The sequence below is a fragment of the Glandiceps talaboti genome, chromosome 14 (genome assembly GCF_964340395.1).
Source record: "Glandiceps talaboti chromosome 14, keGlaTala1.1, whole genome shotgun sequence".
Classification (NCBI taxonomy): domain Eukaryota; kingdom Metazoa; phylum Hemichordata; class Enteropneusta; family Spengelidae; genus Glandiceps; species Glandiceps talaboti.
The window spans coordinates 3,085,329-3,137,996 of record NC_135562.1 but is presented as its reverse complement, the minus strand read 5'-3'; the positions used below and the strand labels follow the sequence as shown (position 1 = coordinate 3,137,996).

The following is a 52,668-nucleotide window of genomic DNA, read 5'->3' as shown; positions in this document are numbered from 1 at the left end:
GGTTAGCAAAGTGATGTGCTCGGAACAGAATGAATGGAGTAGCAGAATAGTAAATGAGAGACAACGGAAGGTCATAGGTGTGGGAATGCTATGTTGCACATTCCCCTTGAGAAATGTCGACAGCTGGATGGTGATGGAAGAGCAGAAAGGTCACTACTTCATTAACCCTGATTATGTAATACATAATCAGTCATTCACACTTGTATGGTTTGTCATTTGAATGGACACTTTGGTGTAACAACTAACGTGACCGTAACCCAAATGTTTTCCCGCAAGTTGCACACAAGAAATTCTCTTCATGATTGGCTTTCTTGTGTTGTTTTAAAGAAACCTGTGATTTGAAGACCTTTGAGCAGATATTACACGGTAGTGTAGCCTGATTGTGGTTTTGTTGATGCCATTTTAGTCCCAGAAATGTGCGAGCCTCAAAACCACATAATTTGCACCTCTTGAGACCTCCCTTTCTGTGAGCACAGGCATGTTCAAGTAGTAACTTCTTTTCAGGAAACCCCTTTCCACATTCGCAACTGTAGGAATACTTTCCTGTGTGCCTCTGCAAGTGTTTTCTGAGCCAACTCTTGCTTTGGTACATTTTTGAACGTATGTCTCACATAAACATGACTGGTTTACGTGAATGGGCAATTTCTTTCTTAAACACTTCTGCTGTTTCACCAACAGGTACTGCACACCTGTCTTCTTCATCCTCTTTCGGCAGGCTTCATACTTCTTATCCTCCTGGACCAAAAAAAAAAGAAGTTTTTGCTTGATTGGTATATGATTTCTTACTCCTAATCCTAGTCATTCCACTGTCAGTGTAGTACTGCAGACTGCTAAGACCTGGTGTCCTTGTGATGCTGTCCTTTATGTGAGTTTAGGGTCTTTGCAATATCAACCACAACACAAGTTTAACAGTCCCAACAGAGCCACTTATAAATGAAAACTGTGACCAGTAAGTGCAATATTGATTGCTTGCTGCTGGTTTGGATTCATACTGTATCAAAACAGAAATAACTGGAATATACACTGTCAGGCTAAATAAAACATGCCACTGATACCAAATACAACTGTGATTTGGAGTGGTGTGGAACTGTGTAGTGTGTTATGGTCATATTTTCTGCTATTTCAAGTATACCACCACATATTACATTATTTCATACCTTCAACAACAGTTACAACAGCTGTAATGCAGGCAGCACTTCAGGAAGATTAGCCATCTTGTAATAAGGCATTTCATTCGAATAGAAATGGGTAGCCATTTCCTGTCTTTTGAACAGCAATGACTTCAAATCCATGGTGGGATTGGATTTGTTACACAGATCTATCTTACTTTTTTGTATCCTTTTTGATGCAAACACAACCATTTCCTTGCAATGAAAAAATAACGATAAAATAAATGGTGAGCAATTCAAGATATTGCATCAAACACTTCACCAATGTGATAAAAGCAATCAGCATGTCAACATACTATAATGACAGTTGAAGACTATTGTAAGATCGTATTCGCACAGCAAATACTGTTATACGCCATTCCAGAACGGTGTCAAGAACAATATCTGGGGTGATGATATCATTGATGGTCACATGTTTGGCTGGACAAAATGATTTCTAGATGTGTGGTGGCAAGTCGAGAGCAATAGCCTATTGTATAGTCCTCCTAACAGGGGTGTATTGATGCAAAGGAGAAAACTCACAAGACCAAAACTGTTGATCAGCTTGGTAGATCAAATGACATACACAGGTTATAATGCACAAACATTTCAAAGTTTCTGTAGTTTGAGGTTGGTCGGCAAACCTCATCAGAATGACAAAGTCCTTAGTTACAGCTGACCACTAGGGGATGGTTAGACTGTCGACAGTCGCTCGCGCCTTTTTTCCATACGTTTTATCTAAACTCCGGTCCGGCGCAACACTAGTAATAGTATAATCGCAAACTGATTTCGAGGGCCGTATTGCGAAGGCCCAAGCGACTGTTGTCCCTTGCCGCGCCCTCATGCGATAACAATAGGAACATTCAGTTTGTAGACTATTGACATTTAGGTCATAGTTCACAAAGCTTGTCAATCAAAATGAACATGGCGTAGTCACCAAGCGAGTCAACACATCGAGACGCATTGGAAAAACTTTGATACTCGCACTTGAAAGACTTTCAGAGAAGAATTATAGATACCTATGTCTCTGGGAAAGATGTTTTCGTTAGTGTACTGACAGGAAGTGACAAGTCCATAGCCTATGAAGCCCGGGCTATGAAGTCGCAGGCCTGTGGGTTATACTTCCATGCTCCGATCGTTCTCGCGATACAGCTAACAACATCTAGTCTGCAATTGTCCCAGTAGTATCCTCATTGATACAATGATAGCTCTAATATAATCCCGTATATAAACGGCGAAGGCCCTTTTATTTGTGGTAATTTTGCTAAACAATAGGGAAGTGGTAACAACCTAGCGGCCGACCCAAAGGTTCACCCCCCCCCCCCCCACATCAACAACAAAAATCACATAAAAAGAAAACATCAAGGAAAAGACACAACAAACTGTCATATCATATAGCATTGTGATAAAGATTACGTAAATTGACTCCTCAATCGGTATCTGAAATAATGGGGTACAATAGCGTTAGGTATATATAGACTCAGTACTCTCTGGAGGCACTAGTTGAAGACGTGTCGGATCGGAGCACGATCTCCGTGCCGTGGTAAATATGGAGGCACTTTTCTGTTTCAGGTAGAACGTCTACCATTTGCACATTATCTGCGCCTCACTATCAAACATTTTATACATGAATATTATTACTATATAATATGCTAGCTGCAGTCGGGGGAAGGTAAAAAAGGTGTCCAAAACATCTGTTGCTTGACTGGAGTGTCGGTCGGAGTTGGTACAATAAGTCGACTTCCGTAGCACTCTCTCGCTCCAGTACCACTGTAGACTAGTGAGCATGACAATGTATCGGGCGTCGAGTTTGTCAACGACGTCATTTACGAATGTTATAAAAACGCGCGATTTCAAGCTTTAACAAAGAAAGATAGGAAAGGAAAAAGTACTTGATTATGACCATCAAAATGCATTTACGAGGTCAAATTTGCGCTGCAGTTTACGTGTGTTGCACGTTGAGTAACCTTTACATTGAACTGTATGCAAATTATACGATAGAGTACCGCCCCATTAAATGACGTCACATCATGAATAAGTAATAGCAAGGGAGATGCGGCAAGGGACAACAGTCGCTCGGGCCTTCGGCCCTCGACCTCGGGCCTTCGGCCCTCAATTTGCGATTAGACTAGTGTTGCGCGGGATCGGAGTTTAGATAAAACTTTGGGCAAAAAAGGCGCGAGCGACTGTCGACAGTCTAGGGGATGGTATAATCGGCCATTTTGTAGATGTTACATAGCTTTGGTCAGTAACAATGAACTTGTTGTCTGCTACAAGATAACAGCGCTTTTACTACTGAACACAGTAGGATTGTTGAGAGAAGTGTAAAAAACTAAATTAAAATGTAAACAAAACTCTCACCTCAATCAGAAGTGTTGTCATCTAGCAATTAACTAAACATGTCAAATAATTAGCTTTGATCATTAGATACTTGTTATGTAGTTGAAGGATTTCTGTTTTAGCTGTATATCATTCAGTACAAAAACTCACATTATTCGGATTTAGGGTTGGTTTTTATTGTACAAGTTTCTTGGTTACATCTACAAATGTACAGAACTATTATAAGGCAGAAAATAGGATGATTTTGTTTGACACAACCCAATATCCAAAATGCATGCTGTAAACTCCATCATTTAAAGCATCGTTTTTACAAATATAAAGCATGCATTGTGATTGCACTGAAAAGTGAAAGAAATAAAATCATTTGAGTGGAACTTAGCAATTCTCACTAGATTTGTTGTACATGTATTCTACTGTCTAGCCTTGTTCTACACGTACATCTACTGTCAATATTAACATGGAATTTGAGAGTTCAGTACGTGTACTTGTTGATTTTGTGACGAAGCATTGATGCAGCAAATTCATAATACCGTTCAACAGCACGTTTTGACACAAACATGCAGACATCAATTAGAAACTATGCATGCTACACCTGAATAGCAAGATCACAATGTATTGCTACATTTAGTCTGAATGAAATAAACAATTTAAAACTAACGTACTGTAACAAAACACAGACATGTGGGTGCCAATGTTTTGACATCTGCATTTGATGCCTTCATACACTAAGTTCTTTTCATTTACACAAAATGTCACAAAAAACTATATTCATTCAATCTTGCTATCTTAAAGTGTAGCATGTACAGTTTCTGATTGGTTTCTCCGTGAATGTATCAAACAGAGCTGCTGAATGGTATTTTGATATCCGCTGTATTTGATACAAAGACCGCATTGACCACAAGTCTGAGCTAATCTGTAAGATGCATCACACTGGAGTGCACTAATCATGCATCTCAACGTGTCTCAGAAGTTTGTATTTCACCTACTTAGAAGTGGTCTGTGCATTCATCAAATATTGCGTCACTATGTCAATAATAAACTTAAAACTTTTACTATACTGCTCTCGTCTTTGTCTTCTCAATACACACTTAGGAAAACAATTCAGTATTTTATATTTGTGAATTGTCAGCCAGAAAACGAGCTGAAATTCTTAGTTGATTTGAAATCTATACACCGAGTCTGGCATCCCCATGTGATGTAAATCTTAATGAATTTGCACTGGTAGATGGGATAAGCCAATCAAAAAGGAGAACTTTTCTGATTAATACAGTCTTAATCAGAATACAACTTCACCATATATAAGTGGTTTGAACCCTTGGCTACATGAAAGAGTCAACTAATTTCAACTTTGAATATTGATTATCAGGTGTGTTCCTAAACATATGTTGAGATGACCCAAGTCCAGATCAGAATAGTGAAGGTTATAAGTTTAGTGCATTTGTGTCAGAGAGACAAGAATAATGTTTATAATGATACCATTCTATCCGATTATTAAAAAAAAGAAAGTTTTACTATCATGGTGAAGTTGAGTTGTCATATTTTAACAGCACTTCCAATTGAAGTCTGAACGATGAAGAACTGTTACAGTAACATATTGATACATTTACTGAACTTCTCCTGATGCACCGACAGAGATGTATCTATAGTAGTCACGACATTGCTTACACAGCAGCAAAGTTTAAAAACAGTTTACTTTGATACACTCCTGAATGGTTGCACAATAATATTCATAAATATTCATAGTTGCAAATAAACCCTGTCTATTGGATGACATCATCACAGCTAGACATACAGAGTGATGTATAACACAATAAACCTTGGCAACTATAAGAGGGGCTACATTGTAAATTTGACATTTGTTATGATTAAAGTTATCAGTAATGACAGGCACAATAGGGAACTTGCAAACCCGCCATGTTGAATGTTGCATCATGGGAAATGTAATAATAAATACTAATCAATTAGTATTGTAAACAATGTTGATACATTGTTGTAACCACAAATAATCGATTCATAGTTACCCTGACAATTGTGGGAGGTTTATTTTAATGAGTAGCTCCAGATTAGGTATTATGATATTAAACCACAGATAATCCCATGGCATAGTCCTTTACATTTGAGCATGCTCAGTCTGGATTGCAAGTTCTTTATTGTGGTACTGAACCTACTAAATTTTGTATAAAGCCACAATCCTACTCTGGTAATATATCAATGTGTTGCAGTAGTTCATCTTTCATACTCTGATTGGAAGTTTGTAAACATAATTATACATCTACCAGCGTCTTATCTAAACAAGATGCATGTAAAAGACATAATAATTATGATGAAGTAAAGGTAAATAAAAGAGCTGTATGTAGCCTATGTACACATCATATTTTAATCAGATTGCTTTAAATATGTACCAGGTGTTACATAACTCTGTTACACATTGATATGCGAAGGTCAGGTGTCACTTCCACATACTCAGTATGTATTAAAATTTCACTGATCAAATTTTTTTGCAAGAATGTAAATTTGACATAAACTTTACCACTAAAAAGTCCTTGTGAAAATATAAGCGATGAAGAGAAAGTGTGCACAAGTCAGCTGTAAGTGGGAGACAAATCTTGTTGTGACTCCAGGATATGCAGACAATGTTGCCAAAGATAGGAGGAAACTCCCGCAGAGCCAATCAAGACACAAGCTGATGATGTCATCATCTACCTATCAAAATCATCAGTTATAATGTTGTAGTACTAGTAGTCATGGAACTACTTTGACTATTACTACCTTGTTTCCTTGGTAACACCCGAGTATTTTATCTAGAGACACAAAAATTAATGTCTGTTGTGTGTGTGAGCACACTTACTTGTTATATGCATTAAGTCTTAAATTTCAACTCACTCACCAACGTCTCAAGTGTAACAATACTAATAAAAATAGTGATATCAGAATTTCAACTCATATTTAAATTAGGTATGGTATATATGCAAATGAGGATTACAGGATCTGTGATTGGCTTCTTGTCTGTGTTTACCCTGTCAGTCCAGCTGATAGGTTGCTAGGCAGATGTACAAATTCACAAGTCTACTCTGATGTTTATCACACTGTAAATACAAGTACATTGATATCATTTGTGTCTGTTTATTAAATTAAAAAAAAAACACCTTGTGTATGCCCATTGGCCATCATTCAGATCATGGGTCACTGTAAAAGCCCATGGGCCAGTATTGTCTTAGGTCATGGGGTCATTGTTTTGGTCCATGGGCCATTGTTTAGTATTGAATAAAATCATGGGTCATTGTATAGGGCCATGGGCCATTGTTTGGTATTGTCTAAGATCATGGGCCATTGTATAGGTCCATTGTTTAATACTGTATAAAATCATGGGCCATTGTTCCATATTGTTCCACATTGTATGAACATGGGTCACTGTATAAGCCCATGGGCTACTGTTCAGTATTGTATATGAACATGGGCCATTGTATTAACCCATGGGCCATTATCCAGTATCATGTGAAAACATGGGCTACAGTGAAATCCATGGGTCATTGTCCAGTATTGAATGAGGACATGGGTTAAAATACTGTATAAGCCCATGGGCTATTGTTCAGTATTGTACATGTATATGAACATGGGCCACTGAGTAAACCCATAGGCCACTGTTACATATTGTATACAAATATGGGCCACTCTATAAACCCATGGGCCATTATCCAGTATCATGTGAAAACATGGGCTACAGCAAAATCCATGGGCCATTGTTTAGTATTGGTTCCAGACTTTTAAGGTAGTGTCACAGAATAATAGATTTCTAGTTGGTAGAGGTATACAGGATTCGGCAGTGTGTTTTACTCCAGGTGTGTGATGTGCAGTAGAGTCTGCAGTTGGGTCCTCTATAACTGGCACATCCTGTAATATAGAATGGGATCATGTGATGTTATCACTGAGAAATAGTGACAGTCTGTACATCAACACTACACTTCAACTTCCCAGTTATTTTAACACGGTCCATGCAGGTAATAGTGTACAAAGCAAATGTTCCTCTCTCTATTAGATTTGTGAAACCAAAGCAAAAACATAGTTACTAATCTGAAACATATGACTACCTATAACTGTACAGTGAAAGTATGTCTCAAGTTATGATGTCTGTCTGTCTCTGTGTTAGATTTTTAGCACAACTGCACTGAGGTTTAGTAGTGCTACAGACATGGTGAAATCTGTCTGTCTGTCTGTTTGTGTCTGTGTCTGTCTGTCGTCTAAACTGAGGTTTAGTAGTGCTATAGGCATAGTGAAATCTGTGTCTCTGCATGTCTGTCTGTCTGTCTGTCTGTGTCTGTGTCTGTTCACATCTGTCTGTCTTAGGTGTTTGGAGTTAGTGTTATTGTTACAGTTTTTGCCTTTGCAGCATGTCGTTTTTAAAAAAAAATACTTTCGATTTAACATTTTGCACAACTAGGTTCATACTCTATTATAATACATGTAGGAATAATAAATACATATATCAATTGTGCAAAGGTAGATTACCTGCTGAGCTTCAATAAAAGAAAGTAGTTGCAGGGAGAGTTTTCTACTGGAATGTAGTAATTGAGATAAACTGTAAAAGAGAAAAACAGAATAAAATAAACATTTCATTAACAATTTAGTTATTTGGCATAAAATGATCAATCATACTGATATTGATATGTCCTAAAGTGAATTTAACATAACTTCAAATTAACATCAAATTGAATCTAATATAATATTAAAAAAATCTCTAGATATACATCTGGATAGTCACAAATATGAACATTAAACCCGCTCCTCATCCCATCCCAACCACACACACTCATGTATACATCCACAAGCATATGCATGCATGCACACAGCACACACATACATATGTATACAGTATATATGTACATTATACACGCACATACACCCACACATGCATACATGCATGTATACATACATAATTATGCACACATGTACGCACGCATGCATACACACACATGCGTGTACATACACAATCATAATGTAAGATAAAGTCCATGTCATTGGGTAAATATTTTCAACTATTAACTGAATGAATGTGTTACCTTTCTCTATCACATAGATTCTGTTTAGCTATTCTTTGGCACACTTCTTTATTTACACAATCATCAAATAACGGAATACCAAAACATAATTCTAAAGGCACCCAGTCATCTTCACTATCCTCAACATTCACTCCACTTGGACTTCTCGGCACATTCAGTGTCAATTGATCTCTCATTGCCCTGGCAACAATTTCTGGGTTGCTAGGTGACAAGTGTTCTGCGTCACTCTCAGGGAGGTCTTTTGTTGCATCTTGTAATTCTTGCATGACTTGAGACTCCTTCTGACTTTGTAAACACAGGTCTTCTGCTCTGCCACTTTTCAGCATGGTCACATACCCACAGGAGTGAGTCAGGTCCAGTTTTTTCGATATCTTTTTGATCACTGAATGGCTTTCCATTTTGTTTCTGTTAAACGCACCTATGTATCATAATATATGGAAAATGTTGTTAAGTCACATCGACATAAGAATTATATACAATCATGTAATTGACTAATTTACCATTCGTTCAAAGCCTAATCTAGTACTGAGTAGCAGCCCATGTAACTTTCTTGTGGTGTCCTTTAACTTTTCAAAAAGATTTTCACCATTCATTCAAAACAAAATCTAGTACCCAGTTGCAGCCAATGTAACTTTCTTGTGGTGTCCTTAACTTTCAAAAAGATTTTCACATAGACAACAGGACATGTTGACTTGTATCAAATTACAAAACATTCATTTATTGCAATACTTTTGACACATTTCATAGTATTAAGTTACAGGAAATCTAAAACGATAATTTGTCTTCATAAAAGCACCTACCTGATGTCTTAGCTAGTGGGAAAGGTACAAACACCACATCTCCATCATTCTGCCATCCATGGGCCTACGTGAAGACGTAATTTTTTTTTATCAGTCATTATTTATCTAACACTTTTCAATAGAAATGCTACTTAATTTATTCTATCAGTATCTCCATGTATGTTGGACAAATTTCAAATATATAATTCCTGGGTAACCACACACATATACAGGAGTGCAAACATGATGAAACAACTTTACAAGTATTGTACCAGTTGGGTATAATGTATCTTCAATAATCCAGGGATTCTGACTAAAGGTATCTCTCCTTGAGCTCCTTACTTTGATGTATGTATGTATGTATGTATGTATGTATGTATGTATGTATGTATGTATGTGTGTATGTATGTATCATTCACATGTCTGTGTGAGTATGAGTGTGTGCATATGTATTGGTCCAAACCTACCTGTACTAGTACAGCCGAGTGTGTCAGTGCATCATTCAATGTTAGTAAAACATTAGATGTACTGACAACGCCTGGATCATGACCCCATGTTGTAATCAATAGTCTCTCATAATCCTGAAAACCAACACAAAGTAAGACTTAATACGGCATTCAATGACAATATAATATTTTTAGAAAAATAGATTTACAAAGTTGGAGACAACAATTGTCATTAGGTTTTCATTTTCAGGTATTTATTACAACCCAAAATTATCTTCTGTGACTTGACCCTTAGAGGCTAAGTTTGATTCAGGATTAAAATTTAGATTTGACAAATTTTTCATCTGGCAGAGCTATGGCAAAAGCTGATCATGAACAAAACAAATGCTATTTACCCCTTGTAGTGCCAATGATAGGATAATGCTAATGTGAGAACTTACGGTCGTATCCCGGGTCTCTATATATGCAAGTATTGTGACTTTCTACGACATGTTTCCAATATCTTGTGTCTGAAGTCACAATTTTCCTGATGACTGACTTACCTGAAAGATATCTGGTAGTCTTCTTAACCTGGTACCTTTCATGAGTAGTAGAGATGGTGGACCACAACCCACTAGATTATACAGGTATAACTTAAACCATACTGAGTTCACCTATCAATGAACCAGAAATAATGATGAAATTAACAGCAAGTCTAAATTATTACAACTATCAGTTTACCTATCAATGAACCAGAAATAATAATTTCTACAATTGACACTGAACTCAACCATCAACGCATCAGATGGTGATGAAATAACAGTGGGTTGTAAGGTAGAATTGACATAACTGGAATAGCTGGGTCTTGACATACACACACTCAGTGTTTAGAAATGACATACCTCAGGTATAGCTGGTCCTATATGTTGTGGTGTACATGAACTGACTGGGCGGATTTCATTACTGAGTGGTGCCATGGATACAAGTAATCTGAAAGAAAACAGTAACAGAAATATAATTACTTTCCCCACCACACGTCAAAGCAGAGACACTGAAAGAATTTGAGAAGCAAATTAATAATTGACATCATATGTGTACGAACGTCAGAAAGCTGACACAACACAACATTCCATTCTACATAACATCGTTTGAAAGAATCAAGAAGTAAATCGATAATTGACATCATATACGCTTCAGAATTTAACAAATATTCAAATAATATCAGATCAAATTTCATAACTTACTCATAATTTTTGTTGAGAACTCTACTACATGTAGCAGGGTCCAATCCTAGTAGACTTTCACAACGTAATAGATCTATACTCATACCAGTATTATGAAAATCAGGATCTGGTGTTATATCTTTATTATGTCTGCAAACATAATAAAATGTAGAAAAACATACTTCCATTATTATTCGGAAAATTAACATTCTTTCTTTCCTCATTCGATGTCCCTCACGACTGATCAATTCGAAGAGGTGTAAATAGGTGCAAAAAGCTGGTCAAAACAAACACCTGTTTTTCAACTTTTTACAGGTTTGGTGAAAAAGGCTTTTCTGTACTTCTGTACAAGAAATAATGCTTAGGCAAACCAGCTTCCTCTTTGATCTCCGTGAAAAGATGTTTTAATCATGGGTCATTGCATTAGAGTTATATTATTACTGAAGGCCATTAGAATTATCATTCTTTTGTTCTAGATAAACTCTTTCTATAGTTCTGCACTGTTTTTGTACCTAAATTTTCATCTGAATACAAGGGCTGAGTTTTCCTATACCTTAGAAATAGAATTGTGTTCCTCAGTGTTACAGCGTGATCAAAAGTTCTTATACCTTAGAAATAGAATTGTGTTCCTCAGTGTTACAGCGTGATCAAAGTATCTCTGTGCTTCTCCTTCTGCTACATTCTCTTGTGGAACCTGATATTAACAAAGTAGAAAATAGTATTAATTGATAACATTCATTTGTACATGAAATAACATCTACTTAATAATCAAAACAGCTATATACATAACTTGTACTATATTTGATAAAAAGTATCAAAATAGTCCATTTTCCAGTTTGAAGATACATGGCCCTTGACATTATCAATAATGTGGTTGATATGTATATTTCGTTGGTTATTACCTTTTCTAACTCAGTCAGAAAGCTGTCGAGTGATTCATCCGATAGTTTACCAACTTCAAACATTGTTACCGCATGACTCTTTAAACCCTGGAACATAAATAAACAGAAATTAGTTGTTTTAGAATGGATTGAACGTATGATGTGATGGAGGACATACACAGATCGAGAGGAACTAGTTAATGTCTAGATTCAACACACAGTGCCAGTAGTGATAGGTTCCCCATTGTAAGAAATGCAGTCAGTGTTGTATGTACATATAGTATGGAGGTATAACTTACTGGTGATAGATTCCCCATCATAAGAAAGGCAGTCAGTGTTGAATGTACATATAGTATGGAGGTATAACTTACTGGTGATAGATTCCCCATCATAAGAAAGGCAGTCAGTGTTGAATGTACATATAGTATGGAGGTATAACTTACTGGTGATAGATTCCCCATCATAAGAAATGCAGTCAGTGTTGAATGTACATATAAACTATGGAGGTATAACTTACTGGTGATAGGTTCCCCATCATAAGAAATGCAGTCAGAGTTGAATCAAATAAAAATGCTATTCTCTTGCTGTGACCACTACTTCCACTTACTCCAGTTTCTAAAACATAAAACAGACAAAGTGTATATTATACTATGCACATGCCAAGTTATAGTCTTTGAACAGAAAATATGAATTGCATACCCTGTATGTTGTACATCATAACAACCCATGTCTACGTCACTGGTTCAGCGGTGCTCGAAATATGAGTCAAAACATTCCCAATCACTATTATTTTTCTCAATTTCATGCAGTATGGTTGAGGAGGTATAATTATATTATTCCCAATATCTTATTTCATGCAGCCGGTAAATACTTCTGACCTAAGAGTTTTATCATCACTCATCTAGCAACTGATATTGACAAGGCCCCTTAGGTCACTCATATCTTCCTTGGCGAAATGAAGAAAAATGCTGCGGAATAACATCTAATTATACCTTGTATTAGACAAGTCAAACATGTTTGAACCAAAAATATTGGATTTATACCCTGGTCCTTCTACACACTTCTATACATTGCATTCTGTGTGAGTCAAAGTTACCATTAATTTCCTGAATATTCATAAACAATGTGCATGTTTAGAGATGACTACACTGCCCAATATTTACTAAACCCTAATGATCTCTACCTGCAAATAAATGATCACAAAATATAATAAAACGTCACACATGGTAGTGATTGTTAATTTGGGACTCATTCAATTGAGAATGCTTCGCTAGATTTTTATTAACTTTATGTATATCTCTCTAACAACTTTGCCCATTCCCTTTTTGCAGCTTCCATTTTAGTATGTGTATATGTTATACGAGTGCTGAGTTGATTCTTACCTGCCTCTTCAACACTAGCAGTTTCTGGCGTATCATCCGAGGGATCCGATGCAGAATTTCTTTCATTAATAGTAGTTGTCCAGTCTATCAATAACTGTTCATCATGACTTGGTCTGAAAGAAAAACATGAATTACACCACTAATAAATAATTCAACCTGACTGACATCTTGAATTATCTGGATATTTTTTCATTCCATTTTTTTATTCAAATAGAAAATTTTTTGAATATGTGTGCATGCCCCAACACAGTTTATCAATTGACCAATGTGGGATTCCTTACTTCTAGAGGCTTCCAGTTAAAGATAGTTCTATCTAAGCACTTGTTGTGTATGAAAAGCTTCTAGCAAGTGCTTGGTATACCTGACTGGCACCTTGACTTATTTGAAAATTTTCATTCCTATTTTTCATTCAATACACACTCATCAAGTGGAACATTGTTTGAATATGTGCACATGCCCCAACACAATTTATCAATTGACCAATGTGGGATTCCTTACTTCGAGAGGCTTCCAGTAAGAGATACAATATAGTTCTATCCAAGTGTTTATTGTGTATACAAAGCTTCTAAAAGGTGGTTGGTATGCAATGATGATTCTGTACGGCTTATAAGGTGCAGGATAACAGTATTTGGAGTATAGTGTTTTATTATTGAAGTTATTTAATGACTACATGTGTGTTTGTCACTTACTTCTTTGGTGCAATTTGTTTATCTCTCCAGCTTGGATGTAGAGTATTTGGATCCAGGTCAACTCCTTTCTTCCTGGCAAATCCTAGCCTACAGTACACAGAGACAGCATTTTTGACCAATTGTAGATCTATCTGCAGTACATTGGACAACTGTGGACAAACAATAAATAACTGTTAACAACAGTGAACATACCCTGTAAATGAATAAATAAAAAACTTCTATACATTTTTTCTATTATTTTATTATGGAAACTTTTCTATGACTGACACAAACTAAAACTGTTAATGTTGATGTGGTAAATTACACAAGTTGGTGATAGTAGTGCCTTGGTTTATACGGATATAATCACCCTGTAATCAAGATAGTGTAAACACTGAATGAGGTTGAATGTGTGGTCACTTGAAGACAATTTGCTATCGGAGACACCATTTTGCTGTGAGTGAAATTACATCAATGTCCATTGATAACTTATTGGTTAATTGATTGATTGATTGCAATGGATAAAGTCTGACACTATTTCTACTCATACATCAGTTAATAATATCTTTTTTCCAATTTCATTCACCTACAACAGCTATAAAGATGTAGACATTTCAGCAAGTCTTCTATTCCTACCTCTGCAATGTTGGTGTGTTCGTCTATAGATACAAATATCTTGTACAGCAAGGTTTCAAAGTAATCTCCAGTGACTCTGTTCATCACAAAACCTTCCAATGGTGGCACTGTATGATAAAGAAGGTAACAAATATTAATCATATTTCAATCATACTTATATATATACTTTATAAATAAATCATGTATTTTTTTAGTTTTGGTTTTGTTTGTTTGTTTGTTTGTTTTTTATTTTTGCAAAATTGTTTCCTCTACAATCAGAAATGCACTGTTATGTTTCAATATCCAGTGCACAAACACTACTAAATGTGTATACAGAACTAATGATGAAAAAATTGAAAGCTCATCTATGCAAATATTCAGTCTATGGTGAGCTACTCATATTTCTTGGTGTAAAAATGTGTAAAAATGAAGTTAAATTTATGAACACAAACTGCACAAACATTTAGTGCACATGGTGTTAGATTTATTGATAACTTACCAATAATGCAATCTTCATCACCCATGGGTACATCTAAATATATTAAACCCTTGGTGTATAATTCTAGCAAAAAAAAATAAAATAATAATATATAATTTATCAAATCATTTTATCAAATTACTAAATTATTCCTTTTATTTTGACCATCAGATATCAGAGATGGCCAATATCAGATCTGAATCAGGTAAGAAAACATTTGTCCATCAGAGCTATAGAACAAGTTGGTCCGAAATAAAACAATAATCCTAAGTAATTCTTATGGCTCCACTGATAGGATAAGACAAATGTGAGAACCTGGAACAGAATCCCTGGCCTTTAGAGGATACACAATATACTTCTTGTTTCATAGTGACTTTATTTTTTTCCTTCCTAATACTTCGTTCGTGTTACTTCAAAGACAGTCTTTTGAAAAATTTATTTATAGTAAGTACAGATGGCTTCTATCTTATATATAATGAGCTTTTTCAACCAAATGTCATTGAAATCAGAACCTAGATTAAATATAATGGGTATTCAGAAATTCATCAGTGGTAAATTCTAGTCTGATATCAGAAAATGATAGGCATACAAACAGATAGTCTAGCTGCTAGACCCCCTCTGATTATTTTGCTAACTTTAGAAGTGACTGAATATTGCCACTGAGGGCTCTATCCAAGACTGAGGTACTCTTCACCTTTCAGCTTTATTCACCTTAAAAAATACAGACCCAAGGGGCTGACTACAAGACTTAGACTACAACCATGGAGAACTGTTGGATATTCCGCTAACTGTGAAATGTACAAATCTACCAAAAGTAAGAGTGTTTTAAAGACACAATGACTTACTATGCACCACATTGTAGTCAAAGTCACCAGCCTGCTGGGGACCACTGTCTATTATCCTATCAATGGCATGCTTCTCACCAGGTGTGCATACCTGAAGAATAATTACTATGGTAATTAACATGAAATGGTAAGAGTGTGACTTCTAACCAGGTGTACGTCTAAATATCTCCATAATATGCAAATTACTAATAAAAATTGGCAGGTACATGTGATGTTTCTAACTAAGAGTACCATGTAAATATATAATAACATTTTGGGTGATGCTTCTTACCAGGTGAACATTATTCAAATTTTAAGGTAATTTAAATACTGGCTATCCTGTGAGGCTGCTAACCAGGTGTACATGTAGTAAGTGTTGTAAAAGTGTAGTATTGAACTCCCATCCAGTTCAAATTATTTTGATGAGTGTCATGAATGTATAGAGAGTCACAATAGGTGTATACTGTGTATTTGTATATACCTTAATATCTTCCTCTGTGATATAACCTGCCTGTACAACCCACCATGGTTCTATGATCACTTCCTCCACTGGCTTTAAAGGCAGTAAGTCTCTGATTGGTTTGCGACGGAAAAATTTCTAGACAAAGACAGACACAGAAAGCTATGATGAGCTACTTGAAAATCTGTGCCATATGACGTTAAATTCATAAACTTAGACACAGAAATATTTAATAATGGAGATGAGAATTACAAGTAATTTAGATGCTGCATCTTTACTTGAGCATGTACATGCCCTACATAAATACAGGGTATATCTGTATGCTGTGATTATATGATGATACTTGGGGGAGGGGAGGGGGTGCTATTCAATCCTTACTGTCAGTTTGGGGGGGGGGGGTGCTATACATGTACATGCAGTGTGTAGATTGGAGATGACTTGTAATCCCAGCCTGGATAATTTGGTTAGTACAGTTGGTTTCCACTATGCAGTACAATGTGTAGTCTAGCTGCTAGACCTCAGGTTTTCTTCTGATACAGTGATAAATAATGAGGGTGGCTATCGCCCTCACTAGTGACCTTTGGTCACCTTCAGTGAACAGAATGCCCAATGGATCTAGCAGCAAGACTGTACAATGTGGTGCACAGTAAGTAATTTTGTACAACTCTTATTTTACAGAAAGTTGAATAGATTTCTACAGTTCTCTCTGTCGTTTTTTAGTCTTGTCAATACCCAAAATATTCTTTCAAAATGAAATATTCATCGCATGTGTCATGTTATATTATCATTCCTAATATAACATCTCATATAGATATTTGCATCTCTGGATCCGAGGTTATCAACATGAAGTGAGTCTCGGAGTATAATATGAAGCTATTCATAAAGGTCTTTTTGATTGGCTGCGAGTCTCAGAGTATAATATGAAGCTATTCATAAAGGTTGTTTTGATTGGCTGTGAGTCTCAGAGTATAATATGAAGCTATTCATAAAGGTCATTTTGATTGGCAGTGAGTCTCAGAGTATAATATGAAGCCATTCATAAAGGTCATTTTGATTGGCTGTGAGTCTCAGAGTATAACATGAAGCTATTCATAAAGGTTGTTTTGATTGGCAGTGAGTCTCAGAGTATAATATGAAGCCATTCATAAAGGTAATTTTGATTGGCTGTGAGTCTCAGAGTATAACATGAAGCTATTCATAAAGGTTGTTTTGATTGGCTAGATTGAAAATGTGACACCTATTGCCAGTATTATTAATGATTATAATAATAAAGTATCAGACTTGTTTCTGAGAGCTTCGCATAAGACGGACTGTGAGGGCAGCAGATTACTAGTTAATTTTCACATGTAAAACACCCAGTGTGAGTAGAGAGTTCAGAATTCAAAATGACGGCCATGCAAATTCACACTCAAGGTAAAATTCACTTGATTTTTATTTTAACCAACTTCAGTTTCCTATTGGTTTCTGTGTGGTTGTATCAAACAGAGTCAGTGAACACTAACATGAAACAAGATGTAAATGTTTGTTAAGCCTTATTAATATTACTAAGGAAAATATAGTATCGCCAAACAAGATAAACACAAAGTAAAACTATTGTTGTGGTAGATTACACAATGGATGATATGTTATCAGTCCTGATATGTTGGTATAATCACCCTGCGAGTGTAAGTGGTTGTATGTGCCACATTTGAGTAAAACACATGCTATCAGACCCACCACCTTAGTTTGATGTCCATTGTTACCTTGTATCAACATGTCACAATTACAAGTTTAGTTTGTGTCTATGTTTGTTTCCGAATAATTGCTCTGAGACTAATACAACAATGGCAGAGCAATTATCAGGAAACTAACATTACGTGTAGCTGAACATATTGTCAACAGTTTTCATACCATGTTCAAATCCCACGGTTGCTGAGAAATGTAACTTTTACCTCATTTCAAGGACACATTGATGTCACAGGAGGATTCATCACCCTAGTTACATGTACTTCATTCAGGGAGAATTCTTACTTCTAGGAGTGTCATATAAGTATGATGTGACATTGTACATGTAGATCAGAATCTATTTAATTTATAGCGCACGCTCTCTCTCTCTCTCTCTCTCTCTCTCTCTCTCTCTCTCTCTCTCTCTCTCTCTCTCTCTCTCTCTCTCTCTCTCTCTCTCTCTCTCTCTCTCTCTCTCTCGCTCACTCTATCTCCTCTCTCTCTCTATCTCTCTCTCTCTCTCTCTCTCTCTCTCTCCCTATCTCTCTCTCTCTCTCTATCTCTCTCTCTCTCTCTCTCGCTCACTCTCTATCTCCTCTCTCTATCTCTCTCTCTCTCTCTCTCTATCTCCTCTCTCTCTCTTGCTTGCTCGCTCTCTATCTATCTCTCTCTCTGTGTCTCTCTGTATCTCTCTGTCGCTCGCTCTCTCTCTCTCTATCTCTCTCTCTATCTCTCTCTCTCTCTCGCTCGCTCTCTATCTCCTCTCTCTCTTGCTTGCTCGCTCTCTATCTATCTCTCTCTGTGTCTCTCTGTATCTCTCCGTCGCTCGCTCTCTCTCTCTCTATCTCTCTCTCTATCTCTCTCTCTCTCTCTCTGTATCTCTCTGTCGCTCGCGCTCTCTCTCTCTCTCTCTCTCTCTCTCTCTCTCTCTCTCTCTCTCTCTCTCTCTCTCTCTCTCTCTTGCAATACTGAAATGATTCTTACATATTCATAACTTTGCAAACATTTACACACTGTCAAAGAATATAACAATTTACGAAAATTTTACAGATTGAAGATTGTGACTATTGCGGTGATCTTATACCAAACAATTACAAAGATGGAGTGACATGGCAGCAAACAATTGTATGAGACAGTTGAACACTTGGGTTTGCCATTATATAATGTTATGCTTTAAAACGCAGAGTCCTGAAGATTTACAAGCTTCAAATTACAGCAACTGAAAAAGATTCATTGGTTATAAGCATGGGTAAAACTTCAATAAGGGATATTAAACTTAGTAGAAATATGTTTAAAGTTCCTAAGATAACCCACAGTCTTATTACAGTGTACATTTATAGACATTTAAATTGAGATCTTATAAGAAAATAACTGAAATGTACATGGATGATAATTATGCAAACGTGAGTGATTTTAAATATTTGTTACAATTGTGAAGAGATTGCATGATGATATACATGTAGATGACTGGTGATATTTCACTGCAGTGTTTTGCTAAGGGCTGTCATTCTGGTATATTTTACAAGTATTCATTAAAGTGGTCATATGGATGAGGATTGGGTATTTATTTTTGATTTTTAATTTCAAAAAACAATTTTATCATGGCTTCCTATTTGAAATATCAATGTGAAACAACATATGCCAAGTCCTTGGTTGTAGTTCAATAAGTTGCAAAAGCATAATAAAATGTGTTAAAATGTTTGTTATTGAAGGTACAATAACAAACATTTTTACACATTTTTTGGCTTTTGGCAATGTATTAATTTACAAACACAGACTTAAACAATGTTATTTCACATTGATTTTTCAAGTAGGACGCCATGATAAAATTGTTTTATAAATTAAAAATCCAAAATAAATACCCCAATCCTCATCCAAATGGCCACTTTAAAGAGGTCGTGTTATCTTGTGAATTCACTTTTTTTAATGGATATTAAACGAGATAAATTGCATTGTTTTCATTTACTTTCCCTTATCAGTACGGAGTTGGCATCAATCCAACCATAGGCAGAAGTGATCTATGATACTTACAAGGCAGCATCTGTTAAAGTGGCCATATGGATGAGAATTTGGTATTTATTTTGGATTTTTATTTGATAAAACATCTTCACGATGTTTTTCTACTGGAAAAAAAATGTGAAAGAACATATACCAAGTCCATGTTCATAACTCAATACATTGCAAAAAGATGCAAAAAGTGTAAAAAGTTTGTTATTGTACGTACAATAACAAACATTTTACACATTGTTTAATGTTTTGCAGTTTATTGAGCTGTGAACATAGACTTGGTATATGTTCTTTCGCATTATTTTTTCAAGTATAAAAACATAGTGAAGCTGTTTTATCAAATAGAAATCCAAAATGAATACCAAATTCTCATCCATATGGCCACTTTAAACATATTGTCAACTGCCTCTATTGTTATGCTAATTTCAATGTCACGTCTCATATGTCACTTCCACCTAAGTTTACTTTGATGCCAACTCCATAATGATAAGTGAAAGTGAAAGAAACCAACACATTTTATCTCTTTTTTTCATCGAAGTTTTTATTGAACAAAGTGAATTCACAAAATGTCCATCCCCTTTAAATCAAACTTTCTGCACAATTTCATATCAAAACTTGTTATAAAATCTAGGAAAATATCAATGTGACAATTCTTTTCTCTCAAGTTCAGCAAATGTTAGGATTTTAAATGTATTTAAACAAATGTCCACACCTCTCTCTTTTGCAGAATTCCCCAACAGAACCATAGAACTACATGTATGACATATATACACAATTGAAAAGTATACCAATATTACATATTTTACAATATTTCTCCATCCTGACGTCCGATTATCCTTCCAAATCAAATTGCAGGAAATCGATAAATTGTATAAATTTGTGTAATTGTATAAATTTATCAATTTTTTTTCTCTGTCTCAATCCTTAGCAAAAACACTGTACTGAGGTGAATGAACAGAAATGACATCATATGCAGTGATGAAGATATTGCATAAAGTAATTATCAGTGCAAAGAAATGCAAATGAGATTATGGCAAGAGGGTTCATCAAAGGGGTAAAAGGAGGAAAGGTCAGAGGTCACCAAAGGTCAAAGCATAGAAGCAGCTGAGGTCAAACAGTCAACCGACTCACTTACTTGTATGCTACCAGGGCGTTGGATAGTTGGCTGAGGTCAGAGGTCATGAAAAACAAAAACATGCAAAAGGACAACATAAAGTTAGTTGTCGTGACAATATGGCACCAAAAAAATAAGGCACCAAGAATACCAAGGTAAAACTTAACAAGATAATGTAAAAATCAAGGGTAAAATCAAGGAAATAAGTGACAAGGGTTTACATCACTGTAAATGTCTCAATTTGTAAAATATATATTTTGTCAACACTAGTATATTGTATATATAAACCATGTACATCATGTACACTTATAATCAACAGTGAGAATTATATTAGAATTATTGTGTAGGATTTCTGTAAATCTTGGAATTCAGAATTCCCTATATCATATGTCAGATTTCTGTATACCACTGTAGTACATATACCAAACATGGGAACAAGCAATAACTTATTTACATTCGACCAACAATCAGCTTACAATTTTTTGTTTGTCTATTTTTGTATTGAAAGCTTTAATACCAAGAAATAGATAAGACACTATTATCTTTGTAATTTCTATTTTATTTCTCACTGTGTTCCAAAAGTTATTGTCTTACTTATCCATTTTATTGTCAAATGATGGATGGTGGCTCTATTATACTTACAAAATAAATTGAAATTTAGACTTCTGTATGACAACAGCATACAACGAGTACAAAGTGGGGAAAGATTTGTTTCATAGTCCCAGTTCCCAATATTACAATATTTTAATCTAATCTTTGAACTGACAGGTCATATGTTTGCCTTTCTGACCAAAATGTGTGTGAGGATGACAGAATTCAGTTAATCATAAACGATCACATCACAGGATTGACTAGTCGTAGTAGTACACAGGTATTGAATTCAGTTTCTTCTCTTTACACTAGGCAAGCTCAATACAGTAACCAGCTGGTCAGTAGGTTGGCACTAACACCACACCAGCAGGACGGATATGGCTACACCAACTGTACATGTATGTGAACACCTGGCTAGCTCTGTGCAGTAACAATGCCAGCGGGCTGGTACTAACACCTCACCAGCATATGTTAGTGACTGGCAGGGCTACCAATCCTATATGTTACCATCAGGCTAAACCAGTGTTAACATCATGCTGATATTGGGCTAGCAAATTTGATTCTTATTACTAGTCAAAGTACCGGGAGTAGCTGGACTCCACATGAAATGCCAGCAATTACCAGTTTTTCAAGAACAAGAACATCCATTCAATATCTTATTCTTTTTTCTAATCCCAGCAGTATTTAACATAAAGTAATTCTCCTCAACAGTGTGTTGGCTGAGAGAATGTACATCATCCCAAGTTATCTGTGTCCCCTGAGGTACCCCTCCAGAATCAACCCTTTAGGTTTTTAAAACACAGGTGCAAAAATGGCTAATACAGTTTCAGTTATACCAAACATCTGAAACAAAATTAACATCATCTACAGCTACAACATGTATACTAGGATTTATATAACTGTAAATACTATCTAAAGAATTCAATGAAAACTTTATTGTACAATCATGCAAATTTTCAAATGACCTCTGACCTAAATGTCTTGTTTATATGACAACCATCTTGCTTTGTCTGCTACCCTGCATAAGTTGTGTGATATGTATATGTGTATGTGATTTCACAGTTTACATGAATGTGTAATACCAACTCTCTTTCTACAGTTGATAAGCTATAAATGTAAGTGAAGAAAACTGCAATGGTTGGTGTTTGAAGCTACATGTAACAGTTGTCTGTGATTTTCTGTACATCTAACAAAACAAATATTAATATTAATATTGTATTGTTCTCAAAGGTCAATATTTTAATCCCTAGCCATCACACTAGAGCTATCACATCAGTAGAGCCATATCTTAAGACTACATGGGATCATTTTTCTGTTCTGGACTTCCTTTTTCTACATGCATATACAGTTGCTCTGCCAGACAAATGTTTTTCATATCTAAATTTCAACCCTGATTCAAAACTGGGCTGTTAAATGTTGGCTGTGTACTATGATCAAATGTGGCTCTATTGTAATGTTTTGAAATAGCAAGGTATGTTCAGCTAATCTGATTAGTCACAATTGACATCATATTGCCAAATATGGTCATTCTTTACACAGACTTCCAATCAAATGGCAGCAAGTGTGTATGACTTCTCCAAGGTGATACATGATGTTACTGCCTACCGGTATGAAAGGGGCATTCTGATTTGTCAATCAGTTGAAGGATAATGGCAATTTCTGGTCATGTGAGGGCACGCCAAGTACATGAACATATCTTCAGTACTTTGAAAGGCATGCTAAACAGATTGACAAACCCTTGATTATTCAAAACAATATCATATGACAATGCAAATGAAAATATAAAGTTGACTTTTGAGGATTTACCTTGGATGATCTGCATTGGTTCATTATATCAATATACTGGTTTCTACCAATACCAAGAAGTCTTAGACCTGAGGAAATATACAAAGAAATTTACCACAATTCTCAGTACCTGTATAATCTTCATCATGCTAGGGGGTAAAAATAGTACAAGCAGGTTGACTTATTCTCATGCACATCTATAAAAAAAAGTGAAAGTCATGGAGTCGACCACTAAATGAATAATTGTTACTGCTACGGCAAATCTTGGGAGTAAAATACTTTTGGGGTAACAAGAATATATAATTATTGAAGTGGAAATATACCATACTCTAGTTATTGGAAAAACAAAAGATGGCAAAGTTTTAACACCTGGGGTGCTTTTGTGCATTGCTCTTTACAGTGGATCTATAAACAATCACTTCATCAAAGTAGCCTCATGGTTCAATGGCTGGCTTGTAATCTGTACATTGCTGGTTGTGTAGTCATGGTGGTTGAATGGTTAGACTGGCTGGCTTGTAATATATACATTATTGGTTCACACTTTGTCGTTTTCATGTATGTCTGACCTGGTAAGGACAGCGGGTGCTACCATATATGAAGGGTTTTTTAGTCTGAACTTAATTTTGAAATGAATGGCAACAGGTTGTATGGAGTTGAGAAAGTACCTGTAATAGTAACTTCATGGCACTATGGGTCTGTGCCAAAAGTAATAATTGTAAAACGTTTTGAGTACAGTTTGGGTATTTTACTAAAGTGCTATACAAAAAATATGCACTATTTATGCATTGGTAATTATCATATCTATACTGATTAAATCAAGTTACCCAAAAGAAATAAATGATTCAGAAGTGGTTAAACCACTTGCCTCTTACCACTGTGGTCGGGGTTCGAACCCCATTCAGGGTTCGATTAAATTTGCCACACTGTAAGTAAGAAGAGTGTCATTCAGTGTGACTCTACCAAACAACACAGGTTTTCCCCGGGTACTCTGGTTACCTCCTGCATTAGCACTGAACCCATGAGGGATGGCCCTCACTGGACTTCTTGGGAGACAAGTGTTTATATGCTTAAAGAACTATCCAGTATAAATAAAGATTATTTTTATATTATTAAATAATATAGATACACTTACAATCAGCTGCACTAAAGTTTGGCAGAGAGTCATAACTTCTTTCATTGGACATGATGTCATGCATAATACCCAGGTAGTAAGAGAATGGTGTGATACGCAATCCTTTGACCATGATGTCGGATAAATGATATGGATACAACATTAAGTGATCCTGACTGTATTTCAATAACCCTTCATAGTACTTCTTCTCCTCCTTCCTTACCTGGCGAACTAAAGAAAAGAAACACATGTGTTGATTTTTTAGGGTACAATTTATACTAAGTGCAGTAAGACAGGATTGAATATGCCATGGATTGTGGACATTAGCCTGGGTAGCATTGTTGATATTTGCACTTAATATCTGTATTCACTCTGTGCAGTAAATGTGTACAGCAATTTTTCTCCTCATTATCAGTCAAGAATAACTGACGATAAATTACGGCATTCCAATTGGGATAAATTTATCATGATGGGGATAAACGATTTTCTTTTAATTGCAGAGATCAATGAAAAGCAGAATTGACTAAAGAAACAACTCACTTAAATTTCCTTTGAATCTCAACTGATTCTTAACACTGTAGTTGTAAATACATTTCTCATACTCCTTCTGTGAGTTGCCAAGTAACTGTAAATAAAGAGAACAAAGTGTAAGATATACGTACATAAACTTTATACTGGCTTTCAAGTCAGCTTCACTTATTATCTTATGAGGAGAATTGATGGAATTTTGATTCCAAAATAATTGAATGTTTTCCAAATAACCTGGCTACAGGGGCTAAGATAAGTGGGTTGGGGAGTGGGAGACAGCTGATGATCAGCAGATTAACATCATACTAACACTACCTCTCATTAACGGAATCTAAAATCTAACTTGACAATATATTTCTAGTCTGTTTTATTTTTGCAACAGGTTCAAGTTATCAAATAATTAAACACCATATCATTGTAAACTTGTTTTCCTCATTTTATGCATCTTTTGCAGGGGGTAGCATACATCCATGCATGTACATGTATGCTCACTTTTAGATGGGCTGAATTAGTCAAGAATCAAGATGAACTAGAAATGTATAACTGATCACTTATAAGTTGTACTAGACTGTAAGGCTATGTCATCAATCTGTCACACTCAACTGAGGTGGTAGCTACAGATAGAGTTATACGATAGTATACAGGTCAGTAGCTGACAAAAACAACCAGCTACTGAGCTAGTCTACATGTACATTGTATAATTGTTCCATCGGCTACTTTTCAAAATTTTGTGTTGCTCAACATTTTTCGTTTTACAATATATTTTCTAACCGTTTGCCAAGTGTCAAAGAAAAACTTTTAGCACAGGGAACCGAGATGGAGCGAAACCGCTACAGTCGATGTTATTAGAATTAGAACGGAACATATACCAGTATGTAGGCTAACGATTGTCATATTTGGCAGGTGACATGTATGTACATCATTCAGTGGGAAGACAGTCTACGGAATTCGATTCGTGGAAATCAGATATGTGTAGGCATCATTAGTGTATGCATGTATATACGTACAGATGTACATGTATGTCAGCTGATCGCCCACAGTTATTGCAAATTAATACAAACTTATCGAAAATATCCTTGACGTGCATACAAAGTCTAAACGAGGAATGTGTTTACTAACTCGGGTCAGTTGCTGAATAGGCCTGCAAGACATTTAGCGTAGAAGTAGAACGAGAAGTCGGCCAAAGTAATTACTCTAAAATTAGAATCACATCGGAATGGTATGGAAAGAAGAAAATAATTTTCTTGCTGTGTTACCTGTCTAGTATTTGCCGGTAGTTTAGCCCATGGGTAGTTGTGACTAATGTGAAACTCCACTTCCACATTCATTTTGATTTTGCTGTCGTCAAAATAAGCGATGATGTCAAAAATGCCTTTGATTTGAAAAAATACAGAAATATTTCCGTGCGATGAAACGTCTCACTCCCACAACTCCGCCATGTTGGATATATTCATGACCTGCACCTATTTCTTAATATGTAGACAGTTTTTTCGTTGCGATAAGGACTAATGTGCTACAGGGTGATAATTTGCAGGAAGCAATAAATGCATCAAAGTTAAACAAACAATATAATACAATTTTAACATGTCTTAATTCATTTTTGTTTATCTATCAAAAGATTTGTGATCCACAATGTGGATGAACTCACAGACTGTGAATGTATGTATGTGCAGTGACGTCAGCGTATTCATTAGGTCGTATTTATTTACAGGGTTTGCGGTCCGGCGTGCAAGGTGGCACAGATCCCGGGCACAAGTACCACGACTTATTATTACTCTTCACTTTATATTAGTATAGAATCAATTATATTTACTTTGCGTACAGGAAATATAATATTGAGCCTATGTAACCAATACGTAATCATGACATGCCGAATTAATGCTTTTTTTTTCGCTAGCTAATGATGAAATGATACCACGCCATTTATATCGACTATGTATATTCATGGATGTAATACATCCATGGTATATTGTACCCATATTGTATTATTCAAGCTTATGGTGTTATATAAAAAGGGAAGGGTTTCCGCAATTCAACAGGCTAGAAAATATTAAAGTGTGAGGGGGAGAGAGACAGACAGACAGACATATACACATGCAGTTATATGTCTGTTTGAATTAATCTTCTCTCTAGGCCTCTCATTCGAAATTTTTGAACATTCAAACCTCAGGAGCAGTCGTTTACCTTGTACGTTACGTTTGCAAAATTGTTCACTTCAAATTTACCTACCATACCATGAGGTAGTCGATATCCAATATCTCTTTTGTAATGTATATTAAAGGCAAACTAAAATAAATTGCGTGTTTCTGGTGACACGACCAAAGCCTAGTTCGAGCCACATTTTTTTTAAATATTTAAAACAATCATGACCATCATGCACGTCTGTTTTCTTTCCCCAGTGATGTCAGTACATATTTCATCAAGCTATCACAGACGGGGTATTCTGACCGACATTTCGTTTGGTTTTGGTTGATCGAAGCGATATTTTTCAAATTACAAAGATAAACTAAAATAAAATTTCGACCTACCTACCCTATTCTCTGAGGCCATGTCATCGGAAACACGTCATTTTTTTTTTATTTATTTATTTATTTATTTATTTATTTATTTATTTATTTATTTATTTATTTATTCATGTATTGAAAAGAAAATTGGGGTATTGAAGACAATTTTTAAGTATTCCATGGCGTATGGTTTGAAATTTTATGCCACTAAATGGCCTTGCGCCTGCATGTCCTTGTTTTCAATAAAAGGGTTTGAACATGAGAAGGGGACATCCCTCCCATACCCTCCCCACTGTACTAGGTTTCAAGGGAATGCTGTCGTTTCTGCCCAAAAATCAATATTGAAAGATGAAAACCCTGCTGGCTAAGTATTTCCCAGTACAGGTTTCAGCCCAATGCGAAACATTTTTTTTTTAATTTGCAAAGCCCACATCTACTTGTAAAGAAATCCCCCATCGTAGTGTAGCATGGACGCTGAAGTTGATTGCCACTCAGTGTTACATGTATTTTATGATGTAGTGTACGATCATGTGACTTTACATCTCCAGAATGCGGGAAGTGTGTGTGTGTGAGGGGGGGGGGAGGGGGTATTGTATAATTACACATACTGAAATATGTGGGGGGGGGGGCTACGAAAATTCTTGGATTCGTTTCGAGGGAAGCATGATATTTTTGATAGCGCGAAGAGCGGGCAGCGAAAAAAATGTTGACCAAAATATGTTCGTTCTCCCCCCCCCCCCCCGTCGTAAATTCTGACCTCAGCCTAATATGGTTAATCTTTAGTTTATTCATTAGATACTCACGAGAAGATAAGATTTGTAAATGTTTATTTTTGGTGGCATGTGATATGTATCTAGCTTGATATGTATAATGTGTGGCTAGTATGTGTATGTTGCAAGACCTATGTGTTGAAAATTTACATTTTTTTTTTTTTTTTGTCACCAGTGTAGATCTATCATTTAGACTATTATTGGTACTATACGTAGCATAAGAGGAAAGAATTGAAAAATTTTAATAATACGTACATGTACTTATAACCCAAATCATGCAGCAATAGTTTCAAGAAGAGAAAAATCACAAATCGACACGTGCACTGACAAGCACTACCGACTAAATAAAACTGGAAAGGCAACTAGGGTGCTGTGACTTTCGACAGTGTTTACTGTGACCTTTGACCGCGTACATCACGTAACAGTTCATATAAAAAAGCCCCTCGTGTCAAAATACAGCACAGTGCAGACCTCTCCTACAGCTACAGTGCATCCCCGTATCAGTGCATTCCTTGCTGTCACCGCTGAATCACAGGTTATATCTGAGACACAGTTGAGAATGTCAGACTCCAAATGCATCCTAACATATTTCAATATCCGTGCCAGAGCTGAGCCATCTAGGTTTGTCTTGGCAGCTGCCGGTGTTGAATATGAAGATATTCGGATAGAACGATCTGACTGGCCTTCTCAACAGAACTGTGGTAGTAAGTATTAGTATTATAGATGTTTGGACTTCTGGGGGGTTGGCGTTGGGTTATTACCAGACTGTGCACTTAGTTGGATTCTGCATAGACAACACAGTGGTGCGTTCTAGGTTACTAGCCTGTGTAAATGGGGGTTTTGAATTCGTTAATATTCCCCCTTATCAAAATTCAAAATCCCCATTCGCCAGGATTATTCTAGGCTAAGAGCTGTTACATAAACGGACCAACGCCTGGAATTTTCAAACTAGTGTTGTTATATCTTGTATTAATCGTGCAATACCTAGATGTGTGTATAGGTATAATGGTGTGTCTTCATGTTTTGAGACAAGTATTGAAAATGCAAGTCATTGGACGTGTAACTTTGTTAATTAAAAACCCATAGATGTATGATCATGGAGGTATTTGTGATACATGTACAGATACATTCTTGCAGACTTTCAAACAAATTTCTACCACTACATTTCGAAATAAGTGGGACAGGCCGTGGTTTGCGACGATGGTACAGGTATAGTTCATAGGACTTTGGAGACAAAGGATTCCGGCATTGTCTGTTGTCAAAGCATTTATGTGTTTGTGAACGTACTGGTACAGTACATCTCTGCCTGGGGCATCTGCATCGCCAAAGCAACGTAATGTTTATGTGTTCAGACAGTAGTAAGACACACATACATAAATTAACTTTTTGGGCAATTTTGTTGTATTTGTGACGAATAGTAGATAATGCCACAATATTAAAATGGCCATATTCGATAGCGCACACAAATAACCAATCAATCAATCAACCAATCGATTGATTGATTGATTTTATGTAATTTCGTACCCACTGGAGGGGGACTGTCGATAAGACGGCGAAATACTCTTCCAATATTTGCTTTAACATTCTTGCTAATTGGTCAATGAAACCAAGTGACATTGGTCTATTTTTCCCTTTTCTCTCTGTATGTGTTCTCCGTAAATACTAGATATAAACCTTATAAACCGCTGTTTTTCAGGGCTTCATATTAGAATGGAGTGGCTTTATCGAACACTTCTTTGTTGCAGCCCAGACCTCTAGTGGGGCGTGGTCTGAGGTTGCAAGAAATGCTGAATCATGCGAGAACTTATTTATTGCTGACGGGATCGGAGGTGGCGGATTACTGTCGCAGGATGATGTCATACACTGGCTGGTCGTTTGGTTTTCTGTATGAACTGGCCAGTCCAGACTGCAAACAGGATATTGAAAATACTCAACGCCCTCGCTCAAATTGGGGTTAGCTGAAACATGTAGTGCTGTCTCTTAAAGAGACATGGGCCTCGGTATTCTGCAGTCAAGTGTCAATCAGGGATGTTTTCGTGTTTTTCAGATATCGAGGAAAAGCCTCTATGATTAACTGAGTAACCTATACCATGTATGTCCATTGTTATTAAAGACAGCTAAATCAAGCTAATATAAGCCATATGGTGCCATGTATTATTACCAACACACACACACACACACACACACACACACACACACACACACACACACACACACTCACACACACACACACATGTGTGTGTGTATATATATATATATATATATATATATATATATATATATACAGTATATATATACATATACATATATATATACATATGTACATATGTATATATTATCAACATTTAATAAATTTTCTATATTTAAGAATTATTTTCGGACCTTATGAAATTTTGATATATTACTTTGCATGTAATCTCCAAGAAATGCTTCTTTTGTAATTTAATTTGAACAAACAACAAGTTACTGAAATGGTACTGTTTTAGCAATCGTTATATTAATTTGAGATAGATATACAATTCTGACAATTCTGCAATACTACAACTAATTGTAAATGTACTTGTACATTGCGGGGCGGGGGTAGGGTAGGAGATGTTGTTTATATGCTGGAATAACCAAGTGAGGCTTTAGGCCTAAGCCTTACTTTTTCCTGTTTTCGACATTCGGTATAATTTATTTCAGAGTATCCGTTTCAACGTTTACCTATCCTTGAGGTTGGCGGGACTGTGATATCAGAAAGTAGGGCTATTGCTCGTTACCTTGCTCAGAAACATGGTAAGATATGTGAGACAGTACTAATCGTACATATACCCTTGCTGATAATCCCATCTCGTGTTCAGAAAGATGCAGATATATAGAATTGAGAAAAAGAAGAGAGAGAGAGAGAGAGAGAGAGAGAGAGAGAGAGAGAGAGAGAGAGAGACAGACAGACAGACAGACAGACAGACAGACAGACAGACAGACAGACAGACAGAGCTACTAAGAGACACAGACAGTGATAGACCGTGTTACAATGGACAGGGGGTGAGTTAGCGAGTGAGAGATTATACATTCAATTAAACCAGGTGGCCACTATCCCGATTAATCATAAACGACCCTTTTCTATGCTCTCACGATTAGCCTACCTCCTCTTGTTAAAGAATAACTTTTGATCGTAACGTCGGTATGTGATTTTACTAATATTAGGTACTGTATTACATTACTACTAATATAAGTACACTAAATAATAAACCATTGTGCTATGATTTTACTAATATTAGGTACTGTATCACATTACTACTAAGCACACCTAAATAATAAACCATTGTGCTATGATTTTACTAATATTAGGTACTGTATCACATTACTACTAAGTACACCTAAATAATAAACCATTGTGTTGCCCTTCCTAGGTTTGTACGCGACTGATATTCTACAGCAAGCTGAAATCGACATGATCACTGATGCCACCGAAGACATCTACGCCAGACTAGAAAAGGCCTTTCTGGAGCAAGATGAAAAGACGAAAAAGGAATTAACGGAACAGAATTATGGCCAAATATTCCCGAAAATCCTCACCGGATTGGAAAAGTTATTGGTTAAAAATAAGGGTGGTGATGGATTCTTTGTCGGGGATTCGGTAAGTATATCATCTGTGTATACCGGCATTAACTACATATATAGCGTATGTGGAAAATCGTGGGTTATTGATTTTGGGTAGTTGGGTACTTTAAGGGTAGATGGCACCTATACTTCACGCAAAAGTCTCTGATCAAGTAGTATATAGAGGAATACAACCAACCTGATTTGGGTTGTTGATATATTTATAGTTATTTAACACAATTTTTTTTAAAAAAAGCATATACATATAACAATATGTGTAGCTTCCAATTATAATAAAGTCCAACACTGGTGCAAAACACAGAAAGACTCAATCGGAATGAGTAGACGTTGCAGACATTTGCAACATTATACTTCTCATTCCGATTGAGACTTTGTGTGTTTTGCACCACACTGCATCTTTATAGATAGTTGTTAAAGTTTCCATTATGATATAGATTTCTTCAACATAAAAAATTAAATGAACTCTATACTCTAATAATGTTTTTTTCTATTTGTTATTCATTTTTATCCCTCTATAGGTCACATTAGCAGATCTTACATTCACAGCAATTGCTTACAATATGTTGCTAGGGAAACCCAATGCGTTAGACCATTTTCCAAAGCTTGCTGCTCTGAAGAAGAAAATCGAAGGGTTACCTCGTATCGCTGAATGGATGAAGAAAAGACCTGATACAATCGTTTAATTCAAAGGTTTCCTTATAATATTATGGGATAACATTCACAGGAATCTACAATCTACTTTGAAATATATGCAAAGTATGATGCACAAAGCCTCGCATCAATATTTCTGTATGTTATTTCAATGAGAGAGAAAACTGTATCAGAGTGAATGTGCTAGACCAAATAAACGGCAGTTAACAGAAAGAAATAGAAGTGAAGAACTGTTCTTTGTTGAGAGAGATAGAGAGAGACAGACAGACAGACAGACAGACAGACAGACTCAGTGTGTTTATGAGCGTGAAAGATTGGGAATTGGAGGGGAAAGAGTGTGACAAAGTGGGAGGGAAGAAGAGACGATAACACATCTTGGTATGTACATACACGATTCCATGACATTGGGATTTCATACTGGCAATCGGGAATTATCACTGACTTCAAATTCTTACCCCTGTATTTGTTAACTCGAGGATTCTTTCGGCTACCATTAGGTAACGTTTGTTAGGTAACGACGAATTCGATCAACCTAAAAACGCAGGGGGCTTCGTTAAAGTAGTACCTGTATATTGAAATTGGTAATATATTTATGTGGCAGATTCTTTTCTTGTGTCAGGCTCAGATGATGGAACTCTTTATAACAATGTTTGGAAAACCATGCCGCTGTGAATCATGGATTGTGTTGTTGTTTTGTTGATATTATGAACGAAATTCTGCACTTTGAATATGCGATATCGGTGTCTCCCTAGCTTACAATTCCAAATATTTGTATTATATACCACGAGGAAGAGAGACTCAATGTATCACAATACCTTAAATGTATATATTAGATAACTGTTCTGTTACGGTGGATGAATTTTCTGTCAGCGAACTTCAAATTCTTATGTTTTTCAAGATGGAGTGTTTACAATTAGTACATGCACCGGTCTACGATATCTTATATATTAGTATATTTTGACATATGGTGAAGAGCTTTGTCACACCTTTGGTGTTGATTCTGTTCCTTAGGTTTACTAGTAGTGACACCTGTTTGTTTGTATAAAGTTACTATACTGTGACAGACTGAACAGACCTTTGTACTCATGCCCTTATGTTTTCAAACACGCTTAGGTTATTAGGGCATGAACTGACCCAGTTCAACGCATGCAAGGCAACGGTTATAGAGTGGTGTCAACCCTGGGAGGCCACGTCACTGTATACCTCTGATCAGCTAAGTTACACAATTCATCAATTTTGCAGTACGTACCTAATCTACCGTCTAATATGTCAAGCCCCAAGTACATCCTAACTTATTTCAATATCCGTGCCAGGGCTGAGATTTCCAGGTTTGTATTAGCAGCTGCTGGTGTGGAGTATAAAGATATTCGGATAGTACGATCCGATTGGCCTTCTATTAAGAACTATGACAGTAAGTATATTATTCTGTTAGACCCTCGGATGGCCCGGGATGGGCGTTAAACACCCATAGACAGCTATATACGGGGAGGGTGGGCGCGAAAGAAGTGGCTTTTCAAAAACTTATTGGAGATAGGTGAAGCATGTTGAACTTGGACCCTGGAAATTTACAGCCAAACCATTAGATCGATGCATGTTATCCCGACGATAACATGGGGTGAAATGTTAAAATTTACATAAATGCGTACACCTATGCTGTTGACAATGCAGATACTGGTGATTGATGGGTAAAAACCCAGGTCATTGTGTCTGTGTCACCAGAATTTGACCTTTGACCCTCTCTCGATCATTTGTATGTCTAAGTACGTGCTGGGCAATTTTATACTGATTTACATAGATTTGATGTGTGATTTTTATAGTGCATTTAAGTGAACGACTTCGTACATATACCAAATAATTATACATGTAAGTTACTATATATTAAATTATTTATATACGTCGGGTGTTTTAAATTCCAGAATATCCATTTCTTCGCCTGCCCATTCTTGAAGTAGACGGAACTGTGATATCAGAAAGTAGAACTATTGCTCGTTACTTGGCTCAGAAACATGGTAAGACATTTACAATGATTTGATCAGTTTCCTTGTTTAATACAAAATAAATAGTGAAGATGGATAACTATTTGCAATCTGATTAAAATCTGATGTGGTGAATGTGAAAACAGTTTGATTTTTTTCATTTACCTCTGTTTCATTTCTTTATTGCCGTTTATTTTCGATGTACATGTAGTTCTTCCGGGATTGATCGCCGCCTCACCACGTGACCATTTATCTTTAAATATTCAATGAATACAAAGCTTTGTTATATAGATTTGTCTACTTGAAGAAACAGCGTGAAAGAATTTAGCCAGTGTCCATGTTTGTAACACAAAAATTGCAAATAGTAACTTAAAATGTGTCAAAGTTGTTGTAGTCAAGGAAGTAATTTGAAAACTAACTGGGTAAACGAAAGTAATTACACAAGTGAACTCTCATGATACACCTATTAATTGCTGTATATGATATTTCAATATATAGTGACAGACATACACAGACTGGACATGACATAGGGATTACACATGTGTATCCATTTTATTTACAAATCAATTCCACAAATTAAACTGTTTACACATTTCTCTTTTCTTATGTCATTTATTGAGTTACTGACTTGACTTTGTTGTATTACTTTTTTTTCCAAGGAGCGCAATATAATAATTCTATCTTATTTATTAAAAATACAAAAAACTTTGGATATCCCTCACTTCTCATTCATAGATCACTAGAATATTATGGTTTATTTTAATATATTTATTATAGTATAATAGTTAAAGGGTTGTTTTATTATGTTTGTGATTACATCTATGAGTGACAGAAAGTAATTGTATCTACCTTTAATTGAAGGTTTGTACGCAACAGATATATTAGACCAAGCTAGGATTGATATGATCACAGATGTGATGGAAGACGTGTATGCTAAACTACAACCAATTTATAGAGAAGATAAGTCAAAGACAAAAGAACTGATGGACCAAGCTTATGGTCAGTATTTCCCCAAATTACTGACTGGACTGGAAAAGTTATTAATAAAGAATAATGGTGGTGATGGATTCTTTGTGGGAGATACGGTAAGTATGGACGCGCGCGCGCGCGCGTGTGTGTCCGTGTGTGTATGTGTATGTGTGTGTGTGTGGGGGGGGGGGGGTAGGTAGGTAGGTAGGTAGGCAAGCAGGTACATGTATGCGTGTACGTACATGAATATATATACTCTACGTGTACATGTATTTCTGTCTGTCTGTCTGTCTGTCTGTCTGTCTGTCTGTCTGTCTGTCTGTCTGTCTGTCTGCATGCATGCGTGTGTGTATGTATGTATGTATGTATGTATGTATGTATGTATGTATGTATGTATGTATGTATGTATGTATGTATGTATGTATGTATGCATTGTCCATGTTAGCTACAACTATGTACATGTACACAGCTCTTCTGTAATGTTTGCACTTCTTATACACAGGTCACATTGGCAGACCTTGCGTATACAGCAATAAGTTACAATATGGTGAAATGGAAACCCGATGTGTTAGACGATTATCCAAAGCTGTCCGTTCTGAAGACGAAAGTCGAAGAATTACCTCGTATAGCTGAGTGGATGAAGAAAAGACCTGACACACTGTTTTAATAACTTATATATACACACCATTGATTTAGTATGCAAATTCTCTCATCACTTTGATAGACTGTTAACATTGTTTTACAACTTTAACCCGTATAGTGTATGGTTCATCCATGTTTGGGTACATCTCGATCTATTACAGTTTGTGACGCCATATTTAGAATGGAGATGTCGTAACTTCACAGGTTCAACCTAGTCCCTCATTGCATAATCAAACCTAAGATCCGCTGAACATCATCCTCACCCTCAATAATAAATTATATGAAAACGTCCCCCCCCCCGAAGATACGAAGACATGGAAACTCTTCCTTTTCATGTTTTACCACTGTCTTGTCTGATGTGCTTGTCAAAATTCTAAAATATTATTTTCTTGTATTTCATTCAAGACGACAAACATCAATATCACAGCTTAGAAGTGACGTCACCATTCAAATGTCAAGCCAGACTCTTTCGTCTTTCTTTCATACAGTTTTTCGAATTCATTGTTTTCAGCGACTGTAAAATGATTCTGCCAATCTCCAACGATATCTGTAATAAGAAAAATGCGGATAATATATTACGTAGATAGTTCACTGTAACACTATACTCTAATACACGTAATATAATTTTTTTTTTCTATTTGTTATTTATTTATGTCCCTCTATAGGTCCCATTAGCAGATCTTACTTTCACAGCAATTGCTTACAATATGTTGCTAGGGAAACCCAATGCGTTAGACCATTTTCCAAAGCTAGCTGCTCTGAAGAAGAAAATCGAAGGGTTACCTCGTATATCTGAATGGATGAAGAAAAGACCTGATACAATCGTTTAATTCAAAGGTCTCCTTATAATATTATGGGATAACATTCACAGGAATCTACTTTGAAATATATGCAAAGTATGATGCAATAAGCCTCGCATCAATATTTCTGTATGTTATTTCAATGAGAGAGAAAACTGTATCAGAGTGAATGTGCTAGACCAAATAAACGGCAGTTACAGAAAGAAATAGAAGTGAAGAACTGTTCTTTGTTGAGACTAAGAGATAGAGAGAGACAGAGACAGACAGACAGACAGACAGACAGACAGACAGACAGACAGACAGACAGACAGACAGACAGACAGACAGACTCAGTGTGTTTGTGAGCGTGAAAGATTGGGCATTGGAGGGAAAAGAGCGTGACAAAGAGGGAGGGAAGAAGAGACGATAACACATCTTGGGATGTACATACACGTTTCCATGACAATTGGATTTCATTCTGGCAATGTTGGGAGTTGTTACTGACTTCAAATTCTTACCTCTTTGGGTATTCTTTCGGCTACCATTTAGGTAACGATTTCGATTAACCTAAAAAAGGTAGTTGCGGTTGGTGAATCCTCGGTCAGCGAAATTCGAATGCATGGATTGTTTACAATTAGTACATGCACCGGTCTACTCTTAGTACATCTCGACATGGTGAAGAACTTTGTCCCACCGTTGGTGTTGCTCATGATCCTCAGGTTTACTAGTAATGACACCTGTTTATGTCTATAAAGTTACTACACTGTGACAGACTGAACAGACCCTTTGTACTCCTGTCCTTAGGTTTTGGACGGTGCCGTAAAAGAGGCTGTTGTTTGCGACAATGTTAGGTTAGGGCATGAATGAGAGCTGACCCAGTTCAACGTATAATGCAAGGCAACACTATTTAATAGAGTGGTGTCAACCCTGGGAGTCCACGTCACTGAACCCCTCTGATCAGCTAAGTTACACAATTCATCAACTTTGCAGTACGTACCTAATCTACCCTCTAACATGTCAAGTTCCACGTACATCCTAACTTATTTCAATGTCCGTGCTAAGGCTGAGATTTCCAGGTTTGTATTAGCAGCTGCCGGTGTAAAGTATAAAGATATTCGGATAGTACGATCCGATTGGCCTTCTATTAAGAACTATGACAGTAAGTACATATACATATTTTTTTTTAGATCCTCGGATGGGCCTGGGGGCGGGGGTGGGGCGTTTATTCCCATAGACGGCTATACGGGGGGCCGGAGGGTCAGCCCCAGGTCGGCGCGAAAGGCGAGGCGCGCGATAGAGGCAAGCCTGTCGAACTTTACCTTGGAATGTTTAGCCAAACTATTCGATCTATGCAGGTTATCCCGACGACAACACTGGGTGAAATGTTAAATTTCACATAAATGTGCCCTCCTATCAATGCAAGTACTGGTGATGGATGTGTAAAACCTTGGAGCAATTAGAAAGTAAAACCAAGGTCATTGTGTTTGTGTCACCAGAATTTGACCTTTGACCCTTTTTCTCATTAGAAAGTCCGTGCTGGGCAATTGCAATTTTATATTACCATGATACTTTTGACGGACGGTTTTTATAGTGCATTTAATGTAACGAATTCGTACATAAACATATACATGTACATGCACGTGACTATATATTAAAAGGTAAGGAATATAGTAAAAAGTAGACGAAATGTCGTATACGTGACGTCAGGGATGGACTGTAGACTGTCGGGAGGGGGGAGGGGATCTATGAGTCTGGACCAATGACGTCATTATAATCTATTAATTTTGTAGCCATATTAAATTGAATGGGTTTTTTAAATATTTAACATCAATGTAAAATTTAAAAAAAAATTCAGTTGCCGACTATTTTCGGATGTTTTAATTCCAGAATATCCATTTCTTCGCCTGCCTATTCTTGAAGTAGACGGAACTGTGATATCAGAAAGCAGAACTATTGCTCGTTACTTGGCTCAGAAACATGGTAAGACATTCGCAATGGTTTGATCAGTTTCCTTATTTAAAACAAAGCAAACAGTGAAGAAGGATGACTATTTGCAATCTGATTAAAATATGTTGTGTCATTCGTTTATTGGCAGTTTTTTTTCTATGTAGTTGTTCCGGGATTGATCGCCGCCTTCCCACGTGACCATTTATTTAAATATTTAATGAATACAAAACTTTGCTGTATTTGTCTACTTGAAGAAACAGCATGAAAGAACTTTGCCGATGTCCATGTTTTTAATACAAAAATTGCAAATAGGAACTTCAAAATGTGTAAAAGTTGTTATTCAATCAATCAATCAATCAATCAATCAATCAATCAATCAATCAATCAATCTTATGTAATTTATTGAGTTACAGAAACGGACTTGACTTTGTTGCGTTACTTTTTTTCCAAGGACCGTAATATAATAATTCTATCTTATTTATTAAGAATACAAAAAACTTTGGATATCCCTCGCTCCTTATTCATAGATCACTAGAATATTATGGTTTATTTTGATATATTTATTATAGTATAATATTTAAAGGTTTGTTTTATTATGTTTGTGATTACATCTATGAGTGACAGAAAGTAATTGTATCTGCCTTCAATTGCAGGTTTGTACGCAACAGATATATTAGACCAAGCTAGGATTGATATGATCACGGATGTGGTGGACGACGTGTATGCTAAACTACAACCAATTTATAGAGAAGATAAGTCAAAGACAAAAGAACTGATGGACCAAGCTTATGGTCAGGATTTCCCCAAATTACTGACTGGACTGGAAAAAGTATTAATAAAGAATAATGATGGTGATGGGTTCTTTGTGGGAGATACGGTAAGTATAGACGTGTGTGTGTGTGTGTGTCCGTGTGTGTGTGGGGGGGGGGGGGTAGGTAAGTAGGAAGGCAGGTAGGCAGGCAAGCAGGTACATGTATGCGTGTATGTACACGAATGTATATAATGTACATGTATTTCTGTCTGTCTGTCTGTCTGTCTGTCTGTCTGTCTGTCTGTCTATCTCTTTGTCTGTCCATGTATGTATGTATGTATGTATGTATGTATGTATGTATGTATGTATGTATGTATGTATGTATGTATGTATGTATGCATGTATGTATGTATGTATGTATGTATGTATGTATGTATGTATGTATGTATGTATGTATGTATGTATGTATTGTCCTTGTTAGCTACAACTACGTACATAGTTTTTCTGTAATGTTTGCACTTCTTATACACAGGTCACATTGGCAGACCTTGCGTATACAGCAATAAGTTACAATATGGTGAAATGGAAACCCGATGTGTTAGACGATTATCCAAAGCTGTCCGTTCTGAAGACGAAAGTCGAAGAATTACCTCGTATAGCTGAGTGGATGAAGAAAAGACCCGACACTGTATTTTAATAACTTATATATACACACACCATTGATTTAGTATGCAAATTCTCTCATCACTTTGATAGAGTGTTACAACAAATATATCAAATTGATATAATAAGCAGAAGTTATAATACATATTTTTCGTTCTTCTACAATTCTAATGTTGGTACAAATCTACATATAAATGATAACTTGAAGTAATAAACTGATTTTGTAATCCAGCAATTACGATTCCTGTTTTTCGGTTTTTTGGGTTTAATGTGCCAACCATATAAATGATTTCTTTTTTGTTCTCCATATTGTAAAATAAAAGAAAATGATAGATGTCATATCTTCACTTGTTTCACACTTTACGAGATGGGCTGCGTTATTGTGTCCTGGGTGCTTTGAATGTAGTTTTTTACCCCACAGTAGGTTTGCCTTTAATCCACATCCACCTTCTTTGAAGTGGTCGAAATTTCTGAAATTTATTATTTTACAACTTTAACCCGTATAGTGTATGGTTCATCCATGTTTGGGTACATCTAGATCTATTACAGTTTGTGACGCCATATTTAGAATGGAGATGTCGTAACTTCACAGGTTCAACCTAGTCCCTCATTGCATAATCAAACCTAAGATCCGCTGAACATCATCCTCACCCTCAATAATAAGTTATATGAAAACACCCCCCCCCCCCCCAGAAGATACGAAGACATGGACACTCTTCCTTTTCATGTTTTACCACTATCTTGTCTGATGTGCTTGTCAAAATTCTAAAATATTATTTTCTTGTATTTCATTCAAGACGACAAACATCAATATCACAGCTTAGAAGTGACGTCACCATTCAAATGTCAAGCCAGACTCTTTCATCTTTCTTTCATACAGTTTTTCGAATTCATCGTTTTCAGCGACTGTAAAATGATTTTGCCAATCTCCAACGATACCTGTAACAGGAAAAATGTGGATAATATATTAAGTAGATATTTCCAACATTTTTCTTATTCATTCAGCGAATGAACCATAAGCGTTATCACTGTGTATAGAGAAACTAAAGGTACAGGTACCTGTACATCTTAATTCAAAGAGAAAATGGTGACCAAGTGTAATAGTAACAATGGAAACGATGGATGATATCAATCACAAGTGCGCAGACGCATCACTGGGAAGTCACTTGTAGTCATATCCAAACCACCTATAGCCACATCCATATCCCCATGCTTTATTCTACTTTTGTTGCAATGGCGTAAATTACCTTTTCTCATGAAGGGCGCCCTCTTCACATCGAACATTACAGTCTCTAGTTCCATATTGACAGTTGTGTTTTTCTTCATATTCTTGAAGCTGCAAAATTCCAGGATTTTGTCCACTGTTTCCTCGGACAATTCCTTGTTGAGGAAAGAAGCCAACTGATACACCACTTCCCTTGGATCCTGAAACGGGTTGAAATTAACAGGTCATGTAGACGTTCCGATTCTTGATATATTCAGCTGTAGCCATACACTCGAACATGACTACAATAGGGAACTAGCAATCCAGACTGAGCATGCTCGGCCGCAAAGGACTATGGGATTATCTGAGGTTATCGTATTACCTAATCTGGAGCTACCGATAAAATAAACCTCCCACAATGGACGTCAGGGTGACTGAATGAATCATTTGTGGTTACAAACAATATAACAATATTGTTCATAATGCTAATTGATTAGCATTTATTATCAAATTTCCCATGACGCAACATTCAACATGGCGGGTTTGCATGTTCCCTATTGTTTAACAGACCTGTTGCCGGTTCCAAGATGCACTGCGCGTCTGAAACAACGTAGCCAAAGTCTTTATTTGAAACTCAATAAATTGGTGGAAACAATACTAAAATGAGTAGAAAGTTTGTTATGTGGGACATGCTGTTCACAATGTTTAATATTAAATTTTGAACATATTTCATTGACCAACAGCTATATAAGATTTAGTCAAACCTACCTTCTTCATGTTTTCATACGTCATAAAACATACATTGTCCTCGTCTTTGTGTTTACCCCATCCTATCACGTGATCAAACCAATCTCCATAAGGAACTGAGTAAAGAAATGAAAAACAAAGATACACGTAACTCTAATAAATTGACACTCGTGCGTGCGTGCGTGCAAACAAACAAACCCCACAAACAAGCAACAAACAAATGACTGTATTTCTAATAAGCTACTTTAATCAGTCTACTGTATTCATACAAACAGTCGTGACGTCAGATATTTACGTCGTTGATACTACACATATTGTAGGTGACGTCATATATTTATGTTGTTCACATTTATTACACATAGTGTAGATGATGTAAGATACTAATGATGCTTACACTACATATCTTCTATGTGACGTCAGATATTTATGATGATATGATTGGTTACGTTAGTTACTTACGTTTTTTATCCATGGCAATTTTGAAAAATTCCGACCATGGTTTGTCGTTGTAACCATGGAAATAATTATTGGTGTGGAAATAATAATAGGAAACCAATGTGTCCTTTGCGTTCCTAGCAACATAGACAATCTAAGGAAGAAGAAATATATACATGTACAATGGTTGTTTCACAGTAGATCTTCAAGGAAAACATGAAGTTATTATTACAAATAAAAATGAATATTAATTTCTTATCCATATGGTCTCTCCATGTAAAATAATTTCAATGAGAAATGACGGAGTAAAATTCACGACCAAGGAAGATATCTCGCAATATACATTAATGATATGATATAACTCACTTTACATTTCTTCTCCATTGCTTGCTTTGGAAAGAATTTGTATTGGAGATGAGACTTTATTATCCTGGGAGATGGCAATGTCTTAAGATATGATATCGCGTCGGAGGAAGCAAGGGCTCCGAGCTCAGGATATTCCTGCCATTCTAAATACTGTCGTACAAACTTAGGTACCAGCCATTTTCTTAGTTTTGACACCAGAGTCACCAACCATTTTACTCTGCAAGTGAAAATCAAATGTATCCACATAGTTCATGAATAATGGGGTAATCTGTTGACGAAGAATGAAGTATGTAGTCGAAAATTTCAGGTACCAATTGTCATGCTTGTGTTTGAAACAAAAGCTTATACATATAATGTAATACAATGGATTACCAACGCTTATGAACTTTAATGTTAACATAGAAATCTTATTTATGAATGTCCTAAATCAACCAATTATGAAGTCAATAATGTAGTAATTACAATCTATTTTCTACTGGTCCAGAACTTGTTGTTTTGAGTAGCAACTTCACGTGACACATCATACCCTAATCGCATCTTCAGGCTGACTGATGATCTGGTATCAGGTCGTTGGTAACTCGTGTAGTTGAATATTCGTTGGACACAACACATAGATAGTTGGAAATGAGAGTGAAGGAGGACATATATGTAAAACTGTAGACGCATTCTCGTACATAAAGAGAGAAAGACTGCGTCAGAACTTGGTGAGCGGGTACAACACTGTTGTTGGAAAACAGAAATCCTTGACAGATTTCATTATCACATGACAATTCACCTCTCCACGTGTCTGCCAACCACCTGTCCCGCATTCGTCAGTTACCCTGTAGAAGCGTCCAGGATAGGAGGGGAAACTGTCGCGGCGCAAAACAACTGTGAGTCCACTAGGATGGATCTGTTTACCTCACTAGAAAATTCCTGAATTTCGTCAATAAATTTGAAATATTATAACAGTTCACTTTGACGAAGGTACTAGGTGTGTTCTGATCAAAAGTACTAGAGTCAACCTTACACTAGAAATACATTACCATAGTAACTTGTTATATATAGTGCTAGTGCTAGTACTGTTGCCGTGATATTCTGTGGTCTCACGAGGGCATTCGCCCTAGTATCATTTATCATTGTAACATGATGCATGTTAGTGTAAAATATACAAGCTCCGAATTTACTAAGTTATGTTTACAAATTATTTTCAACATTGTAATACTACGATATTGATGAGCTTAATGTACAGAATAAAATGCTAGAATGTTGTACTATTATAGGTACGTACCGTTGGGCAAAGGACACAGCCAACTCTAAAACAGGTACCCTGGCCATTTGTACCATACTTAAGTTGTACTCAGTGTCTGCATTATTCATTATGAGAGAAACAAGTTCTATAGCCCATGTTGTACCTAGAGTTTACAAAAAGTTTCAAAACATACATGGAGACGCACAGTCTATACGTATTTACTCTAAAACTAAAATTAGACTGTGCGTCTCCATGTATGTATGTATGTATGTATGTATGTATGTATGTATGTATGTATGTATGTATGTATGTATGTATCTATGTATGTATGTATGTATGTATGTAGTGTGTGTGTGTGTGTATGTGTGTGCGTGCGTGCATGCATGCATGCATGCATACATGTATGTATGTGTGGGGGTGTGTGTGTGTCTGTCCGTCTTTCTGTCTGTCTGTCTGTCTGTCTGTCTGTCTGTCGATAGGTAGGTATAGGTAGGTAGGTAGGTAGGTATGCTTAAAAGATGAAAGAAAGTTATCATGAACTGCAGGAGCTATCGTTGTCTCTCTGTAAATATGTTTTTAAAAAAATTAAGATTCATGCATTGCCCCCTGTGTCAGTGAGATGTGTAATGCCATAGTACAATACGCAATTTGCTAATTGTGGAATGTTACCGACTGTTACTTATCATAACTGATACACATGTGTCTTATGCAAGATTCGTACAAAGTCCTTCCAATGCAACAACACCACTATGAGTGTGTATCTATCCGTTAAGTATGGTACTATGCACAGGTACTCGAATCAATGTGTAGAAAAAAATGTATTGTATATAAATAAGTCTTATTTACATACATATTTTTTTTTTAAATCATACACATTGATTCGAGTACCTGTGGTACAATGTCAGTGAATTGAAACTATAAAACAAAGTCAAACCTTTATTTTCAAGGGCCAAACGATGGTAGTGTTTAGTAAGCCCTATAAATGATAATCGTAGTAAAATACAAACTGTGGTATTCTTGACTTACCTGATTTTGGGTACGTCACCACAAATACGTCATCTTCCCTACACTCAAAGTTTCTTACTGCTTCCTTCACATCGTTTCGTACATAACCAGGAAATATGACGCCATCGCGACTAAACTGTCCCGGTAAATTCATAGGCGACCTTAGGGTTTCATCTGAACGTGACATTGTAGACAGAGAGACTGGAATGAACTAAAACAATATGTAAAAGAAACTACATAACAGTGGATGATCTTCGACCTTTGGTCTCTACGCGATTAACGGTACAACGGTTAGCCACAGGCATTTGTTTCCCGAGTTATGTCTCTGAATATTTCTATCAGAATACAATAAAATGTCAATAATATCATTGATTTTGACGTATTTAACCAATTATATACGAAAGGGGTAAAATTACACTTGTTTCTGTGATCGCGCAGGTCCACTCACCGTGAAAGAAGAAACAGAGTGTAATTTTACCCCTTTCATATATAGTGAGCTAAATACGTCAATATTAACGATATTATCGACATTTTATTGTATTCTAATTAAATAATCCAGAGACATAACTCGGGAAACAAATGCCTTTGCGGTTACCATACATTACCAGACATTATCTTTCTTTACATTGAATATCTTTTGTCGTTCATTAGTTTTATTATGTTATGTAATGCTTCTTTTAGATAGTTTATTAGTTGTTTTTTTTATCATTTTCCTTTTATGTTTTGTACCGTTAACAACTCCCCAGGGATTTGGTACGTGTACTCAAATAAAGGATGATGTAATAGAGTATTGAAGAAAGATTAGTCGTGAACTTTGACCTTTGGTCTTCGACGGCAAGTGTTATCTAATGGGCACCCTATTATATACACAATGTACCAGTCGTCTTTAAATGTATATGTATCATGTCGAGTGTGAGTGCCGTGTGTAAAGGGGGCATTCGCATTGAGATCAATACGAGCCAATAGGATAAAAAACTATTATTAAATGCTTATACTTAGGCCTCAAACCCGACCCCCCCCCCCTCGAACCCGACCCCCCCCCAAAAAAAAAAAAATTAAATTGTCAAATTAAATTGCTTCATGAACAAATCAATTTCAAATCTGTGTGGTAGTATCTAGTGCTATGAATACAAAGCCAGTATGTAGTAGTATGTAGTGCTATGAATACAAAGCCAGTATGTAGTAGTATGTAGTCCTATGAATATAAAGCTAGTATGTTGTAGTATGTAGTGCTATGGATACTTAGCCAGTATGTAGTAGTGTGTAGTGCTATGAATATAAAGCCAGTATGTAGTAGTATGTAGTGCTATGGATACTTAGCCAGTATGTAGTAGTATGTAGTGCTATGGATACTTAGCCAGTATGTAGTAGTATGTAGTGCTATGGATACTTAGCCAGTATGTAGTAGTATGTAGTGCTATGAATACAATGCCAGTATGTAGTAGTATGTAGTGTTATGAATACAATGCCAGTATGTAGTAGTATGTAGTGTTATGAATACAAAGCCAGTATGTAGTAGTATGTAGTACTTTGAATACATAGCCAGTATGTAGTAGTATGTAGTGTTATGAATACAATGCCAGTATGTAGTAGTATGTAGTGTTATGAATACAAAGCCAGTATGTAGTAGTATGTAGTGCTATGAATACAAAGCCAGTATGTAGTAGTATGTAGTGCTATGAATACAAAGCCAGTATGTAGTAGTATGTAGTGCTATGAATACAAAGCCAGTATGTAGTAGTATGTAGTGCTATGAATACAAAGCCAGTATGTAGTAGTATGTAGTGCTATGAATACAAAGCCAGTATGTAGTAGTATGTAGTGCTATGAATACAAAGCCAGTATGTAGTAGTATGTAGTGCTATGAATACAAAGCCAGTATGTAGTAGTATGTAGTGCTATGAATACAAAGCCAGTATGTAGTAGTATGTAGTGCTATGAATACAAAGCCAGTATGTAGTAGTATGTAGTGCTATGAATACAAAGCCAGTATGTAGTAGTATGTAGTGCTATGAATACAAAGCCAGTATGTAGTAGTATGTAGTGCTATGAATACAAAGCCAGTATGTAGTAGTATGTAGTGCTATGAATACAAAGCCAGTATGTAGTAGTATGTAGTGCTATGAATACAAAGCCAGTATGTAGTAGTATGTAGTGCTATGAATACAAAGCCAGTATGTAGTAGTGTGTAGTGCTATGAATACAAAGCCAGCATGAAGTAGTATGTAGTGCTATGAATACAAAGCCAGCATGAAGTAGTATGTAGTGCTATGAATACAAAGCCAGCATGAAGTAGTATGTAGTGCTATGAATACAAAGCCAGCATGAAGTAGTATGTAGTGCTATGAATACAAAGCCAGTATGTAGTAGTATGTAGTGCTATGAATACAAAGCCAGTATGTAGTAGTGTGTAGTGCTATGGATACAAAGCCAGTATGTAGTGAGGAAAAAATGGCTCTATTATTGACAATTTAGTACAAGTATTTTAGTGCCTGGCATGCACTTACAATGGTAAAAATGCTTCCATATCTCAAGTTGATGACATTTTTTAGAAATATTTGTAATTAGGGGTACAAAACAGATTTAATATTAAAAGTATAATTTATTTTGTAGCATTAAAACTAAAATGGCTCGTCCCCCCACCACCAGTAAAAGAATTTAGTTTCTCATCCTAAATTGAACTATTGATCTTACCCCTAACAATGTAGAATTTAATACAACAGCGATCAAGGGTTACCAAATTGAATTACCTAAGCTTGTATGCAAGGCCGGAGGGGAATAATTATCGTGTAATAATCGTGACGGAAAGCTAACAAATGATAGTTAATGAAAGAGATGGTGGCCTAGAACGCTATTTAGTTCGGTTTACAAAGAAAAACAACATCATATACACACATATATACACACACTATGATTATGTAAATAGCTCATCAATATTCATTAAATGTTTACTAAAACCTAATCACTTTTAGCCATATGTGCACCAAATTTCGTTTGGATCGAGCCAGCCGTGTTTGAGAAAATGATGACACAGACAAACAGACAGACAGCTAGACAGACAGACAGACAGACAGGCAGGCAGGCAGGCAGACAGACAGACAGACAGACAGACAGACAGACAGACAGACAGACAGACAGACAGACAGACAGACAGACAGACAGACAGAAACTTTTATCCCTAATACATAAATATCCTTACGGAAGGTAAAAAAAACGTTTTGGTTTTGAATTTTCTAAATGACCGACGATCTAAATTGTCTACAAAACAAACATTTCAGCAAATGTGATTTTTTGTATAACTTGCTTTTATAAATTGAGTGATCTATTTTGTCATTTTATCAGCACAGTCTCGTGAAAGCTTAAAATGAAAAGCCTGTTCATGTTTCCAGTGTATATTTACATTGTAGTGACTCACAAGGCTTAGATAACTCAATTCCATAATAATATGTGTACATATGAGTCTATAAAATTGATGGAATAAACACAGTCATTTACAGAATTACGTGGTATTCAAAGAATTAGCATTGCGTTAATACGATATATCCACGCCTAACAGCGAAATACGAAAAAATAACATCTTCTTGAATTGGGTATGGGTTTGCAATGGCCCCTATATTTCTATATATTGACATAGTATATCATATCATATTAAAATTCCCAAAAGAAAACAAAGTAATTAGAACAGAAATTTCAGTTCTGATGACCTACATAGTGATTAATTAACAGAATATGTTATTCCCTAGTCTATAAGCTGCTATCCGTGGCTTCGAATCCGAGTCAAGATTTCTCTCAAAGCCAAGAATATCCTCTAGTGTGCTAGGAGCTTCAAAGCCACGGATAGCCTCTAGTGTACTAGGAGATTCAAAGCCACGGATAGCCTCTAGTGTGCTAGGAGATTCAAAGCCACGGATAGCATCTAGACTGCAATTCAACAATACTTGCATAGTAGAGAGTGTTTGAATTTCAGTTAACTTGTCAACGTGATGCCAATTACCTTGTATAAATATTTTTGTGGAAAACGTTCACCATAAATTGTTCATCTACATAATCATATTCTCAAGGTTAGCACTACGTTTTGAACCAAGACAGTCAAAGCTTTCCGAAGGAGACGGAGAGAGAGAGAGAGAGAGAGAGAGAGAGAGAGAGAGAGAGAGAGAGAGAGAGAGAGAGAGAGAGAGAGAGAGAGAGAGAGAGAGAGAGAGAGAGAGAGAGAGAGAGAGAGATGAGCAGAGAGAGGAACAGGGACAGACAGACAGACAGACAGACAGACAGACAGACAGACAGATAGATAGACAGAGACTGACGGACAGAGACTGACGGACACATAGACAAAGACTGAATTGGACATTGCGTGATAGACAGACAGAAACAGAGAGAGAAGGAGAGAGATGAGAGACAAACAAAGAGAGAGAAAGACAGATCTAGAGAGTGTGTAAAGGCGCATGACTTGCAATTTGCAGACATTTGTAATAATAACTTTAGCTTAAAAGTTACTGACACGTGACAACACTTCTATTGAAAAGCTGTAGAATAGCAATATATTTCACCTCAGGGCATACGTAGAATCAATTACATTTACTTTGCGTACAGGAAATATAATATATTGAGCATTGGTAACGCATGCGTCACCGTGACTTGCCGAATGCTTTATTCGCTAACTAATGAGATGAAACGCCACACGCCATTTGTATCGACTCTATATAATTATTCAAGCTAATGGTGTTAAAGAAAAAAATAAGAGTAAACAGGCTAGAAAAATATAAAAGTGTGCGAGAGAGAGAGAGAGAGATAGAGAGAGAGACACACACACACACACAGATCTAGACAGACAGATAGACAGACAGACAGACAGACAGACAGACAGACAGACAGACAGACATACAGACAGACAGACAGACAGACAGACAGGCAGACAGATAGATAGATAGAGGAAGACAGAGACAGAGACATAGACCGAACCATAGAGACAGCGAGACATACATACATACATACATGCATGCATGCATGCATGCATGCATACATACATACATACATACATACATACATACGCACGCACGCACACACACATACATAACATACATACATGCATGCATGCATGCACGCACGCACGCACGCAAGCACGCACACACTCACACACACACACACACATACATACATACATACATACATACATACATACATACATACATACATACATACATACATACATACATACATACATACATACATACATACATATCCACGTACACTTATCTGTCTGGTTAATGAACCTAATAGGTTGGAATCTCAACTACAATCCGGCCGAAATGACAGAAGTAATATCTACATATAACTATATCCAATAATTTAGATTTAAAAAAATGTGAAACAATGTTGAATATAATGTTTTCTGTATCCACACAGCAATTTTCGCTCTTGTTAATACTGGCTTTAAAATTCGTAATTAAAAACCGTGACATGTGACTTAAGGCCACAGAAAGTTAAGATCAAAATCACGGTTAGGGAATCCTTCTTTTTATTTACTTTTAAATCATTACTTTTTGTAAAGAAAGTACGTATATATCTGTGGCTCTAAAGCTTGTAAACGTACATGTGATGCCATCATTCAATAGTGTGAAATAGTTATAGTCAACATTAGAGACGATACGTAAACTTCACAATTTATTTAGCCCACATAATGTTAATGTCCTTTTTAAAAAATGAGTTGGATTTATTATTTTTTTCCGTGAAAATGTATGTGCATGGAAACCTGTATGATTTTGAATTCGAAATAAAAAAAACCGATGACATAGAATTTGCCGCAAAATGATCCTGTTAGCGACACAGTTATGTGTACATGCTTGTACGTAAGTTCTAACGATTTCACATATTGAATCTATAACTGATTATTAAATACATTGCCTCTCGACATGATATTAAATCACACAAAGACCTCGTGTATAGATCAGATGTTGGATATATCATTTATCTGGATTTGACAGTCAACTTAGTGGGCGTTCCGACGTCAATATTTAAGGTCGATATTTGCCATTAATGAATGCACAATGTCATTGATATGCCTAGTATCTATATACGGAACGGTGTAGAAATCAAAGCTGACACGCACACTCAAACTTTACTGTTCTCGATAACATGTAATTTATAACGAGTCGTTTCACCACTTTGGGGAGAGTGATATCTATACCACGACAGTCGTGGGCGATATAACAGCAAACTTGGATAATTGGGATGTGTTCTAGATTTGTAAAAGGAAGAATATCACCGACTGTAAATCAGAGTGTATATAAAGGTGAGAAGCCGATTCTGACTTGTTTCATTCGGTATTAACATTCGATATTAACATCGACCCCTCGCTTTTCGGCTGTACGTTTTCCAACTGCGATCTTTTACTCCTGTATCATTCCGCCTACGTATCTATCTGTTTTACTCACTTGTAAACTGTTGATGTAACTAGGTGATTTCAAATAGGTTAACAGCTTTCTCATTTCTTTGTCGTATAGTCGTAGCCATTTTGTGATGTAGAGGATAGGGAACGAAGCAATACCCATACCATGATTATAAACTTAGTTGCTAAGTTCTCCAGACTTGGGGTACAGAATAAAGAATGACGTCTTGAAATGGGATATGGTCCATATTATATGCCATTGAAATCACGAAACACATAATACATGGACTACATGTAATACTCTGTTACTAAAACTGTTCTGAGTAATTGCACAAAAGATTTGGAAACAAGGGTGAATGAATGTCTCTAGGGCACTGTTTTGTTGTAAGCTAAGCATGACGTTATCAAAGTGCCTTTCTGACTTTCTCTGCCCCTGTGTGCACTATAAAACAAATATACAGAGTTGCTTTAAGGTCATTTGTATTAAATATCCATACTATACCATACTAATAGTTGTAAGGTTGGCTTAGTATCGGGACTACACCTGTTAACTATGTAAGGTGAGCTTCAGGTTTCCATAGTTACCATTACTGTCCTACAATTGTGAAGGGTGTCAAGTGTATTTTATTTCAACCGTTCACCAATTATATATGATCACACACCTGTCAACATATTCAGCAAACATGTATTTGAAAGAACCTTTGTCACGTAGAGTAAAAATCACACAACACCACAGACACGCTTTTAATGTTGCCTGGATTGAGGACTTGCACCAGCAACGGATACGAACTGTCGAATAATATTGCTATGAATAAATGTATTCGTCATATACATGTACATGCATATATTTGTTTTTGTATATACTGCCATCATCATTCATGTAATTGGTAATGGTATTTCTTGTATCCATCCATAAAGCA

At 36.3% G+C, this 52,668-nt stretch overlaps 5 protein-coding genes across 6 annotated transcripts; 3 read left to right on the top strand and 2 right to left on the bottom strand.

Annotated features, from left to right (window-relative positions):
* Positions 1-3,649: 3,649 nt before the first annotated feature.
* On the bottom strand, positions 3,650-26,529 carry LOC144445466 (protein FAM91A1-like). The gene is made up of 22 exons (XM_078135024.1): positions 26,377-26,529; positions 25,133-25,217; positions 24,614-24,823; positions 23,503-23,570; positions 21,127-21,156; positions 16,302-16,418; positions 15,842-15,932; positions 15,018-15,080; positions 14,540-14,646; positions 13,925-14,073; positions 13,236-13,348; positions 12,371-12,468; positions 11,875-11,961; positions 11,581-11,666; positions 10,994-11,122; positions 10,652-10,739; positions 10,313-10,423; positions 9,792-9,905; positions 9,346-9,409; positions 8,546-8,963; positions 7,995-8,064; positions 3,650-7,379 (listed from the first exon to the last, which is right to left on the bottom strand). Exons 1-22 carry the CDS (start codon positions 26,446-26,448, stop codon positions 7,233-7,235), a joined length of 2,517 nt encoding a protein of 838 aa, XP_077991150.1. The 5' UTR covers positions 26,449-26,529; the 3' UTR covers positions 3,650-7,232.
* Positions 26,530-28,810: 2,281 nt separating this feature from the next.
* LOC144445758 (hematopoietic prostaglandin D synthase-like) lies at positions 28,811-32,844 on the top strand. Its single transcript, XM_078135400.1, has 4 exons — positions 28,811-29,098; positions 31,077-31,169; positions 31,787-32,013; positions 32,516-32,844. The coding sequence occupies exons 1-4, from the start codon at positions 28,954-28,956 to the stop codon at positions 32,678-32,680; spliced, it is 630 nt and encodes a 209-aa protein (XP_077991526.1). The 5' UTR covers positions 28,811-28,953; the 3' UTR covers positions 32,681-32,844.
* Positions 32,845-33,797: 953 nt separating this feature from the next.
* Positions 33,798-37,222, top strand: LOC144445656 (hematopoietic prostaglandin D synthase-like). 2 transcript variants are annotated; one of them, XM_078135283.1, is made up of 5 exons: positions 33,798-34,059; positions 34,565-34,657; positions 35,486-35,709; positions 36,096-36,288; positions 36,901-37,222. In XM_078135283.1, exons 1-4 carry the CDS (start codon positions 33,915-33,917, stop codon positions 36,258-36,260), a joined length of 627 nt encoding a protein of 208 aa, XP_077991409.1. In that variant the 5' UTR covers positions 33,798-33,914; the 3' UTR covers positions 36,261-36,288; positions 36,901-37,222. The 2 variants fall into 2 exon arrangements, with proteins under 2 accessions (XP_077991409.1, XP_077991408.1); XM_078135282.1 differs by having other exon boundaries at positions 36,096-37,222.
* Positions 37,223-37,938: 716 nt separating this feature from the next.
* Positions 37,939-40,478, top strand: LOC144446009 (hematopoietic prostaglandin D synthase-like). The gene is made up of 4 exons (XM_078135678.1): positions 37,939-38,173; positions 38,902-38,994; positions 39,615-39,838; positions 40,245-40,478. The coding sequence occupies exons 1-4, from the start codon at positions 38,029-38,031 to the stop codon at positions 40,407-40,409; spliced, it is 627 nt and encodes a 208-aa protein (XP_077991804.1). The 5' UTR covers positions 37,939-38,028; the 3' UTR covers positions 40,410-40,478.
* Positions 40,479-41,185: 707 nt separating this feature from the next.
* Positions 41,186-45,517, bottom strand: LOC144445920 (sulfotransferase 1B1-like). The gene is made up of 7 exons (XM_078135562.1): positions 45,385-45,517; positions 44,398-44,521; positions 43,128-43,344; positions 42,786-42,915; positions 42,348-42,442; positions 41,623-41,800; positions 41,186-41,314 (listed from the first exon to the last, which is right to left on the bottom strand). The coding sequence occupies exons 1-7, from the start codon at positions 45,515-45,517 to the stop codon at positions 41,208-41,210; spliced, it is 984 nt and encodes a 327-aa protein (XP_077991688.1). The 3' UTR covers positions 41,186-41,207.
* Between the last annotated feature and the right edge of the window lie 7,151 nt (positions 45,518-52,668).

Coding starts and splice junctions, on each gene's coding strand:
- LOC144445656 (XM_078135283.1), top strand. CDS start 33,915: ATGTCAAGCCCCAAGTACATCCTAACTTATTTCAATATCCGTGCCAGG. Junction 34,060..34,564: donor TTCTATTAAGAACTATGACA/GTAAGTATATTA, acceptor TTTAAATTCCAG/AATATCCATTTCTTCGCCTG. Junction 35,710..36,095: donor GATTCTTTGTGGGAGATACG/GTAAGTATGGAC, acceptor TCTTATACACAG/GTCACATTGGCAGACCTTGC.
- LOC144445758 (XM_078135400.1), top strand. CDS start 28,954: ATGTCAGACTCCAAATGCATCCTAACATATTTCAATATCCGTGCCAGA. Junction 31,170..31,786: donor TTACCTTGCTCAGAAACATG/GTAAGATATGTG, acceptor TGCCCTTCCTAG/GTTTGTACGCGACTGATATT. Junction 32,014..32,515: donor GATTCTTTGTCGGGGATTCG/GTAAGTATATCA, acceptor ATCCCTCTATAG/GTCACATTAGCAGATCTTAC.
- LOC144446009 (XM_078135678.1), top strand. CDS start 38,029: ATGTCAAGTTCCACGTACATCCTAACTTATTTCAATGTCCGTGCTAAG. Junction 38,995..39,614: donor TTACTTGGCTCAGAAACATG/GTAAGACATTCG, acceptor CTTCAATTGCAG/GTTTGTACGCAACAGATATA. Junction 39,839..40,244: donor GGTTCTTTGTGGGAGATACG/GTAAGTATAGAC, acceptor TCTTATACACAG/GTCACATTGGCAGACCTTGC.
- LOC144445466 (XM_078135024.1), bottom strand. CDS start 26,448: ATGAATGTGGAAGTGGAGTTTCACATTAGTCACAACTACCCATGGGCT. Junction 24,824..25,132: donor GAGATTCAAAGGAAATTTAA/GTGAGTTGTTTC, acceptor TCTTTTCTTTAG/TTCGCCAGGTAAGGAAGGAG. Junction 10,740..10,993: donor GTTCTCAACAAAAATTATGA/GTAAGTTATGAA, acceptor GTTTTCTTTCAG/ATTACTTGTATCCATGGCAC.
- LOC144445920 (XM_078135562.1), bottom strand. CDS start 45,517: ATGAATTTACCGGGACAGTTTAGTCGCGATGGCGTCATATTTCCTGGT. Junction 42,916..43,127: donor CAATGGAGAAGAAATGTAAA/GTGAGTTATATC, acceptor CTTCTTCCTTAG/ATTGTCTATGTTGCTAGGAA. Junction 42,443..42,785: donor AATTGCCATGGATAAAAAAC/GTAAGTAACTAA, acceptor TTCTTTACTCAG/TTCCTTATGGAGATTGGTTT.